Source organism: Aphelocoma coerulescens, chromosome 28 (assembly GCF_041296385.1).
Source record: "Aphelocoma coerulescens isolate FSJ_1873_10779 chromosome 28, UR_Acoe_1.0, whole genome shotgun sequence".
Lineage (NCBI taxonomy): Eukaryota > Metazoa > Chordata > Aves > Passeriformes > Corvidae > Aphelocoma > Aphelocoma coerulescens.
The window spans coordinates 2,359,248-2,420,011 of record NC_091041.1 but is presented as its reverse complement, the minus strand read 5'-3'; the positions used below and the strand labels follow the sequence as shown (position 1 = coordinate 2,420,011).

Genomic DNA, 60,764 nt, shown 5'->3' with positions numbered 1-60,764 from the left:
TGAGGAGAGGAACACTCACCCCTACAAGAGCTGCAGGGACCTCAAAGGGTGTGGGCTGGGGGTCCTGGAACTGAACTGGGCCATGAGCCACTGGGACAGCACTTCTGTCCCTTCTGGGATGACACTTCTGTCCCCTCCGCTGGTGCTGTGGTTTGGGGCGAAGGAAGGGCACTGGGTGGGGGACAGGGCTGGATGGGTTTGGTGCCTGGAGGGGGACTCTGCAGTGTCCTTTCCCTGGAGGGGAAAGGCAGAGCCAGGCCTTGAGTGTCCCCAAAGTCCCTCCTGCAGCTGCAGCACAGCTGGGTCAGGGCAGGTGTCCCCCTGACCGGTTTGAAGCCCTCAGCCAGGGGGGCACAGGAGCCCAGGCCAGGCATGGGGGATGTTGGGTGACCGGCCAAGAGGGGTTTAAGTCTCTTTTGGGGCATAAATGAGGCTTTTGATGGCCGGGGCCTGCGTGCCACAGTCATGAGACCCCGTTCAGAGGCCGAGCTCAGTCATGGGATCCAGGAAACTGAATTAAAGCATCTTAAGGAGCTTTTTTCCGAGCTCTGCTCTGGTTTTCCACGTGCTTGTCATATGAACAAAGATGGTATAAAAGGGCAGAGGGGAAGGATCCCGTTGGTGGTCGGGCTGGGAGAGGGGACAGCGTCAGAAAAGGGATGCCAGGGTGAGGGGCACAGCACGGTGCTGGCTGAGGTGGCAGGAAGGAGACAGGAAAGGACAAGGAGACGGGAGAATTCGTTGGCTCTGCCCTGCCCGGTGAGTGAGGCGGAGGCCTTGGAGACAGCAGGGACAGCGGGGACAGGGATGGGGGCAGATGTGGGGGAGCAGAGCCCGTGTCCCCATTCCCCGAGCAGCGCAGAGCTGTGAGAGCCCGACGCGCCCGCAGCTGCACCGCGACACCGGCGGCACCTCCCTGGCGAGACACGGTGAGGGGGCAGGGGCACGGGAGGCAGGGGCACTCACCACCCTGGGGACACCCGCCACCCCGGGGACACCCGCCACCCCGGGGACACCCACCACCCTGGGGACACCCACCACCCCGGGGACACCCACCACCCTGGGGACACCCACCACCCCGGGGACACCTGCCACCCCGGGGACACCCACCACCCTGGGGGAACCAACAACCCTGAGGGGACACCCACAACTTTGGGGGGCACCCACAAGTCATGAGCGGCACCCAGAACCAGGGGGGCACCTGGCCCTGCGCTGCTGGCTGGGGCTGGGGACAGGGGTGGCAGGTGGTGGTCCCTGAGGGTCCCTGAGCTGGGCTGGGACCCTGGGCCTGAGTGGGAAACTATGGGATGGCCCCACCCTGCTCTGCCTGTGCAGATCCATGTGCTCACAGCACACATGCACTTGCACACGCGTGTGCACATGGATGGGTGAGCACACACAGCCCTGCACGCAGGGACCTTTGCACGCGTGTCCACACACACACACACACGTGTGTGCACAGCCCTGCAGAGACCTGCATGCACACACAGATGTGCACTCACACACAGATGTGCACAGACACACACAGATGTGCACAGACACACACACAGATGTGCACACACACAGATGTGCACTCACGCTCACACACAGATGTGCACTCACACACAGATGTGCACAGACACACACAGATGTGCACTCACACACACAGATATGGACAGACACACACAGCTGTGCACTCACACACAGATGTGCACTCACACACACACACAGATGTGCAGACACACACACAGATGTGCACTCACACACACAGACGTGCACAGACACAGATGTGCACAGACACACACAGATGTGCACTCACAGCTGTGCACTCACTCACACAGATGTGCACTCACACATGCACAGATGTGCACTCACGCTCACACACAGATGTGCACTCACACACACACACAGCTGTGCACTCACACACACAGATGTGCACTCACACATACACAGCTGTGCACTCACACACAGCTGTGCACTCACACACACAGATGTGCACAGACACACACAGATGTGCACTCACACACAGATGTGCACTCACACACAGATGTGCACAGACACACACAGCTGTGCACTCACACACACACAGCTGTGCACTCACACACAGATGTGCACACACACAGATGTGCACTCACACACAGATGTGCACTCACACACACAGATGTGCACAGACACACACAGATGTGCACTCACACACACACAGCTGTGCACTCACCCCTGGGCAGCCCCACACCCCCTCTGGCCCCTCTCCTCACCCCTCGGGTTCACACGCAGTCCCTGCACCCACCGGCACCGCTGGGCTGTGTGGCCCCACTGGCACCTCACACCTGCCCCGTCCCAAACCATCCCCAGGGACCGCAGCGCTCCCAGGGCTCTGGGTTGCACCGGGGAGACCCACGGGAAGGTTTTCACCTCCTTGGAGATGTGGGGCAGGCTGAGAATCGCCAGCTCCCTCTGATCCCGTAGCTCCCCTGGCTCTACGGGATCCCCCAGGATGCCCCAGCTGCCATGGGATCCCTCAGCTCCCTGGGATTACCCCAGATCCCCGGGATTCCCCAACTCACCAGGATCCCCCAGCTCCCTCGGATCCCTCAGCTCCTCGGGACTCCCCAACTCCCCAGGATCCCCCAGCTCCCTCAGATCCTGCAGCTCCCCAGGCTCCTTGCTCTCCCCTCACGTCTCTCCTCTGTCCGCAGGAGCTCTCGGAGGAGTGCGGGGCCGGGCCCGCTGCCCCCTGTGAGCTTCCCTTTGTCATCCTATGCCTGAGCGATGCCTGGAGGCTGGGACGGCCAAGGGAGGCCCACGGGCTGCCACAGCCCCGCGGTGACAGCGCCTGGACAGCACACGTGGGACACGCACCGGGGCTGGGACAAGAGTCCTCGTGGGGCTGGGACCACCCTGCGGGACCGAAATGTCCCCTTGGAGGGCCAGAGCATCCCCGTGGGGGGCTGGGAGCAGCACCTCCGTGGTGAAAGCATTGCCTTGTAGGGGCCAGAGCGTCCCCTTAGGACACCAGGAACATCCTGGGGGGATGAAAAATCCCATTGAGGGAGCGGAACATCCTGGAGGAGGGGCTGGGATGCATCTCCTTCATATGCCAGGAGGCCCTTGGAAGACAAAGCATCCCCTTGGGGTGCCAGGAGCATCCTGGGGGGCTGGAAACACCCGTGGGGAGCTGGAGCATCCCCCAGGGTGACTGGTACCCTGCTGGGCAGGGTGGGATGCAGCAGCCAGGCCATTGCCCCAGGATGTGGAGGGGATTATGGGGTGTCACAGAGACCCCCTGTCTGGTGAGCAACTCCCATGGGGGACATGGACCGTGGGGGGTTACGTGTAGGGTGGTACCTGGATGGGGTGCTGGGGGTACTGGGAGTACTGGGAGCGATGTCACCATCCCGATCAGCCCATCCCTGTGAAGAGATGGCCCCGTGTGAGGATGTTCTGGCAGCTCCAGGGAAGGCCCTGTTCTCCCAACTCTGTTTCCTTCTCCGACTTCACAAACCCCACCCGGCACCTCACGCCGAGACTGTGCTGGGACAGTGGAAAAGTTCCCATGTGGATGAAGAGAAAATCCCCCCACGGGGAGCAGAAACTCACCCCGGGGTGCTCGGATGCGGTGATGCAGAGCAAGGAGCAGGGAGGGGGGGTCTGTGGGGGAAGGCTCTGGTCACACCAGCATCTCCAGCTGGTTTCCATTGTTTTGGACTCTTCTCCCAAAACTCGAGCCTGTTCACAGCAGGGCAGGGAGCAGCAGGGCTGGAAGGTGGGGATGAGATTCCAGGGAAACCCCCGAGCCCCAGGGCTGGATGTGAGCTCTGCCCTGGGGAATGAACCAGGAGCATCCCCGTGGCAGCCCTGGAGCCACGTTCCTGGGCCACATCCTCGTGTGGTCCCAGATGTGTGGGGGACACCCAGCAGGGCGTGAGGTCACCCTGGCACCAGGGCAGGTGCCTGTGCCAACCAGCACAGCACAGTGTGGTGTCTCTCTGTCACAGGGGACAGGTCCTGTGTCGTTGTCACCCAGCACACTGCGGTGTCTCCCTGTCATGGGGGCAAGTCCCTGTGTCACCCAGCAGCAGTAACAGTGTGGTGTCTCCCTGTCACCCTGTGTCACCCAGCACAGCGTGGGGTCTCCCTGTCACAGGTCACAGGTCCCTGTGTCACCCAGCACAGTGTGGTGTCTCCCTGCCACAGGGGACAGGTCTCAGGTCCCTGTGTCACCCAGCACAGCGTGGGGTCTCCCTGTCACAGGGGACAGGTCCCTGTGTCCCCCAGCAGCAGGAAGGGCTGTGGCAGGGGTGGCTCCAGCCCCGATTCAGTGACATCACCCTGCCTGGCTCTCCTGAGGAGGCAAGAGCCAAACCCCCATCCCCCTTGTCCCTGCAGGGCCCGAGGTTGGTGACAGCTCCACCCTGTGCCCACCCCTGTCCCAGCTTGTCCCCCTCCTGAGCTGAAATCAGGGGCTTTGGCTATGAGACATGGGGGCAGCAGGGTTGGGGACCCCTCATTTCCCTGCAGAGGGTCAGGAGCTTTGAGGGGTTGAGGTCAGTTTTGGGGGTCCCATGCTCAGTCAAGGAGGCTGGGGGGGGTTTTAGGTCCTGAGCAGGGTTGGAGGGATTCCTGTGGAGTGCTGAGCAGGGTGGGGATTTGGGAGTTGTTGCTTTCAGAGGAGCTGCCTCAGTGTGCAGAGGGACCCTCGGGACCTTTCCCAGTGCTGTTGACTGGGAGCTGAGTGGGCATCCCAGTTAACTCAGCTTAGGTGGGGAGGCAAAAGCATAGCCAAGACCAGCCTCGAGTTTGGGAAGCTTTTCCATGTGGGGTCCTCCAGGTCTGGGCAGAAACAAGTATTTTATTTTATGACTTATTTTATTGTTTATTTTATTGAGTTTAATTTTGCTGTTTTGTGAGCTGAGGAAGCACAGGATGAGAATTATAAGGCAATGAAGTGCCCCGTGTGTCTGTGCTTTTGTTTATGTGTGTGTCTTTCCTGAGGCTTCTCTGTTACAGCTGAAGTTTTATAAAATAGATTTATCCATACCATAAAAATAAAACCACTCTGTTTTTGTGGGGGAAAGATGAGCTTGCTCTCCCAGGACTGGTGGGAGAAGGCAACGGGCTGGGGAGGTGTGGGGGGGATCTCAGCACAGCCCTCCCCCAGTACCTGTAAAGAACCTTGTGCCAGGGCCAGGTTTCTGCCAGAGGGAAGGCAGCTCATCTCCTGGAGTTTCCTACTTTTTAGAAGCTTTTTATGGATTATTCAGGTTTCCCGGGGTCAGCAGCTGCTGACTCTGCTCAGTGTTGGGTTCCCCTCCTGGCATCCCCCTGTCCTGGACTCTGCTGGGATGCCGTGGGAGCAGCATGTGCCAAATTTGGAAAACACAGCAGATTTTTTTTCACTTAAGACTATTACAAACCACAACTTTAGCAATCTTTCCCTTGTCCCTCCCTTTGGCCAAGGCTGACTCCTCCTTGTGCACCTTTCTCTGCATCACCCAACTGTTCCTGGAACTGCTCCCTTAGCTTCCCATCTCATCCTTGCACAAGTGATGAGGCTCTCCTGGATCATCCCATCTCTCCAGGCTGGGGTGTCCAGCTCCACTCCCTGGGATTTCTCCTTGGAGGGCTCACTCCTTGCTGATATCCCAGAAGGGCCTCACCTGCTGGAGGTGGAGTCTCCCTGCTCTGAACACCCAAGGCAGCGGCAGCGCCAGGTGATTCCCAGGAGCTGTGGATGGCTCTTCTCTGTTTGATCCCCTCAGGGCTGGCTCTGAATCCCAGCTCTGAGTCCCTGCTCCAGCACAGGCTCAGCTCAGCCAAAGTGCTGCCACTGCGTGCCTCAGTTTCCCCACCAGTAAATGAAGGTGTGGTGACTACCTGAGGCAAGGAGCAGGCTGGGCCCTCACGGGGTGTGGGACCAGTTCTTGCTCTGGCCTCGGCCTTGGGGCCACTGCCCAAACCTGTCCAGTGTCCTGCTGCTCTCCAGGAGGCCCAAGCTGTGCTGGGGCTCAGGGAGGTGGTTTGAGGTGATCCATGCTGGGGTGGATGGGCTGTACTGGGGCTGGAGGTCCATGGCAGTCCATGCTGGGACATGCTGAGGCAGTGGGGTGTACTGAGACCAGGGCAGCGGTCCTTGCTGGAGAGGTGGTTCATGGTGGTCCATCCCTAGGGATGATCCTTGCTGGGGGGTTGGTTCATGGTGGTCCATCCCTAGGGATGATCTTTGCTGGAGAGGTGGTACACAGTGGTCCATGCTGGAGGCAGCAGGCTGTACTGGAGCTGGGGCAGTGGCCCATGCTGGGGCCAGTGGTCCATGGCGGTCCATGCTGGGAATACTGGAACGTGCTAGGGCCAGCGGTCCATGCTGGGATCTGCAGGCTGTGCTGGTGTGGTGGTCAGTGGTGCTCCACCGTGGTCTGTGCTGAGGATGCTGGGCTGACGGGCCACAGAGCAGGGAACCCACGACCACCACTGTGCCCACAGCCGGGGGACTCGTTCTGGGGCTGCCGGGGACTCTGGGGCTGCTCGGCAGCAGGATGAGGCGGCTGCAGCCCCTGTGGCTCCCCTCGCTACGGGGATGTGCTAAACCCGGCCGAGCTTGGATTACAGAATCCTGGAATATCCTGAGCTGCGAGGGACCCACAGGGATCAACGATCCCAACTCCCGGCCCTGCACAGACACCCCAACAATCCCACCCTGGGCATCCCCGAGAGCGGTGATTCTGGATGGCGGCTCCAGCTGCCCGGCCATGCCCCGAGGGAACGGGAACGCCGGGATTCAGCTGGAGCAGAGGAGACTGAGGGGAGGCTCCTGGGGGCTGCAGCTCCTCCCGAGGGGAGGCGGAGGGGCAGGGGCTGAGCTCTGCTCTGGGACAGGGACAGGAGCCCAGGGAACGGCTGGAGCTGGGTCAGGGCTGGGCATGGAGCTCAGGGAAAGGTTCTTCCCCCCGAGGCTGCTGGGCACTGCCCAGGCTCCCCAGGGAATGGTCCCGGCCCCGAGGCTGCCAGAGCTGCAGGAGCGTTTGGACAGCGCTCTCAGGGATGCCCAGGGTGGGGTTGTTGGAGTGTCTGGGCAGGGCCAGGGGTTGGATCCATGAGCGCTGTAGGATCCAGCTCAGGACATTCCAGGACTCCGTCCCAGTTCCCGGCCCTCCCTCAGCACCGCCCCAGCCCCGCCCCGCCCCGCTCTCAGGCGCGCCGAGGGCAGCCCTGTGCGGGCAGTGGCGTCGCGGGGTCCTCGCCGCCGCGCCCGGCGCTCCCAAGATGGCGGCGGGGCCGGCACCGCTCGTGTGAGGCAGGAGCCCGTCCCGGCCGCCCGCGGCTCCTCCGCCCGCCCGGCCCCGCTCCCGCCCCGCAGCCGGCGGGATGCTCAGATCCACCGGCTACTTCCGCGGCATCGACTGCCCGTTCCTCAACGCCGGGGGGTCGGGGCCGGGCCGGGGATGCCGCAGGCCCTACTGCCACTTCCGGCACCCCCCGGTGGCCCCGGCGCCGTGCGGAGCCTCCGGAGTCTCGGGCGACCCCAGCGTGGGGCTCTCGCTCGGACACGGCGCAGGTACGGCCCGGCCCGGCCGGGCCGCGGTACCCCCTCACCTTCCCCCTCCTCCCTTCCCCGGGCTGCGGCTGTTCCCGTCCCGGCCGCTCCCGGCCCCTCCCGGCCCGGCCGTGCTTTTGCCCCGTGTGTTTTCCCCCCGGCAAGGGCAGGCCGTGCCTGGCCTCCTCCTCTCCCCACCCTTCAGGGCCCGAATGTGCCTCCGGCTCCCCTGAGCCCCCCCAGCGCCGCGGGATCGCTCCCCGTAGCCCCTTCCCAGTGCGGTGACCCCCGGGGCTCTGTCGGTATCACCCGGTGCGGCCCACCCGTGCCGCGGCTCTGTGGCTGCGTGTGCCCAGCCCTGTCCGGGCCGCGCGCTGTCACCTCGTCCTTCGTCCGAGGGAGGGTTCGAAGGAGCTTTGCAGCCGCACCGGGTGAGAGCGATGGGGGTCGGTGGGATCCTGTTGGACACAGGGTGGTGGGGAGCAGCTTCCCAGCGTGTCCGGGGACAGCCCCAGCTGCAGCAGGGCAGCGCTGCCCTGGTCCCGTTCTTTGTCGCTCCAGGCGCTCGGCTCACGTGGCGCTGAGGTGTCAGCGCCGGTTTCCAAAGCTGCTGACAGCTCCCGGGCCGTTAGGTCCCTTCAGGAGCTGCTGGATCGGGGAGGCTGGGCCCATACTGGGGGGCTGTGGTTAGCCAGACACCCCCCGTGAGGGGTTTGTGGGGCACAGAGCACTGCCAGGCTTATCAAAGGCAGCCTGGCACAAAACCCCCAGTGAATCAGATAGTCATGGAGTATCCTGAGTTGGAAGAGACCCACAAGGATCAATAGTGAGCTATTGTTGGCCATTCTTCCAGCAGCTCTTGTCTTTTTATTTATACACATTATTTGCTGTTCTGCTGATTTATTGGGAGAAAAAAGCCTTCATTCTTCTCCCTAGAAGAACCCTGCTGGCTTTCTTTTTGTCAAAGCTTTGTTGTTTCTGTTAGGTATAATGGCATAATAATCCTGGTGTGGATGGTCTGTAATAATCTGAAGCAGAAATTGCCAAAGCAAAGCCCAGCTTGTGTTTTTTGTGTGCTTGCTTAACTTTGGGTTGCTCTCAAGTTTGGAAGGGGATTAATTCTTGATGCCTCCTGGTTACCAGGCCAATTTACCACCACTACTAGTTTAATTTAAAATAAAAGAAGCATTCTCAGGGCTGTCACAGGTAGATAATCGTTAGAAAGACAAAAATTTTTGCCGTTTTCAATGCTCTTTTGAATTTTAAAAGCTCCCTAGGATGCTTTAGGATGGTTCTTTAGATTATATTATAGTTATCTTTCAGTGTGCTGTTCCTGCATGTCTTTAAATATCTGTGGAGTGTCAGTTTTGGAGCTGGAATTGCTCATTTTGGCCTGCACCAGGTGCTGCTGTGCTTGATAACACCTGGGACTGGGTTTGGGGTTTGAAGTGGGGAAGAGAAAACCTCTGGGTGCCCCTGGAAAGTGTGTGAGGCTCTCAGAGCTGGCTGGAAGTGTTGGTGTAAGCTGAGTGTGAAGGGCAACAAAAATACCCCAGTGCCTTGCTGGGCTTGGCCTGGGCGTGTCAGAGGCGTGGGAGAAGCAGCCTGAGTTTTGGGGAGTAGGAGTTTATGTACAGTCATGGAATTGTTAAGGTTGGAAAAGCCTTCCAAGTTCATCAGCTCCAACCTTCAGCCAGCCCCATCGTGGTCACCACTAATCTGTGTCCTCAAGAGCCACATCCACAGGTTGTTCCAACACTTCCAGGGATGGGGGCTCCACCACTGCCCCGGGCAGCCCCTTCCAATGCTGGACAACTTTTTCTATGAAGGAATTTTTCCTGATAGCCAACCTAATCTACAGCACTTAGAGAAGAGGTTTTTTAGCAAATAGAACCCATAATGTGGGCCTGGTTTCCCAAGGGGAAGTTTCTGCCACTTGTGAAAGAAGCAGGCTCACGAGGCTGCCACTGCCAGCCACTGCCTCCTGCTCCCTGCAGCCGGCTCAGAGCCTGTTCCTGCCTCTTTCCCAAACTCTTGGCACGTTAGCACATGGCACAGCTGGCATAACAGGGATCTGTGAGTTCTGTCTCAGCTCAGGCTTGGCCTCCAGCCACTTTTTAATGTTGATTCTGTGTAGACGCCGACCTGCAGAGCTGCCTCCAGGCAGTTCTGAACATGAGAAGGATGGGGAGCTGTTGGAGCAAGTCCAGAGAGGGCCATGGAGCAGCTCCCCTGGAGCCCCTCTGCTCTGGAGCCAGGCTGGGAGAGCTGGGGGTGCTCACCTGGAGAGGAGAAGGCTCCAGGGAGAGCTCAGAGCCCCTTGCAGGGCCTAAAGGGGCTCCAGGAGAGCTGCAGAGGGACTGGGGACAAGGCCTGGAGGGACAGGACCCAGGGAATGGCTTCCCAGTGCCAGAGGGCAGGGCTGGATGGGAGATTGGGAATCAGGAATTGTTCCCTGTGAGGGTGGGCAGGCCCTGGCACAGGGTGCCCAGAGCAGCTGGGGCTGCCCCTGGATCCCTGGCAGTGCCCAAGGCCAGGCTGGACATTGGGGCTTGGAGCAGCCTGGGACAGTGGGAGGTGTCCCTGCCCATGGCAGGGGTGGCACTGGATGGGCTTTGAGGTCCTTTCCAACCCTAACCAGTCTGGGATTCTGTGATTCCAATTGAGAAATGGGAGATGAGCGATGGACCTGCTGCAATCTCAGGCTTTTAGAACCGACTCCAGCGGGTCACAAAATGTTCCTGATTTCTGTAGGAGCAGGAGACACTTCTGCAGTTAATTTTGCAGGCAGTCCTTGGCTCATCTTCCTGGGAACGATTCCGATTCCGGTTGAAGTGCTCCTGTCACTTCCCTGCCTGCCTGAGGCTCTTGCTGCCTGGAAGGATCTGTAGGATTTACACTAGAGGGTGTAGTAGCTCAGCCAGAACCAGGCAACCATCTTCTGGGAGCAGGTTCTCCATCCCCCAGGACTTGCTCCCTGCCGCCGGGGGAGCTGCCTGTCTTGTTTTGAAGTAGCCTCCTAACCATGCACTTGGGCAGATCTGACCTATTTAATCACATCACTCGATAAAGGAGCTTTAAAAGCGTCATTTTTTCGCCAAGGCAGGTGGGTTTCTACACCAAGAGCTACAGCACAGATTGGTGTTTTCTGGGATGGTGCCTAGAAAAGAAGGATAACATCTAAAGGAGCGGCCTGCTAAGCATATTGATTCGAGGTTGGGGCTGGCTTTGATGTTTGAGGATCACCGGAGGATTGGCAGGAACCCCAAAACTCTTGGTGCAATTTCGTAGCTTTGAAAGGAGCTTTTGAAAACTGAGAGTGGAGCTGGCCCTGGCAGGCTGGGGGGGTGAGGGGGGCTGTGGACATGTGCCAGATGGAGCAGAGAGGATGTGAAAAGAGGAATTAGTGGGATGTAGCACTGTTCCCCTCCTTTTTTGCCCACCCTCACCGTTCCAGACTTCCCAAGGTTCAGGTGTTCATAACAGGATCTCTGTTTTTCATACGGTGCTCCTGTGCTCCCAAGCACTGGGGGACAGTGCTGAAGTGCCCTCCATGCCCCTTGGAGATCTGCAGGAGCAGCAGGACTGAGTTTTCCCAGACTGCTGCTGTCTGGATGTGTCAGGCATTCCCTTTCCTTCCTGTCTGGAAGCAGCTCCATAAATACAAACATGCTGAGTGAGGGGCACGTTTGAACTGGGGTCTGAAACATGGAATGCTTGGTGTGGGAAATCCGTTCCTGTGTTTTACTGCAGGGATCTGCCTGTGTGGTAACAGAATGTGGCTGCCTTGGAGGTTTGTGAAAATTCTATGCTGGCTGAGCACTGAGCAAAGGGCTGGGGCTGATGGGGTGTTTTCCATCCAGGACTGGGAATCTGGAGATTGCAAATTCTCATCCTGACTTGGCTGAAGTGCTCTTTCCATCTCTGAGACGACTAAAACCCACCTGCTTCAGAGCAGGATGAAAAGATTATTGAATGTGTGTGAAGTGCTTTGAAAGCATGCGCTGTAAGGAGGAGGGAAGAGCTGCCTTCAGTCCTAAAAGCGTCTTTTCAAGAGCTGTAGAGGGGAAAAATAGGTCTCTCTTTAAAGTCGAGGTCCTGAGTATGCTGAAAGACATAAAAGAGGCATAATACAGCTCTTCATAAATATCTTAAGGTAGGCAGCCCTGGTTTGCTGGTTTGATGCTGTCAGGGGGTGTTTCAGAGGTGGATGTTTTTGAACCCAGAGCAGAAAGCTGCTTCCAGGTCTGGGGCTCTGAGCTCTTTGGTCTGCTCTGATCACAGAATCCTGCAATATCCTGAGCTGGAAGGGACCCTCAGGGATCATCCAGTCCAGCCTCTGGCCCTGCAGCTCTGGTAGCCTCGGGGCTGGGACCATTCCCTGGGGAGCCTGGGCAGTGCCCAGCAGCCTCGGGGGGAAGAACCTTTCCCTGAGCTCCATGCCCAGCCCTGACCCAGCTCCAGCCACTCCCTCAGGTCCTGATCCTTGTGTTGGTGTGAGATGGGAAGAGCCAGCCAGGCTTTCAGCACCCTGCCTGAAGTACTTTATTCAGCAGTGGAGTGTACTGAGCTGCTCAGCAGTTTTCTGATGTGGTCCAAAGCTTGTGGGGCAGTTTTCTTGCTGTGTGGATTTTCTATCTGGATGTAGAAAACTTTGCAAGTTAGACCTGGATCAAATCTGTGGGAGGTGTCAGGGACAGAGTTCTGCTCCTCTGTGTGATTGACACACAATGAGCTGCTGCTGCTGTTGGGCTCAGGTCAAGTGAGGAGAAATCCTTGGGCTTATCTCCCCAGTTTGATCTCCAGATCCTGTCACTGGTGCAGGGACACACTTCACCTCTCCCTTCTTCTGCCCAAAAGCACACATAGGATGGCTGTGACCAGATGATCCCCCCGAGGCTGCTGGGCACTGCCCAGGCTCCCCAGGGAATGGTCCCGGCCCCGAGGCTGCCAGAGCTGCAGGAGCGTTTGGACAGCGCTCTCAGGGATGCCCAGGGTGGGGTTGTTGGGGTGTCTGGGCAGGGCCAGGGGCTGCACTGGATGATCCCTGAGGGTCCCTTCCAGCTCAGGACATTCTGTGGTTCTGTGATACTTGGTAAAACCTAAAGAGGCTCTTTAATTAAAACCCAGCTTTAATCACCCCACGTCCCCACAGGATCAGGGCCATTTCCAGGTTACTCACACAGGACTCTGCTGAGGGGCTGTGCCTGTTTGGTGGGAGCAGCCTCGGCACAGGCTGGGATTTAGAGCCTTGGTGTGACTCACATTGCAGGGCATGTTCACACCGTGCCTAAAAAGGATGAAAAAAAGGTCTTTCCCAGTGCATTTTCCTTCCTGGAATGGATGTTGTGCAAGATCATCTCAGCAAAGAGATTTAATTACTGTATTTGCTACATCAGAAGTGGAAACCCATGAGGTGTTTTCAGTATCATTTCTCTGAGAGAGCAAAGCAGGTGTTCAGTGTTGGGTGCTCCAGTCCGTGAACTGGGAGGGGGCATCAATTCTGCTTTTTCCCCCCACATTTGTGTTTAGGACAGTAATTACCAAAAAGCCACCAGTGGATTTTATTTTTAACCAAGTTTTGAAATGAAGAGTGAAAAATCAATTGATGTTGAGGTCGGATGTATCTTCTCAGCAGTTTGGGATTTGTGGTGATTTCCCTGCGCTGTCGGTTGGGGCAGTTTCCTGGGGGTGGGCAGTGCAGGTGCCCTTTGTGCCGGGATTTCAGTGTGGGCTCACAGGACACTTCCCATTTTTGATCTTTCTGTGACTGTGGGGAGATTCCGCCCCGAGTCCGAGTCTCCCCACGTGGATCAATTCCAGATGTGTGAAAAGCCGGAGGCGGGAGCAGATCTCCATCAGGCCAGCAGGATTTGGGGTTTGGCACAGCTGGAGTTGTGCCAGTGCTGGTGAGTACCCGGCTCCCCTCCACCCGCCCAGGAGCCCTTTGTCTGCGCTCCTGGGACCTCCCTCTCCCCTCTGGGATATCTTCCCTGACGTTTGAACACTTGCTCTGATTTATGTTTTTAATCTCTAGCCAAGCCCCGCCGCGCTAGTGGGAAGCACGACTCACTAATCCCGGGCTTCCCGGAGCGTGTTCCCTGTGCTGGGCGAGGCGGAGGCGCTGGGCTGGCTCACGTGGGCTTGGGCAGGCACCGACAGGCAGGGCCAGGCTGTGTCCCAGCCCTGCCACCTCCTCCCCTGCCGGCTGGAGAGCTGGGGGGGGTGTTGGGGTCGGGCTGGGGGCACAGCACGACCAGGGGATGGATGTTTGGGGAACCACCGCACACACCAACGTGTGGAGCTCAAACCAAGCCAAAAGCAGCTGCAGTTGGCGAGTGGGGAGAGGAGGAGGAGGAGGAGGTCAGGAACTCCTCCAAGGTGAGGGGAGCAGCGCTAGGAGAGAGGAAGGGGGTCGGGAAGCCCCTGCAGACACTCCAAGCCCGACCGAGCTGGGAGCACACGGGGGTGAAGGCGGGACTCGGGCGGGTCCTGCCCCAGTTCCCACGAAGTGCTGTGTCAGCAGCCGGGCACCGCGTGCTGCCTGCAGCCCCTGCCGGGGTGTCTCAGCAGCACCGGGAGCTCCAGCATGAACAAGTATCTGCAGTGTTTATTGACCCCGGGCAGCTCAGGTAACTCTTCGGGAAGTTTTTGGCTTCCTGCGGGGTGAGGTCGTGGTTTGGGGGGGGGGGGGTGCGGCTGGGAAGGAGCAGCTGGAGAGAAGCGACTTCTCCAGGGAGGCTTCTCACCATTCATTTCCCAGGAGACCTGAGTCCTTGGGCATCTGCCTGTGGAACATGTGGAGTGTGCAAAAAAGCTCAGCTTGGCTTTGGAGGGTTTTCATTTCCCTGGGGATTTTGGATTTTTATTGAAGTGAGGGTTGTGCTGGGGGTGTTGGGTTCTGTGGTTAGAAGTGGCCAAGGAGCTGCAGGTGTCTGAGTCCTAAAGGAGCTGCAGAGTTTTAATTCCAGCTTTTGAATTGTTTGAAGTCAGATAGGTTTTAAAAACAGCTTAAGTTTTGCTTTTAGCCTTTCATACATCGCAGCTGAAGTGTTTTAATGTAATACAGCTTGAAAGGTGCTTTTCTTTAGCTTTTGACTTCGTTTTCCAAGTGTCCAGTTGTGACTGAGTTGAATTAGTTGGGTTTTGGTTGTTTTTTTTTTTTCTTTTTTCTTGTCTTAAGTGGGAATTTTTCACCCACACTAGTTAAAGAAATGAGACAGGTGTGGAGAAGATAACTTATCTTGAGCACACTAGAAAAAGGCTGGAAAATTAAAGGACAGGTGGGTGTTGCTGCTTGTGACTGTGCTGGTTGAGGTAGGTTTTCAAGGTGGAGTTAAATAGAGAGAAAAGAAGACACCAGAATATTTGAAATATTTTAATTTTTTTTTTTCTTTGAAAAGAAGACTTGCTCTGCTAATTACATTTTGGAGTAGATCCTTAGTTTTATCCAACAATATCCACAAAACACGTGGAAGTGTTTTCTGGTCTTTTTCTCAGAAACAGAAAAAACCAGATCTCTGTTAAGTTTGTTGGGTTTTTTTTCCCCCAAGCAGAATTTCAACTTTTCTTGTATTTTGAGGAGTAACTTCAGAGCTAAACTGAGAGGGGGAATGGAAAGATCTCCAAAGAACCCAAACATTGAATATCCAGATTTTCAAACGGTGAGACTCCTTCCAGCCTGTGCATGACAGGCCATGGGGTCAGGGTGTATTTTGGGTGCCAGTCTTTGCCTGTCCTGGCCAATCCACCAATTGGGATTCTCACATCCTTTCCTAAGTTATGGGAGAAATGTGCCAATGGTGTGATTTCCTCTTAGGAAAATGTGTCACAGACCTTGATGCTCTTTGCTGTTTTCTGCCAGCGTGGGTGGGACTGTCAGTGATTCTGGGGATAGAGGGATGGGAACGAGGGGTTTGTGTGGGCCAGGTCATCGTGTCCTGGCTTTGCATCCCTGGATTTAACTGGTGTTGCTGTGGGAGGCAGTGACGGTCCCAGGTGTCTTTGGGGGCTCTCTGTGAAGCCACCAGGAGGGTGAAGCTACCCCGTTCAGTGGCTTGAGGACCTTTCAGATCCTTGTTTTGCTGCACCAGAAATAAAACTGCTCAAAACTGTGTTTTCTTGAATAAACTGAGGAGGTCGGTGCTGCATCCCGGGGCGTTTCTGTCTGAGCTGCTTTGTGGGATGTGCTCTCATGAGTTTCCTACTGAGTGAATTGTTCCCTGATAACACTTCCAGCTTGGGAAGGGCACTCTGGAGCTGCTCCTGCTGGAATGAACCCACGTGGGCAGGCCCCTGTCTCAGGAGAGCAGGACTTCGGACAAAGACCTGGAGGGACAGGACCCAGGGAATGGCTTCCCAGTGCCAGAGGGCAGGGCTGGATGGGATCTTGGGAATCAGGAATTGTTCCCTGGGAGGGTGGGCAGGCCCTGGCGCAGGGTGCCCAGAGCAGCTGGGGCTGCCCCTGGATCCCTGGCAGTGTCCAAGGCCAGGCTGGACATTGGGGCTTGGAGCAGCCTGGGACAGTGGAAGGGGTCCAGGAACAAGATGGGCTTTGAGGTCCTTTCCAACCCAACCCATTCCATGATTTCTCCCTGGCCACTGCCTGCCCTCAGTCTGGGATGGCTGAGCTGAGGAAACGGCTCAGAGTACAATGCAGAGGTGGTGTCTGGCTGCTCTGCTCCCTCGGTGTGACCCCCTCCCTGTGCTGTGTCACCCTTGGGGTTCAGCCCACGGGGACAGGTGGCCCCATTGGCCACAACACCTGGAGAAACCAGCGCTGCCCAGGCTGGGTCCCAGCAGGGCTAAAAATACCTTGGAGTGAGAGATGACTGTTCAGGGTTTTTTTCAGCCTTGCTAATATCAGACTTTCTTTTCTCATTTTTGCATCCATTTTTCCACTGAAGAAATGACTGTGGAGGTTCATGGTGTACTTTGAGGCTGTGGCATGAAATAGCTCCCCTGGAGGAGCAAATCCAAGGAGTGGGGTGCACAGGATTCTTCTGCCTCCAATACCTCTCAAACCTTGCTTCCTGATGTTCCTTGACCAGGACAAGGTTATCTCTGCTTTTAACACTTCATTTTATAATTAAATTTACTTGTCAAAAACACAAAAAAGGAGCAAAACAAATCCTTGGACTAGGGTTGAGTTTAAAGTTGAAGAAACATTCCTCTTAGCTCCCCTTCCCTGCCCTCCTAACCCATTTCCTCTGGGTGATTATTTGAAATGTACTATTTTAAATCTCAGTGTTAATTATTTCCAAGCGGTTGCATATTCTTGTTAAATTAATTGTTGGAAATTTGCTTCGGGTCCCGGCAAATGAGCTCTGTGCCAAAACCTGCCATTTCTTGTGTGCTCTTTAATTCTGAAGAGCAGCAGAACTCAGGCTGCTGGTAAAGCCTCTCTGAAACATTTTGTTCTTGAGGAACCGCTGTCTCTTCTGTGAAGTGTTAAATGAAAAGCTCAGAATGATTTTCCAGCGGTGATAATTTTCCTGCAATCACAGAGGTTGTCCCTTTGCTGAGTGCTGGCACTGTAAACACAGCGAGCTCTTAAACCAACAGAGCTGTTCCGATGACGTGAAATAAAAACGCCTTTATTTTTTCCTTTTCCGAAGAGTCTCCAAACAGTTTTCACCTTGCCCACCTCGCCATGAATGCACCTTTTGTTGCCAGCTGCAGGTGACCCAGGGGAATGGGTGACTTCAGCAGCAGCAGGGCTTGAAAATCCAAAAGAGCTGTGAGATCAAGTCCAACAGTTGGCCCAGCCACCGTGGTCACCACTAAACCACATCCCCAGGTGTCACATGCCCACGATTTTTGAACACTTGCAGGGATGGTGACTCCACCACTGCCTGTGCCAGTGCCTGACAGCCCTTTCTGGGAAGAAATTTTCCCAATATCCAGCCCAAACCTCCCCTGGCCCAGCCTGAGGCCGTTCCCTCTCCTCCTGTCCCTGTTCCCTGGGAGCAGAGCCCGACCCCCCCGGCTGCCCCCTCCTGTCAGGGACTTGTGCAGAGCCACAAGGTCCCCCCTGAGCCTCCTTTGCTCCAGGCTGAGCCCCTTTCCCAGCTCCCTCAGCCACTCCTGGTGCTCCAGCCCCTTCCCCAGCTCCAGCCCCCCTCAGTGTCTTTCTTGTGGGTTCACTACAAGAAAGGTTCAGTGTCTTTTGACCTGTGCTGGTCCCTCTGCAGCTTGGCCAGCAAAGCCTTTCATTTTGAATTCCTAATTGCTGTAAATTTGGAAGTTTTTAATTTTTGCTGCCTTTTTGTCTGGCAGCAGCTGAGCAGCTCTGTTGGATCTGGAAGAAGCAGTTGTCATCCAGTTGCTCAGAGCAGCTGTGGCTGCTGCATCCCTGGAAGTGTCCAAGGCTGGATGGGTCTTAGAACCCCCTGGGATAGTGGAAGGTGTCCCTGCCCGTGGCAGGGGTGGGACTGGAGGAGCTTTAAGGTCCCTCCCAACCCAAACCATCCTGGGATTCTGTTCCCTGCATGCATTCAAGAGCTGGACTCCTTTTCCAAAACCTGCAGGTTTGCATTGGCCAGCACCTGTCACACATTTGGACTTTTCTGTATTTAAAGCATCTCAGGTACGTGCTGTGGTAGGGCTGGACAAAAAAAAGGAAAGACTTTTCTCTGGAATGATTCACTGTAAATTAAGTTTTACCTTCACCCAGGCGACCTTGTCCTCCCACTCTTCTTTAATGTCAGCTTTGTTTACTGCCCTTGCCTGTTGCCCAAACTAGAAGGACCAGTGAGGAGTCTCTGGCTCAGGGAAGCTTTGTAATAATCCAGCTCCGCCTTGGAACGGAGGCCTCGTGTCCCACAACCAACGTGACATTAATCAGGAAAAAAACCCATCAGCCTGGTTTTTTTTTTAGGCAGAATCTTGTTTTATGCTTCCATGTTTTCTGTGCTGCAATGGCTGATTTAAGCACAGCTCAGTTGGGTGTGTTCTAAAGCAGGTCTGGGTTAAGTAAAATGTTCACTGAGGTTCTGTGTAAAATATTAATAACTTGTTTTCTATAATATTGATGGTAACCTCACCTTTTGTGTCTCCGGAGGGTTATTTCATATGTCTGAGGTACATTAAATTTATTAAAATAGTTTGTACTTTAAAAAGTGTTTAGTTCACAATCCTGCAAGGAGTTGGCATCTCGAGTCTCATTATCTCGTGATTCCTGAGGGACAGAGCAGACTCTGCTTTCCATCCCTCCAAAAAGAGTTATTTCACTCTGAGTGCCTCAGGAACTGCAGCCATTGGTACATCAGAGCAGCAACCCCAGTGTGGCTCCTCCTGTACTCCCTGAGTAGCCAGGTTAGTGAAAGGAAGAAGAATAAAGGAAAAAGTGAAGCAGATTCCTTTGAGTGTCACATCCCAGTGGTAGGAAGATCCTTCCCTTTCCTGGTTCCTGGGAGTGTAGTTTGGCAGCTGAAAAGCTGCTCTGATTTCAAGTAGCAGGTTGAAGATCTCTGATTTGGAGACTTGTGTGTTTATGCCTCATCATTTATATATGTATATATATTTGTGTGTGTGTTTTCATCTAAATAAACCCCCTCCTGCTGTGTTTCTGCTGCATTGTCTGCAGATGCCTTGTGGCCAGAGGGGATGGTGCTGATGGCCATCGTGGAGCCACTTACACAAGTCTTTCATGGCCAGGCAGCCTTTGATCAGCAGTGCTGGGGAATCCATCAGGCCTCCCCCACACTTCCACAAGAGCTCTTCCCTTGCCCTGCCTCAAAGCCTGGGGCTTGTCCTGAGGTTACAATGTGTGTTTTCATCTGGCCATTCCAGCCACAGAAAATGTGCCAGGAGTTTTATGCTAGAGATGAACAGCAGAGACCCAGACACCAGATCCATGCTGGGGTTGCCCTCTGCTTTCCCTGATCCTGGTACAGTTAAAATAGTTTGGTTTTCTGCATGGACAAGATGGCTTTTGTTTGGTTAGGGTTTGTTGCTTTATTTTGGCAAGTCTCTAGATCCAGACTCTGGGTTCTCTGTTTGCAGACCATCTCATATTTAGCCCTGCATGAAATATTTGTGCCAAATTTTAGGTCTCAATTCGGATGTAGAGAGTAGTAGCTGACTCCTCCAGGCTTCAGTGCACTGGTCCTTTCTGCCAGTGTGGAGCTGATGTTTCACACCGTGGTCAGAGATGAGTGGTGGGCATGGAGGGCTGTCTGCTCCTTACCACTTCTTAGGCTGATCTTACCCCTAATCATTCTGATAAGCTGTACATATCCTTGCCTTGATGCTGCTGCTGTTTGCATATGGCTTTGTTCGTGTTTTTTCCTTGTTGCCTGCTTTTCTTCAAGGTTTCTAACCAGGAATTGGCCTGTGCAGTGCCCACTGCCCTGGTTTGTCACCTGCTCCCTCCCTCTGTCCCTGGCTGTGCTGGCTGTCCAAGGGAGGAGCACACCCTGGGTTTGGAAATGCTCTTTGTGTCATCATTGCAGCTCTCTGCAATAGCTGGAGGGGAGCTGCTTATAGAAATAGCACCTTGTTCCTCTTCCCCCATGTTTCTGGCTCTGAACAGGGCTCAGACAGGCCTGTGGAAGGTGGTGACAGCACACTGCCATTGCCCAGAGTCCCCGTTCAATCAGGAGCTAATTGGTTTGGAAAAAAACTTCACAAACCCAGAGGGATAAAAAGCATTTTCTGAAACCGCTGCCTTTATTTTAACCCAGCCTCTTTCATTCTGCTTCCTTGGGGGCCAGTTCTGCCAACTGCTAGACAGGTCCTTTTCCTGTTGCCAAAGGAAGCTGGGCATTCATGCTTCCTCTCTAAAAAACCCCAAACCTACCCCTGCCCCCCCTCCAAAAAACCCCAAGCCCCTCAGTCTTATGAGAATGGTAGAAGCAGCTCTTTTAACACTGTTTATTTCTGACTGTTACAAGAAATTCTCTCATCCCTCTTAGACCTGGGAGGTTTTTTATTTTCTGTCTTCTATCTCTTTGCTTATTGTTTGGGTCTTCTGCATACCCACGTTGGAGAGCCAGTTTTAGTACTGTCCTTGTAGCAGAGAGCAAAAAGTTCCTCTGGAATGTCAGCATCCAGAGATGCTGTGATAAAAGAAGGGCTGAAAGCAGTTCAGAGTCAAAAAGCAGCTGTTAATGTTCCCGTAGCTTCTGTGGGTTTGCTAAATGCCGCTGTCTTTGTTGGATCCTGGAATGGTGTGGGTTGGGAGGGACTTTAAAAATCATCTCATTCCACCCCTGCCATGGGCAAGGACACCTTCCACTGTCCCAGGCTGCTCCAAGCCCCAGTGTCCAGCCTGGCCTTGGGCACTGCCAGGGATCCAGGGGCAGCCCCAGCTGCTCTGGGCACCCTGTGCCAGGGCCTGCCCACCCTCCCAGGGAACAATTCCTGATTCCCAATCTCCCATCCAGCCCTGCCCTCTGGCACTGGGAAGCCATTCCCTGTGTCCTGTCCCTCCATGCCTTGTCCCCAGTCCCTCTGCAGCTCTCCTGGAGCCCCTTTAGGCCCTGCAAGGGGCTCTGAGCTCTCCCTGGAGCCTTCTCCTTTCCAGGCTGGATGTGGAAGAGAGGCCACTGAAGGGACTTTTCTGAAAAGGGAAATGTTTTGGGTGTTCAGTGTTCTTGTCCTGGTGGTTGCTCTGAGTGGCTGAGTTGTGTTGCCTGTTGTAATTTTTCCTTCCCAGCAGCTCTCAGTTTGTCAGTCCAGATCAGACTGGTTTTCCTGCAGCTGCCATGAGAAACACTGAGCCTTGAGGAATATTGGAGGCTCTTGGTGGGCTTTAGGTGTTGGCACTGAGAAGTGAGAATCTAATCCACAGTTTCTTGCAGGAATCCTCTTTCCTCCTTGGTGGCTTCCTTGAATTAAGCAGATAATTCTGTGCACAATCAGCTCCCCTTGGGCCTAATACAGTGATTATTCTTTGGTGCCCTGAAGAATATTTAATTTATAGAGCTTTTCCATGAGTATTAAAAGCACTTTGTTAGCAGATCTTTAGTCCTGGGAGTAGTTTGTACAATCTGGTCTCGTCTAGGCCAGAGAACATCACTGGTGGCTTTTGGTATCCAACATTTATTTATTCTGTGGTGCAAGACTGTGGCTTTTGGTTGTGTCATTCAGTGTTGGGGTTTGATCAGAGCAGACCTTGAAAAGACCTCTTTTAAATTTTACTTGAATTGCTGGCAGTAAATGATTTTCTTTCCTCTTTCCAGAGCGAGGCTATGATCCCTACAACCCAGAGCTTCCCAGGCCCTCTCTGGAGGCGGAGGATGGCACTCTGGCTGACATTACAGATGTCACACCCGGAATTCTGGAGCTGGAGCTGGTCAACAAGGCCATTGAGGCGGTGAAGAACGAAGTGGAGAGGGAGCAGAAGAAGTACGAGGAGCTGCTGGAAACTACGAAGGAGTTGGGTGCTTCAGAGGGCTCCTCACTCATTTCAAACTCACCTGTGTCGGCTGCTGGGCCTCAGAATGATTCCTTTGCCTCCTTGGAGTATAATCCAGGGAGCTACAACTTCAGTAATAACTCAGACTACAACCCCACTCCTCTGGCTGCTGCTGGCCGGTCCAGTAAATACACTCTGGATTCCTCCCGCTCCAAAGGGAGCTCACTGGAATATGTCCCCAAGGCTGTAGTGCAGAATAAAAAATACAGCAGCACTGTCACTAACAATAAATACGTGATTGATGACTCCAAGCCCTCCACAGACTTGGAATACGACCCCCTTTCCAATTATTCTGCCAGGCTGTTGGGCAAAGCCACAACCAAGGGGTCCAAAAGGGAAAGGGCCTCTGATTATGAGGAGTCTTATTCTCCATCAAGGAAGAAGCTCTGTGAAGATCCCGACGATGACGAGGTGTTGGCCAAGTTCTCCTCCTCTGAAGATGAGGCTGAGGTGGAATATAAAACAGCTTCTGGTAGTTCACCCTCAAAAGGTGGTTCTGAGGGGGAGTCAAACAACTCGAGTGAGTCCAGCAAAGAGCAGAGCACCAAAGTGGATGGCTCTGCTTCCCAGGAGAGCAAAGAAGCAGCAGAGCACAGGGAGGACCTTCCAAATTCACAGAAAAACCTTGCCAAGAACTCATCAGACAAGAACTCAAAAGCAGTGAAGTTGTGTTCTGGTAAGAACAACAAGGAAATTGAAAATAAAAACAAAGACTCCAAAGACAAAACAAAAAGGAAGAAAACAGATGTTAGTAAAACACCAGGCCTCAGTGAGGCTGGGAAGAAGGAGAAAAATAAAAATACAGACAAAGACAAAGTGCTCAAGAAAGAAGAAAAATTAAAAATCAAGAATGAAGAGAAAAACTGCAAAGACAAAAGTGTCAAAGTGAAAACAGATGGGAACTTGAAGAAACCTGAAAAACCGAAGTCAGAAAAGGTGGATGGGTGTAAGAAAGAAAAATCCAAGTCCACCACCAGCAGTTCAGGGAAAAGCAAGAGCGAAGGTGTTACCAAGGGCACAGAGAAAGTGGGGAGCAGCAAGAAGGACTCGCAGAGCAAAGCAGCTGATGTGAAAAATGGCAAGGAAAGCTCTGGTCGTAAAAACAAAGAGAAAGGGACCAAGACTTCCCTGGAGCAAAAGAAAGACAAGGTCAGTTCTGCTGGAAAAGGAGACCCGAAGAAGGGTCGGAAGCAGCGGAGTTTGAGTCACGTGGACCTGTTTGGAGATGAGAGTGGAGATGACGATGACAAAGGCCGGCCCTTGTCCTCCTCGTTACTTGATGTGAGCTCAGACTCGGATGGGGCCGACTCTGGCTCAGCCTCTGAGAGTGACAAGGACAGGACAAAGAAAGTGAAGCGCTCCAAGTTGTCCAAGTCATCATCATCTTCCTCAACATCTGATGACATTGATTATTCCATCCTTGAGAAAGATGTGGACTTCGAGTCAGATCCCATGGAAGAGTGTCTGAGGATCTTTAATGAATCTAAAGATGTGAAAACTGAAGACAAGGGAAGGCTGGGGAAACAGGTAATGCTGGGTTGGGCTGGTTGTGTGTGTGCTCTCCCCTCCAAAGGTGGAAGGATTCTGGTTCGGTTTAGTGGTGTTGCTTATCTCAAGCAGCTGAAGAGGGAGATTCCTTGTGTTGGGAGAATCTCATCCTTGTCATGACTGAGTGCTTGGAAGTGTTTGCACCTGAATTTACCTGCTGGGTTGAAAGCTGCTGTGAAATGTGAGGGTTCAGTTCCCTTTTGTGTGGAAGGCTTTTGGCTTTCAGAGTTATCAGTTACTGCTGTCTGGCCTGAGAGCCTTGGGAGTGTGGATTGCTTGGCAACCTTGGGAGCAAAGGCTGCAGGGAGTGAGTTTTGGGGGTTTCAAAGCCAATCTGAGATTGCCAGTCTGGGCACTGCCTTCTTGTTGTAGCAGGATTTAAGGAACATAGGGACGGGTAGAACCTGGACAGAGTGTTGGTGCAAGTAAGTCCAATATTTGTCACCAGACACTTTGTCCCCAAATTCCTCTTTCCTATTCTAAATGCATGCTGCAGGTAGTTCCTGAGGATCTCTGGATAGCTTGTGGGTGGTGCAAGCAAGAAATGGAGGGTAGAATTTCTTCCAGTGGTACCAGGGGCTTCAGACTAAGGAGAGGTGAAAAGACAGTATTTACATAAAAAGAGTTTTGGCAGTGACTGGCTGGTCCCTGGATGGGAACCTCTTGGTTTTGAAGATTAGAACAGAATGGAGAACTCATGACAAGAAGGACATTGAGGGTCTGGAGCGTGTCCAGAGAAGGGAACAGAGCTGGGGAAGGGTCTGGAGCCCCAGGAGTGGCTGAGGGAGCTGGAAAGGGGCTCAGCCTGGAGCAAAGGAGGCTCAGGGGGGACCTTGTGGCTCTGCACAAGTCCCTGACAGGAGGGGGCAGCTGGGGGGGTCGGGCTCTGCTGGCAGGGAACAGGGACAGGAGGAGAGGGAACGGCCTCAGGCTGGGCCAGGGGAGGTTTGGGCTGGATATTGGGAAAATTTCTTCCCAGAAGGGGTTGTCAGGCACTGCAAGGGGCTGCCCAGGGCAGTGGTGGAGTCACCACCCCTGGAAGTGTTCAAAAAACAAGTGGATGTGGCACTTGGGACAGAGGTTAGTGGTGACCATGGTGGTGGTGCTGGTTGATGGTTGGACTTGATCTTAAAGGTCTTTTCCAGCCTTAACAATTCCATGTTTCTACATGTAAAAGGTTAGAAAGCAGCTTCTGGCAGTGATCCTCCCACAGCATCTGAAGCAGGGAAGTAGGAGCAGACAAAACTCATCCATCATCTTCTGACATCCCAGTTTCACTGGGCAGCAAGACAAGCCATCCAGCTGGGAGCAGCTCCTGGGCTCAGGCAGGGGTGTGTGACTTGCTGTCAGACCCAGCACCCTCAGCATCCCTGCCTGGGATGATTTTGCTGTACCAGGTGTTCAGGGAATGGGATTGGGAAGAGCTTTACAGATGTAAAAGGTGACAAATTTGCCAACATTGAGAAAACATCCCAAACTTGTATCTGTGTTTTCTGTCTGACTGCAGTGCAGGGGTGCCAGGTGAGGCAGCTCTGTTACCTGGGAGGCTTCATAGAATCCTGGAATGGGATGGGTTGGGAGGGATCTCAAAGCCCATCCAGTGCCATGGGCAGGGACACCTCCCACTGTCCCAGGCTGCTCCCAGCCCCAGTGTCCAGCCTGGCCTTGGACACTGCCAGGGATCCAGGGGCAGCCCCAGCTGCTCTGGGCACCCTGTGCCAGGGCCTGCCCACCCTCCCAGGGAACAATTCCTTCCCAAGATCCCATCCAGCCCTGCCCTCTGGCACTGGGAAGCCATTCCCTGTGTCCTGTCCCTCCATGCCTTGTCCCCAGTCCCTCTGCAGCTCTCCTGGACACCGGAAGGGACTTAATGAAGGGAGGTGACGAAATCAGGTGCCTTCTGTGTGCTGGGGAAGAGGGGGTCCAGGGGAGGAGCCTGTTTATCCAAGGAATTACTGAGTGGCTTCAGCTGCAGCTACCCTGCATCCCAAAATAATGGAAGTACTGGGGCACCCTCAGGGCATCCAGTGTGTCCCAGTTTAGACCCCTTCACCCACAGAGAGCCTCCCTTAGGGATGATGGATGGATGGGAAGGAGGTGCAAGCGAGTGCAGAAGGAGCCACACAACCACCCTGTGGCAGTTTCTCCTGCTGGAATTGATTGTTGACTGACTCCAAAAAGCCCGGCAGGAATTGGTGCTGCTCTCCAGGCTTGTGGAGCTGGGTGGGTGCAGTGGCCCAAGCAAACCCTTGCACTCAGGACCATGGGTGTGAGGAGGGGGCGTGTGCTGCGTGTGGGGAGCAGAGCTCAGCTTTTGGAAAAGGAGCTGGGCTATTAAAGCTTTTTGCTGAACTCTCTGCTGCACTCACATCCCCAGTCTGGTCACAGGGAACTCTGTGTTGTTGACAATTAAAGACCTTTTTTACACTCACACAAAATGGGTGGAAGAAACTCTATATAAGGCTCAGTGTGATGGTTTTCTTCTCAGTTATTAAGCATTGCAGCTGTTCTTTCTTCAGGGTTTAGTTTAATTCCCAGCTAGGAAAGAACTCTTTATTTTTGGCCTTTTTTTTTTCTCCAAGCTGCCCAGTTTAAGTGAAAAATAGTTGAAGGGCACATAATCTATAGCAGGAATTACTAATCACTGAATTCAGAAAGTGCTGAACCAGGGGCTGCCACTCACAGCAAACAGTTAATTGTGGCCTGGAGTGACAAAGCTCAGCAGCCACGTGTGGCTCCTTTGCATCCCTGCACTGAGGTTTGGTTTCCTGCTCCTTTGGGAAGGAGGCTCAGTGCAGCACAGGGATCCTTCTTTGGGACATGGGTGTGGGTGAGTAGGCACCTGCTGGGTGGGATTGGTCATGGGGCATTTTTTTTGTTTATGGAATAATTTTCTAGATGAGCCCCTGTTGTGGTTAGACACTGGCCAAACACCAGGCACCCATGAAAGTCACTCACTCATCCTGCCCTGCTACAGCTGTGCAGAGGAGAGAAAAAAATTAAATGAAGGGTTCATGAGTTGAGATAAAGACGGGGAGGAAACACTCCAAGGGCAAAACAGGCTCAACTTAGAGGTACAAAGCGAGTTTGTTACTAACAAAATCAGAGGAGGATAATGAGAAGTAAAATAAGCCCTTAAAACACCTTTCCTCCCCCAAGCCCTCCCTCCTTCCCACCGACAGTGCAGGCAGACAGGGGCTGGGGGGTTTGGGTCAGTTTGTCACCCAAGATTTTCTTCTGCTGCTCAGGGAGAGGAGCCCTTCCCCTGTGAGGCCGTGGGGTCCCTCCCACAGGAGACAGTTCTCTGTGAACTTCCCTGGCGTGGGTCCACTCAGGAGCAGCAGCCACAGTGTCCCTGCTGCAGCGTGAGCCCCTCCCACGGGCACACAGCCCCCCAAAACTGCTGCACCGGGGGTCTGTCTTCTACAGGGTGCAGTGCTCCGAGGCCAGGCTGCTCCAGCCTGGAACAGGGCCCTCTCTGCACCGGCTCTGCCCCTGGATCACAGCCTCCTGCAGGCATCCACCCGCTCCGGCACGGGCACCTCCCCAGGGGCTGCGGGTGGATCTCTGCATCCCCCGTGGATCCCCAGGGCTGCGGGTGGATCTCTGCATCCCCCAGGGATCCCCAGGGGCTGCGGGTGGATCTCTGCATCCCCCGTGGATCCCCAGGGCTGCGGGTGGATCTCTGCATCCCCCGGGGATCCCCAGGGCTGTGGGTGGATCTCTGCATCCCCCGTGGATCCTCAGGGGCTGCGAGTGGATCTCTGCATCCCCCAGGGATCCCCAGGGGCTGCGGGTGGATCTCTGCATCCCCCGTGGATCCCCAGGGGCTGCGGGTGGATCTCTGCATCCCCCTGGATCCCCAGGGCTGCGGGTGGATCTCTGCATCCCCCTGGATCCCCAGGGCTGCGGGTGGATCTCTGCATCCCCCGTGGATCCCCAGGGGCTGTGGGTGGATCTCTGCATCCCCCGTGGATCCCCAGGGCTGCGGGTGGATCTCTGCATCCCCCGTGGATCCCCAGGGGCTGCGGGTGGATCTCTGCATCCCCCGTGGATCCTCAGGGGCTGTGAGTGGATCTCTGCATCCCCCGTGGATCCCCAGGGCTGCGGGTGGATCTCTGCATCCCCCTGGATCCCCAGGGCTGCGGGTGGATCTCTGCATCCCCCGGGGATCCCCAGGGGCTGCGGGTGGATCTCTGCATCCCCCGTGGATCCCCAGGGGCTGCGGGTGGATCTCTGCATCCCCCAGGGATCCCCAGGGCTGCGGGTGGATCTCTGCATCCCCCGTGGATCCTCAGGGGCTGCGGGTGGATCTCTGCATCCCCCGTGGATCCCCAGGGCTGCGGGTGGATCTCTGCATCCCCCAGGGATCCCCAGGGGCTGCGGGTGGATCTCTGCATCCCCCAGGGATCCCCAGGGGCTGCGGGTGGATCTCTGCGTCCCCCAGGGATCCCCAGGGGCTGCGGGTGGATCTCTGCGTCCCCCAGGGATCCCCATGGGCACAGCTGCTTCCCCATGGTCCTCACCATGGCCTGCAGAGGAATCTCGGCTCCAGTGCCTGGAGCACCTCCTGCCCCTCCTTCTCCACTGCCCTTGGTGTCTCCCTGTTGTTTCCCTCACATGTTCTCATCTCCTCCTCTTCTCTAGCTGGAATTCAAATTACCCCCACTTTGTTTTGATTGTCTTCTTTCTTCTCTGTTATCACAGAGGCGTTACCAGCCTCTCTCATTGGCCCAGCCTTGGCCAGTGCCATGTCCATCTTCAGAGCCATCAGGGATTGGCTCTGCTGGACATGGTGGAAGCTTCCAGCAGCTTCTCACAGAAGCCACCTCCGTGCTACCAAACACCAGCCTGTGCAAAACCAACACAGCCCCGTGTTGTTTGGCCTCAGTAATGTGTAGGGAGGATGGGATGGAGCTCAGGGAAAGGTTCTTCCCCCCGAGGCTGCTGGGCACTGCCCAGGCTCCCCAGGGAATGGTCCCGGCCCCGAGGCTGCCAGAGCTGCAGGAGCGTTTGGACAGCGCTCTCAGGGATGCCCAGGGTGGGGTTGTTGGGGTGTCTGTGCAGGGCCAGAGGCTGCACTGATGATCCCTGAGGGTCCCTTCCAGCTCAGGATATTCCAGGATCTGTGATTCCAGGAAGCTGCGTGTGGGCAGTGCGGTGCTTTTCCACCTGGGAGAATTGCACTGTGAGAGAGTTTATTAGGGATGTAACTGAATTAACAGGCTCTGGAGTTCCCAGGGAGCCAAGTGATTCAGGGTGCAGTGCTCATCCAGAGTGTCCCTGTGGTGATGAACGCAGGCTTATCTCAAGTGGTGCCTGAACTAAATCCCTAAATCCAGCCTTGGGCTCTGTTGCTGAATTTCAGAGATTGTCAGGCTCATCTCAGAGTTTTGCCAGGAGTTGTTTTGAAAAACTGAAAACAAGATTGTCTGGAGAGCAGCTGGAGTTCTGAAAAAATAAACTTGTGAAGTGTGTTTTGTATCAATTAACAACTGAGTCGAATTTCAAGCAGATTTCCAAGTTCTCCCTGTCCAGGAGCAGGTCTGAGGTGTCAGCTCGGAGCAGCTTTGGCTGGAGAGGTGCTTCTGCCTCCTGCTGAGTTTCTGGATGTGACCTGGGCTGTGTCACCAGAGTCTTCCTACAGTGACAGCTGTGGATTAACCTGCAGAGAAACGTTTCCCTAAATGTGGGGTGGGGGCACTGTGGTTTGGTGTTGAGCAGGTGTCAGCACCTGCCTGGGGCAGAAATGAGTCAGTTCCCAACTTCTTAAAAAATCCAAAGCACCCCAAACCCCCTGGACTGTAAGAATGCCATGAGAGGTGAGGTGTGTGAGTGGCTGGCAGGGGGGGGCTGCTCAAGGCTCCTGTGGCAGGTAAGGCTGATCCTGCCCCATGCCAGCTCATGGAGCTGCTGCTGGGGTGGGAACGTCCTGCTGCTGTTCCTTGGTGGCTCCTGGGGTCACAGCAAGGTTCTTGTCAGTGGCCCAGCAGCTGGCCATGTGTTCTCACCTGCCCCCTGCAAGGTTAACCCAAAAGGAGACTTTCCACATCTCCCTCTTGTGAGGGATCTTCAAGTCTGTTCTCCTGTTCTTTTGTTTTCCAGCTATCCAAAGAGGAAGCAAATGAAGAAAAGACAGAAGATAATTTAACTACCTTGTTTCCTGGCCAAAAAAGAAGGATCTCTCATCTTGTCAAACAAGGAAATGTAAGTGCAGATTTAGAAGCAGATGTTTAGATTGGTCCAAGTGAGGATTTTCTGTCCTGACCCTGGAAAAGGCTGCACTCCCAGGGCCAGGCAGCAGCGTGGGAGTTGTTTGTGCTGGAATTAGTCTGTGGCAGTTTTATTTCCTCTCTTTCTAGTTTCTCAAAAAGCTCCCATGTTTAGGATCCAGTAAAAGTGGCAGCAAAACTCTAATAAACTTTCCTAAAACCAAGGGTAGGCTGGGAAGAGTGAATGGATTCTGCTCTTTGGGATAACCCTTTGGGATAGGTTGGGATGTTCGTTTTTCTCCAGTATAGCTTCATTCAGTGATTTCAATAAAAATCAACTGGACACAAGGTCACTCTGCATCTGCTGGTGTTTTTCTGTGCCTTGTGATCTCAAAGATACTGCAGGAATTTGGTCAGATGTTTAAAACCATTACCTGACATCTGTTCTGAATCAGCCAAGATCTCAGCAGTATTTGTTTGGATACTCTTCTTTCCCAGTTGGGAAAATACAGAGGAGAAGAATTAAAACAAAAAAAAAACAAGGAAGACATTCTGATTTTTTTATTCCTTTCTCCCTGGGATTTTAATTCATGTTTTCTCTGAGGCTTTAATGTGTTTCCCTCCAGGTGCTGAGCACAGATTAGTTTTATGTTGCAGCAGGATAAGAGTGGAGGCTTGTGCACTAATTTGAGCTGGGTAGTCCAAATTAATTGTTCTGCCTTTCCTCTCTGCCTAGGAGAGGTTTTTTTGCCTTTAATAATTTGAAGCTCTGGGGTCAATACAATGGGTTTTATTTAACTGCATATCTCCAGCCAGTTCATGTGGTTTGATAAGGGCCCTTTCTTCCAAAGTGAAGAGATAAGAGACTGAAGCAAATGGCTTGGAAATTCATTAACTCAAATATTTATTGTAAAGAGGCACCTTTTAGACATGTGCAGATCTTTAAATATATTTTCTTAATGTGACAGCTGATCCCAAAATGCTTTCCAAAGACAGGAGCCCCAGCACAGCCTTTGCTTGGGCAAACAGAGCTGATCTGGTGTGCTCAGCTGCCAGGGCAGCTCCAGGACCTGCATTCCCTGGAGTATGTCAGCTCAGAGCAGCTCCCAGCTCTGCCCAGGAGGTGCTGTAACACCTGAACTGCCACTTTTCACCTCAGAATTGAGGCCTGTGCTTTGCTGTGTCCCTCCAAGTGGAATATTTGCTCAAGTCTTGCTCATGATTTATAGCTCAAGGACTGAGCAAGAGAAGGGGAGGGAGCCGAGTTCGGGGTTGGTTGCCAGGGGAAATGGGGGGGCCAAAGGAATTGCAGGTGAGGCAGAAAATGAGTGGCCTGTCCTGCTTGGAAGTCTGTAATTAGAACTTAATGTCTGACTGCACTCAGTTTGGTATCCAGAAGCATCAGAGGCCGGGAATGCAGGAGGTGCCAGCTTGCCCCCAGGTGTTACACTGAGATTTCAGGAGGGAAGGCCTGTTCCTCACATTTCAAAGGCTGTTAAGTAGAGTGAAGTTTGTACTACTGCTGCTTGTCTTGCACTTCTGCTGCTAGGAAACTTCTCTCTTTGCTGACATCATTTCTGGCACTTTTCCTGCAAACCTAAATGTGGCCATCAAAGGAAACGCGTGTGGACCCTGTGCTGTAACGGCCGAGGCACTGAGGTGCCTCCAGAAGTGGGCAAGGACAGAGCCTGTTTGAAATGGAGAGCTCAGTTTATGTAATGCTCTCATCCCATAAATACATATCTGTGAGGCTTTTAAGCAGTTCCAGGGCTGCAGAGAGGTGGGAGCTGCTGTGGTGCAGAGGTGGATGCAGGGGTCTTCAGGGAGAGAGCAGTGGGGCTCAGCATCCTGAGGCACAGGGAAGTGCAGAATTGTTGTTGCTTTTCCACTGCAGCAGAAAGCAAAGTAGGCAGCACAGGGCTGTGTTTGTGTTCTAGGGCAAGGCTGAGAGTGTTGATAGAGCCCAGGACTGGGCTGGGCACAGCCACGGGGAACATCACGCCTCTAAAAGCAGTTCATTAATACCACCTGCCAATTGAGGAATGTGCCAGTGAGCTGGGAGGCCTTCCCAGAGCGTGAATCATGAATGCCACGTTTGTCAAAGGATGACTCTTAATTACTTTGTTCTGGAAGACAGTTGGGATCTTCTCCTCTCCAAACCCTGTACTTGCTAACGGAGGGGTTGAGGAGAAGAGACCTTTCCTGGGGTGAGTGGAAGGCAGAGGGTGTGGATGGAGCAGGGGAGCTGCTGGCCCTAAACGCTGTTTGTCTGTGCAGGCAGAGGCCCCGAGCAAGCCAGTAGTGCGGCCGTACCGTCCCCCCACGGCCCAGGAGGTGTGTTACCAGAGGATCCAGCTGGCTCAGCAGCAGGCAGCACAGCTGGCTGTGGCCGTTCAAAAGACCTCTCTCTGTTTGCCAGGAGAAAAGAGGAGGATTGCTCACGTGCCAAATGCAGCCCTCACCGCAGCAGCCAAGCAAAGTAAGCCAGCGGCGGGATTTGGGATCGCTGTCCTGTCCTCCCCCTGGTCAAAGGCACCACCGTGTGTTTACGTTTCTCCTGAGCAGATGTGAAACTGTCAGGGGATGTGTAGGACTTGCCATGACTTGAATCTTTGCTGGTAGTGTCCAGTGGGAAGGTCTTTCCCTGAGAAATTCCGCCCTGTTCTGAAAAGCAACAGGTCAGACGTGTGCAGCCTCATCTGTCTCACCCGGCCTCCCTCACTTCAGCCTTTCCTTTTTCTGTTTCTTCCTTGGATTGTGTTTGCTCTTCATTCCCTCTTCCATTTAAGCCTTTGGAGGTCGCAGGAGAGGAGGGAAGTGCTAATTAATGCTCATTGCTGTCCCTTTGTAGTGGAAGGACTCAGAGCTGACGTGTGGGGTGTCAGTGCCTTGCAGCTGACAGAGTTACCTCTTTAAACTCTGCTGACTCAGTTACCCCAAAACAAACCCAAATGAGACGTGTTTCCTGGCAGAAGATTTCTTCATCCTTGCCTGCAAGGTGGTAAAATTGCCCAATTTGTATCCCTTTGGAGACCTGGATTTGAGAAAATCACAGCTTGCAGCGCTGGCCTTTGATAGTGAGTTCATTCTGGCAGCCTGAAGCCCAGTGCAGGATTTGCAGCTGAGTGTTTTGTGTTCCCTGCAGGCCTCGGGAGCAGTAAGACGACTGTTGGTGGCAGGAGTGTCACACCTTCCAATGACTCTGAAGCCCCCACCCTTCCTCTGAAGCCTTGCACCTTGGCTGGGATGGCTTCCAAGACTACCAGCACCATCGTGCCCAAAAGGGTAGCACATGTTCCCTCCTTACAGGTAAGGGGAATTTGAATTCTTTCCTGTCATTCCCCAGGGAGGGTGGGATGTTTGATCCTGCTGTTCCAAACTTAGCACTCCCTGAAAGTGGTGTTTTGATTATGTTGATTAAGTGGGATTGTTTCTTCCTGTGGTTTTCCTAGATAGCATTGTATAAAAAATTAAACACTCGAGGGGTAGGAGCTTAAAAAGGTAGAAATACTTAAGTGCTGCTCTGATCTCTGTGGATATTGATCACTTGTCTCCAGTTTGAGCCTTCTTGTGCTGAGTGTCCTGGGTGTGTTTGGGTCAGGGGCTTGGAACCTCCCGTGCTCAGAAGCCAGGGATGGATTAATGGCCTTCCCGGGCTTTGTGGGCCACACTGAGGCAGGTGGTTATGAATAAAGTCCCTCTGTGACCTAGATAGTAAAGTGTGATCACTGAACTTCATGCTGCTGCTGGTGTTTAAAGAAAAGACTGTTTTTCCTTTGTTAGTTGTTTTTTGTTCTGTTTCTCTTTAGCCCCTGGGATCTCTGCCCAGCCTTTGGGTACCTTTGCTATGAGTTCCTTAGCAAAGTGACAGGACACAGGGAATGGGTTCCACTGCCAGAGGGCAGGGCTGGATGGGAGATTGGGCAGGAATTGTTCCCTGGGAGGGTGGGCAGGCCTGGCACAGGGTGCCCAGAGCAGCTGGGGCTGCCCCTGGATCCCTGGCAGTGCCCAAGGCCAGGCTGGACATTGGGGCTTGGAGCAGCCTGGGACAGTGGGAGGTGTCCCTGCCCATGGCACGAGTAGCATTGGATGAATTTTAAAGTTCCTTTCAACCCAAAACTCCATGATTCTGTAAGTTCCTCCTTTCCCCATGAGCACTGGGAGCCTGTTCCTTGCTGAGACAATTCAGAGTAGAATTCCTCACAGAGCAGCCTGGGGATGGCATAAGGAGCTGTTTGCTGGAGTGGATGGCAGAACGTGGTTCGTGCCAGGACTTGATTAAAGATCCCTTTATTGATGATGTCTGTGTCAAGATCTGTCATAACTTGCTCTGATTATTTCTAGAAGAGTGAAAAGTCTTTTTTTTTCCTTTCCCACCCAAACTGCCACCATAGTAACATAGAACTTGAAGCTGATTAAAAAGAAGAGAAATAACTGAAAGGATAAAATATGTAGCAGAGTTACAGAGGTGCTTAAGGCTATCACATTAGACTGAGAATTTATTTATTTAATGAAAAGGACCAAATCCCCTTGAACAGGGCATCCAAGTGAGAGTCTCCTGGGGAAAATGATCCCTTTCCCCACTGAGATAGGACCAGTTGCTCCCATTGGAACAAGCTGACATCTTCCCCAGAGCTGTTTCTATTCCAGATTGCAGCAGATGGTTTGGTTTATGGATATCTCTTGGGTGGGATGGAGAACAACTGACAAAACAATTGGGTGTTTTAGAGATGAGTGTACATTCTCCTCTCTGAAGAAGAGGCAAGTGCTGTGATTTGGGGAATAAACTGGTGGTAAATGGAAAACTGCAGTGGTGGCTCGTAGCTCAGTCCAACATGCAGGTTTTGAAGAACATACTGTTAAATTGAAGGGGGAAATCCTTTTAGGAGCATCACGATTTGCATTAAAAAAGAAAGAAAACCCCCAATGCAGTGAATTTGCAGGAATGCCCCAGGAAGTGGGATGGTTTAGGTGGCTGCCAGCCTGGCACGAGGAGCCTCCTGTTCCCTCTTCACAGCCAGAGAACCAAACCTGGCTTTGGTGCCCATAACTTGTGGTGTTGTGTGTTCATGGCTCCAGTTCAGCCTGTGGTGCTTGGTGCCATCCTAACCTTGGATGTCTTGCTGGAAATGTCAGCATTCCCTGCTCTGGAATGCCTGTGTGTGCAGGCAGTGCTGTGACTAATGCCACTGGAGCCCTTGGCTCCTGGCTGACTTCAGAATGAAACACACTTGTTTTCTAAAGGAGTCAAAGCACTGAAGGTGGTGAAGCCTCAAGTGGTATTTTTAGTACCAAAAGTGCTGCGTGTTAAGTTTGGCTTTGGGCAGATTTTCAGAAAGGAAGTCACCCCATGATTAATAACAGCAGGAAGTGGGAGAGCCTCAGAGCAACCTCCTAGAGCCTGACCAGCCTCTTTGTCTCTCTCTGTCTCACCTCCAGAGCACCACTTTACAGAGGCCTGTTATTCCCACAGAATTTGGTGCTAAAGTCCCAACCAACATTCGTCAGAGGTATCTCAATCTCTTCATTGATGAGTGCCTGAAATTCTGCTCCTCCTCCCAGGAAGCCTTCGACAAGGTCTGTACAGATCCCTGCTTCTCAGGAATAAAGTTTGCAGCAGGGAATGACATCCTCTGTTTGGCCAAGACCTTCTAAAATGGTAGCAAATCCAGAAAACTGGATTGGATTTATGCTTGCAGAAACTTGGGGGTGGGAACTAGATGATCTTTAAGGTCCCTTCCAAGCCAAACCATTCCCTGATTCCATGAAAACTCCTCTATCCACAAACAGTCCTGTTGAGGAAACTGGTATTAAATATTACCAGAATTATCATTCCAGTGGGGCCTTCCAGTAGGAAATCCCATCTTTCCCTTCATTTGGAAAGCTTGCCTGATCCCTTTAATAACCCTGGGAGAGGAATGCAGGGCAATGTGCATTATGGTCAAAGACCTTTTGCTCTGGTACAGCCAGGAACACCTCCTGGAATCAAAGGGTTGAGCACAGGGAAGTGTTTGGGATAGATGTGATTGGTTGGGAGTTGGTTCCTTGCTGCTTCTGAAGGCTTTTAAGGAGACTTCTAAGGAGCCTTCTAGCAGTAGGATTTCCAAAAGCAGAGTTGAGAAAGTAATGTATTTTATTGAGAAACCTCAGCCATTAGTGGGGTAAATGCAGGACATGGTGTGGTTCTTCCAAAACAAAGCAGACACCACGAGGATTTCTTTTGTGGGATTCCACCTTCCCAACTTCCTGTGACATCCGAGGAGTCACCATTTGCCAAACTTCCTTTTCTTACCAGTTAAGATCTTACACTGCACCAAAGTGGGGAAAGCAGCCTTCCCCAGGTAGTTCCAAGAACAAGAATCAAGAATTACTTGGTGAAAACATGGCCAGGTCAGATCTTCCTGGTAGCAAGAACAGCTCTGGAATGCTTAAGCCAAGGAGGCAGCAGACTTTATATTGGGGAAAAGAGAAGGGATGATATGACACCAAATTAAAATATGTTAAAGTTTGAAGAAAGTAATTTTTTGCTAATTAGGAAATTTTTATTAATCTCCTGGAGAAAGTTGCACATGGAAGTGCTTTTTCCAGCACTTTGTTTAAAATGAAATTACTTTTTTTCTCTTACTTACCTGAGCAAGACACCACACCAGTACATATTGGTGCCATGCTCCACTTTATTACTCAGTTCCTTGTCAGGCAATTTTTTGTTTGCTGTCCTACTTGGTGTCTGTATTTTGAGAGCCAAACATTTCTTTTCTCCAAACGCAGTGGAAGCTGTGTCTGTCCCATCCCTGGAGGTGTTCGAGGCCGGGTTGGGTGGGGTTTGGAGCAACCTGGGATAGTGGAAGGTGGAAAAAAAAAAAAAAGATCTTTGAGGTTCCTCCCAACTCCAACCATTCTGGGGTTCTATGAACAGTGGGAAGAGAGTGTGTGGTGATGACTTGTGCTGTTCCCAGGCCCTGGCAGAGGAGAAGGTGGCCTATGAGCGCAGCACCAGCCGCAACATCTACCTGAATGTGGCTGTGAACACCCTGAAGAAGCTCCGCAGCCTCGTGCCCAACTCCCCAGCCAGCACCAACAGTAGGTACCTTGTAGTTTAATAACTGGAGCCCTGCTGGGATTACAAACCACAGAGAGAAACTTGTTGAAAAGCCAGAACCCATTTCTCAGCAGCATTATGCTGAAAGGCAAACAGCTCCAGTTTAGCTTTTTATAGCCTGGCAAGCTTTAATGGGCCTTCAAGAGGCAGGTCCTGCAATGCTTTGTTGGCTCTCTCAGCCTAAATGGAGATAATGCCACACGGGTGGGGTTTTTTTTTTAGCACAAGTTCTTTCAAATGAAAAGCCCTGCTAATGGAGTAACTTTCACATGATGCCTTCAAAGTGATAGACTCGTCCATCACCACAGAAATCTGTTACACACATTAAGCTTCAAGAGAGAAATGAAGAGGGTTAAGACATTTCATTATTGGCTCTCGAGAGGGTACATTAAACAATCAATTTGTGCTGTTCTTGTGAATTTTTTTCCCCTGGTCTCTTCCCTTTTCTCCCCTCTGTCTTCATTACGTTCCTGGCCATTAGGCAGAGCAGCTGAACTTGGAGGCTGGCCTTTAGGAGAGGGCTGCCAGTTAATGATTAGTAAAAAGCCCCTCTCTGCCATTATGTGATGTGCTGAGCATATTCTAGAGTTCTGAAGCTCCATTCTGAAAGAAGTTGAAAGATCCTGCGTGGGAGGTTGGTCGGCAGAGCCCCAGAATCAAAGCTGCTCCCTGGGGGTGGCTGATGCCCCCACACAGCACATGAAGGGGTCAAGTTGTTTCTGTGCTGGCTCCTCTCTTGCCTTTGGTCATTTGGAGAGCTCACTGTGCAGAGTGAGCAGGGAGAGCCACAGGTTTCTAGCAGAGCTGTAAAAGTGTCCTTGCTGCCCTTAAAATTACTGTGGGCTGACAGTGTGAACTGAAAACCCTCTGTGGTGCTGGAATGGAAATGCTGGGCCAGCACGTGGCACAAAGAATCCATTTCTGGAGCAAAACAAGAGTCCAAGAGGATAAACACAGTCCTCCTCTTGCCCACGTGTAGTGTCCCAAACTAGGACTGAAGTCACCCACTGGGTACCTGATCTCTGTCCCCTTTTGCTGTTCCCTTGTCCTTGCAGAGACGAGTAACAAGAAGGTGGTGTCCCACGAAGCTGTGCTGGGCGGGAAGCTTGCTGCCAAGACAAGCTTTACTCTGAACCGCTCAGGGAGCCTGAGAGCCGAGGATCTGACAGGTCAGACCCTGCTCCTGCTGGGCTGTCACTTGTAAGGGCAGAGCTGAGGTGTAACACTGCCTGGGGGGAGCAGAATAGGGCTGGTGCATTCACCTCCAGTGCTGGGGGCACTCTGGGCACCAAGAGATCAGAAGGGTCCAAAGCTGTTGGAGAGTGTCCAAAGGAGGGACACGGAGCTGGGGAAGGGTCTGAGGAGCGGCTGAGGGCACTTGGCTCGTTCAGCTGGAGCAGAGGAGACTGAGGGGAGGCTCCTGGGGGCTGCAGCTCCTCCCGAGGGGAGGCGGAGGGGCAGGGGCTGAGCTCTGCTCTGGGACAGGGACAGGAGCCCAGGGAACGGCTGGAGCTGGGTCAGGGCTGGGCATGGAGCTCAGGGAAAGGTTCTTCCCCCCGAGGCTGCTGGGCACTGCCCAGGCTCCCCAGGGAATGGTCCCGGCCCCGAGGCTGCCAGAGCTGCAGGAGCGTTTGGACAGCGCTCTCAGGGATGCCCAGGGTGGGGTTGTTGGGGTGTCTGGGCAGGGCCAGGGGCTGCACTGATGATCCCTGAGGGTCCCTTCCAGGATTTTATGATCTGAAGTTCTGGGATTTCTCTGTTAGAAGTTATTACCTGGCTGCAGCACAGAGCTGCAGAGTCCCTTGGTGGATGGTGACACTCCTGACCAGTGTCCTCCTTCTCTCCTTGCTGGGGCTTGCGAGGTCACTGCTGCAGCCTGGCTGGCTTTGATGGAGCATCAATAACCATTCAGAGCGGCCTCTTTTGCTTTGGGCATTATTTTACTTTAACTTTCTTGCCCTGAAGCAGTTCTTTACAATGTGCCTGTCATATTAAAAGGCAAACTTAAAAATCTCCATCTCTGCAGGGTTCAGTTTCACTTTCACCAATGTCACAGTAAGGTCGTATCGTAGCCAAAGGGTTGTGCCACGAGCATTTTTCATGTGGGCTCAAATCAGTTATGGGTATTTTGGTTGCCAAGAGATGTAGGCAAATTGTGGAGGAGATCAGAGGAGAGACAGGGAGGCCACGGAGCAGAAGGAATTGACATTGAGAAAGCTTAAAAGGGCCAGTATAGCTCAGCTAAGCAACATCAAAGGGCACCCAGCAATATTGGAAGGGTTTAACGCAGCAGCCAAAGGAGATATTGAGCAGAGTGCAAGAAGTTATAATTATTCTGTGAAATGAAACGAGCAGCCTGAAATCAGTAGCAGGAAGAAACTTCTGATAATGAAATTTTCAGGGAGCTGTGGGTGGCCTTAGAGGGGTGTTTGAGGGCTGTGTTACCAATTATCAGCTGTAGCATTTAAACATTAGTATGGGAGAAGTCTCATTTACTGACAGGACCCAGGGAATGGCTTCCCAGTGCCAGAGGGCAGGGCTGGATGGGACACTGGGAAGGAATTGTTCCCTGGGAGGGTGGGCAGGCCCTGGCACAGGGTGCCCAGAGCAGCTGGGGCTGCCCCTGGATCCCTGGCAGTGCCCAAGGCCAGGCTGGACATTGGGGCTTGGAGCAACCTGGGACAGTGGGAGGTGTCCCTGCCCATGGCAGGGGTGGCACTGGATGATCTCCAAGGTCCCTTCCAACCCAGATTGGGTTGCTTCTGTCAGTAACAGAAAGGCTGAAGATGGGCCTTTTGGAGGAATTCTGTCCCAGCTGTGCTTTCCAGACTTAATGCTGCTTGTTCAGGGAGTATAAAAATCAACTTGTGCACTAATGACCAGACTTTAAAAACTACCACCCAACACCTATCCCCCTGTCCATCCTGAGCTGAGGCAGTGGAAGCAAGTTCAGAGTGGTGGGGGCAGTTTATCAAGCTTTACCAAGACTTGGTAAAGCCAGAGAGCCAGGCTCTGCTTTAGTGGTGTGACCCCACACTGTGTCTGTGTGCAGGAGCTGCCCTGTATCGGCGCCTCAAGGAGTACCTGATGACCGAGGAGCAGCTCAAGGAGAACGGGTACCCAATGCCTCACCCCGAGAAGGCTGGACGTGCTGTGCTCTTCACTGCAGAGGAGAAGAAAGTGATTGACTGTAAGCTCTGCTGGCTCTTTCCATCTGCAGGATTTGCTGGGTACAGCTGGAGCTGCCCTTTCCTGCTCGTGTGAAGGTCTCAGTGTGGAGCCTTTGCTCCTGTTGTGATGGGGAGTGTGACTGCAGAGTTCTGCTGCATTCCTGCACGGAGAGTGTCTTCAGCTTTCACATCCTGAGAATGCTGTTTTTGACCCAAAGTTTATAGTCTGTGGGGCTGTGAGGCTGAGGGAGGTTTCTAATTTCTAATGCCCAGGTAACAAGTGACAGGAAGAAAAGAAACAGCCTCATGTTGCACCAGGGGAGGTTTAGATTGCATATAAGGGAAAATTTCTTTGTGTAAAAGGTTGTGAAGCATTGAACAGGCTGCCCAGGGCAGTGGTGGAGTCATCATCCCTGTAAATGTTCAAAAAATGTGGGGATGTGGCACTTGGGGACATGGTTTAGTGGTGACCATGGTGGTGGTGCTGATGTGGTTGGAGCTGACCCTAAAGGTCTTTTCCAGCCTTAGCAATTCCATGATTCTGTGCTGCCAAAGAACAGCAGTTGAGCAGGTTGGAAGGAGGCTCCTGTTCTGCACTTGATGACCCTCCCCTCTCCCAGGGGAAGGATTTCTTTTCTCTTTCTATCCATGTGAGCTGCTGTTATGGTGGGATAAGGACTGACCCTGGGCCAGGCTGGCTTTGCAGTGGGGTCCTGCTGTGCTGCTCTGGATTGCAGAGTTTTCTGTTTGATCTCGTGGCACTCCTGGGCCAAAAAGTTCCCCAAAGCCTTTTTTGCAGCTGGACAAAATGATCATAAAATCACAAAATAGTTTGGATTGGAAGGGATTTTAAAGCCCATCTCATTCCACCCCCTGCAACACCCTCCACCAGCCCAGGTTGCTCCAAGCCCCGTCCAACCTGGCCTTGATCCCACAGGTTTCCTCAGAATGGGATGGGGTCCTCCTCTGAGTTTTCTGAACTCCTGGCAAGATTTCTGCCCCTCAGACCCTGACTAAAGCAGGCTGTGCTGCAGCAGGGATAAAGCCCAGACTGGGGATTTCTTTGGAGGTGCTTTGCCACGCTCCCCTGAGCATCTGTGTGGAGAGACCTCACTAAAGTGTGTTAAGTGCTCATCCATGTTAACACCTTGTGTCTACATTTGTCCTCTGGTTGCTGAAGCAACCTGGGCAAAAGCTCTCTTGCATTAACACTGTCATGTGCTGTATTTGTGAGAGCCCTTTTTTCCAGGGAACCAGCCAGTTCCTTTATATGATCCTGAGCTCACGTTCCTGGTTTTGTTCCTGCAGTTTCCTGCAGATGCTGTGGGATCTTTGGATTTCTCCTTGTTTAACTAAAGCTGCTGCTGCCACTGTGACCAGTGGGTGGGCTGGTGTTGGGCAGAGCTGGGAATGTGCTAACAGCTTTAATGCTCACACCAAAGCTCGTGGAATTGCATGGGGATCAGAAGAATGATAGCTTCTTCCCAGTGGCTTTTTGCATCTCCCTTCCCCAAATTTTGGGCAGTAAAAGCAGAGGTGGCTGGGCTAGGCCCTGCTCTAAGTGCTCCTGGGTTTAGCTGCTGGAAAATCCTTACAAAAAAGCTGTGCCCTGGAAGAGCTAAAATGTCATTTGGAAGTGACAAGGCACAGATCCCCTGGAAACCAGGCTTCATTAGCTCTGGTGTCCAAAGAATGACTTATTTATCCTGTTTCTTAAAATAACTGTGTTAGACTCCAATGTAATTTGCAGTGCGTGGAGAAACAATGCAGCAAACCGTGGTGGAGCTGGGGGGCAGCTGCTGTGGACCAAAACCACTGGAGAGTCATTGTGTTTGCCTCTGGGAAGTGTTTGGGGGGCAGATTTCAGAGGGATTGCTGTGCCTTTAGAGGAGTTTGGAGCAACGTTTGGAGTCCCTTTTAACAGAAGACGTCGTTTAACAGCGTTCGGGCCTTGAGTGACTGTGATTTGCTTTGCTTTGGCCAGGTTAAGCAGGTGAGGGGTTTCCAGTGACCTGGCTGTTGTTTCTCTCCTGTCCCCAAGCCTCCTGCAGGATCTGCTGTCGCTGTGGCACCGAGTACATGGTCTCAGCCTCGGGGAACTGCATCCGGAAGGAGGAGTGCGTCCATCACTGGGGGCGGCTGCGCAAGCAGAGAGGTACAGCCCTGCCAGGGGGATGGGCCCGTGCTGGCTGTGCTCCAGCTCCAAACACAGAGTCTTCCTCAGGTTTCAGCTTGGTTTTGGGGCTTGTCACGCTGCCAGGTGGTGACAGTTCCTGGGCCTGTCACTGAAATGGCCTCGCAAAGAGCTGCTGGGCTTGGCGGTCCCCAAAATGTGGCACTGGGGCTGCAGCAGAGGTGCTCAGTCTTTGTTCAAAAAAGTGAAGGAAAAAAACCTTCCTGTGCTTTTGGAAAAAGATCAGCCTTTTAGGAGGCTGTCTGGGAGCACTAGAGGTCTGTCACTCCCAGGAGAGTTTACTGATCTTGGTTGAATTCATTTGCAGCAAGGCACTAACCTAGTTTGAGCTCTGCTCTGGTTTTCCATCAGAGCATCTGAGTGGCTTCTGGAGTTTGTCTGGCTGAGTACCAGAGACTTAAACTCTTCAGATTGCTGCCTGTGAACCCACAGTTATTTTTCCCCTGTGTTTGACATGTTATTGTTGTGCTCATCCAGGGGATCTGCACGTGAAAGCTGAAGTTCAGGTCTCTTGTTAACAAGACTCTTCTCCTTGACCCTTCATCTCTTGCTCTTTCAGTGCCAGGTGGGTGGGAAACTCACTACAGCTGCTGCTCCGGAGCTGTGGGGTCACCAGGCTGCCAGGTTGCTAAAGTAAGTGATGGAACAACACCTTTTTATTCTCTGTGACACTTGTGCTCTGCTCATACTGGCAGTGGCTGGGAAGTCCTTGCTTAAGCCTTTAGAAGAACAGTGGCTTCCCTTAAGGGGGTAAAACAATTGCAACTTAAATTTTTTTTGCTCTGCAAAGGTAGGAAAATCCAGTATTAGACACTCAGCTGTCTGGGGTGAGTTGGGTTCATTTATCCCGAGCTACCCAGCTCATCTACTTGAGGGACATAGAAAAGCTCATGTTCTTTAGTGAATCACAGAGGAAATGAGAAATAAGGGATTTCCTTTTAAGGAGCAGTCTCAGAGCCTTGGCAACAGAGTGCCAAACCCCTTTTCCCATCTTTTCCTTTCCCAGATTCCCATGCTAAGGTAACTTTCTCCTGGTGGACAAATCTTTTCTTACCAGCTTTCTCTTTGTTGTAATGAGGGGAGGAACCTTCCCAAGGAGCCTGTTGTAACTCCAAAATACCACAAAAGTTCTTTTGAAGGAGCTCAGCATTAGAAAAAAGAATGAAAAACCTGCTCAGATGTGGAGTTTGATAGAGCAGAGCTCTCTTTGGGATACCTTTGCACAGGTGCTTTTTTCTTTCCTGAGGCAGCAGGAGAGTTGTGTCCCAGCCTGGCACCCCCAGTCTGTCTCGTGCCTTTCCCTCGGGTCTCTGGGCATGCTCCTTGCCACTTGTTTTAGTGGCATTTTTATATTTGGCAGCTGCCACACAGGGGAGAGCCAAAAGCTAAAGGTAGAAGGTGAATTCTGGGCAAAATTCAGGGTTTGTTACAATAGGAAGAGCTGTCTGGGCACCATAAAAGTCTGCCCTACACCTTTAGATTGGATGGGATCAAGTTGTTACTTTTCCTTCTTTTCCACATGAATTTAGGATTTTTTTTTAAATCCCCTTTTCTGGGCCTCCCCACCCTCCCAGGGAACAATTCCTTCCCAACTTCCCATCTCTCTCTGCCCTCTGCCAGGGGGAAGCCATTCCCTGTGTCCTGTCACTCCATACCAGTATTAAAAGCCCTACTCCCTCCTTTTTCTAAGCCCCCAGTTTTCACAGCACCCTTTGGCAGATTTGGATCCACAGCCTGCTCAGCATCAGAGCACGCAGGGAAATTTTGGGATGTTGGGACACTGGGGAGCACAGAGCCCTTCAGCTCTGAAGAAGGGCATTGAAAGCAGAAAATATTCATAGTAAGACACCATTCTCAGTGACTGGGCCCAGAGCTGGTTAGAAAAGCTGGTGGGTGTCCTTCCAAGCCCAGGGATGTCCCTGCCTGGTGTGCTGCAGTGAGGCAGGGAGGCAGGAGATGGCAGGATGGAGCCGTGCTGCTCCGGGAGCCTGAAGCGCCTGCTCTTTGTGGTACCCGAGGCTGCTGCTTCTCCGAGTCTCAAAAACAGCAGCGACTTCCCTGCCCTCCTCCCAGCCAGGAGGAGCTGGGCAGTTTCAGAACAGCAGCTGATGGAGAAAAATACCTCAAAGGGGACTTTTTTTCACTTCAGTGCTCAGTTCTGTTGGATTACACAGGGAGGGAAGGGCTGAAGCTGGGAGGGAGGGGTGTTTGCTGTCTCCTGGCTGCTGAGCTGCTCTCCCCATTCCCTCAGCAGAGCAGGGTCCATGCCATAGGTGCAGAGTGGACAAGTGTGGCCCCTTCCTCCTGGGAAGCAGCGATCCCTGAGGCCTTTGAGCAGTGCTGGCTGTAGATACAGGGAGAGATCGGCCTCAGTGTTGGCCCAGCTGCCTCATTAACTTCAAATGATGCAGTTCCTGTGCTCTGGCTGCACCTGCAGTAGTGACCTGTGCAGGAAAATATGCAAATCCTGCTCTGGTTTCCTCTCTGCCCACACATGCCAGCTTTACAAGAGCCTCAGTTCCTCAGCTCTCCAGCCTTTAGTCCTGAGACAAACCAGAACAGTTTCTTTCATTCCTTGTAGGGTGAGACCTGTGGGAAGCCCTGTACTGTGCTGGGCACTGCTGAGGCCCCACCTCAAATCCTGGGGTCACTTTTGGGCCCCTCTTGACAAGAAGGACATTGAGGGGCTGGAGCATGTCCAGAGAAGGGAATGGAGTTAGGGAAGGGGCTGGAACACCAGGAGTGGCCGAGGGAGCTGGGAAAGGGGCTCAGCCTGGAGCAAAGGAGGCTCAGGGGGGACCTTGTGGCTCTGCACAAGTCCCTGACAGGAGGGGGCAGCCGGGGGGGTCGGGCTCTGCTGGCAGGGAACAGGGACAGGAGGAGAGGGAACGGCCTCAGGCTGGGCCAGGGGAGGTTTGGGCTGGATATTGGGAAAATTTCTTCCCAGAAGGGGTTGTCAGGCACTGCAAGGGGCTGCCCAGGGCAGTGGTGGAGTCACCATCCCTGGCAGTGTTCAAAAAATGTGTGGATGTGACACCTGGGGATGTGGTTTAGTGGTGACCATGATGGGGCTGCTGGGCTGACCCGATGATCCTGGGGGTCCTCTCCAACCTCAAGGATTCAATGGTTCTGTGGTTCTGAGCATGACGAAGGAGGCTGTGCCCAGACTGCTGTGGTTGTGCACAAATACACGGAGATGTAGGGACAGACAAAACTTAAACACAACAAAAAACCCCACAGGGTCATAAGGGAGGGAGAGCATCACCTCTGGGTGTGGCTTTACCTAAAACCACGTCAGCAGGCAAAAGGGCAGGCACGGCTCTGCTTTGCCCTCGCTTACCTGTTCCTGCTTCCCCTTTAAACTTCATCCAGCTTGCAACTCCTGCTGCCAAGAGTAGGTGTCAGGATAACCAGTGGGATCTGTGCTGTGGAGGAGTGTGGGAGTACCTGTGTTGCAACAGCAGCTCAGTCATGCAGTGGCTTAAGCCACTTGTGAAATCACTCCCTGAGTTTTCCTGCTGGATCTTGTTAACCCTGGAGCCTTAGCTGGGAGCAATGCTTGGAAATGCTCTCTGTTGCCTCAAGTGCTGGTGGGCTGTAGCTCCTGTTCGTGTGGGCTGCCTGGGTCTGGAATGCAGTGGCTTTGAGTGGGTGCACACACAGACATGCTCTGGAGCTGGGTGTCACAGGGATGTCTGGGGTTAGGATCCTGCCCCTGGGCATGTCTTGGCCATAGGAACCAGGAGCTGGAGTTACAGCAGTGTCAGGCCTCAGCGTGACCCTTCCTGACTAATTCTGCTCCAGATTGAAAGCTCCTTCTCCCCAGGCACCTGGTGTCCTGCTCCTCCATGTGCTGTCAGTGGATGCCACCAGCCCTGATCTGCCTTTGGAATTAGGGTTGCCCATGGCTGCGTTTGCTGTGGTTGTGAACTTCTCAGGCTCACTGCAGGCAAAACTCACTCCTCATTAAGAAATTGTTAAAAACCCACTTTTGTTAAGTGCAGGTTTGTTGGAGTGGGCTTTTTGGCTTCTTGTTCTTCTCATCACCAGCTGGCCCTTTCCTTTCAGCAACACGTGCACGACGGGCGCAAGGAGAGCCTGGATGGCTTTGTGAAGACTTTTGAGAAGCTGCCCACGACTGATGGCTACCCTGGGATCTACGCCTTAGACTGTGAAATGGTGGGTCCAGAGCCAAAACAAAGCTTTTTGGGCATGGCTGAGGTGTGACACAAGCATCTGAAGAGAAGCTGTTTCCTAACCTCCTTTCTGTGCCGAATATTGGTGCTGGAGGTGTAAATGAGCTCTTATTGATTGGTGTGTTTGATTTGAGGGCTGTGCAGCCCTGGCAGGCTCTGGCTGGCCCACGCTGGGCAGTGCTGTTGCCTGGCCCTGCTGCACCAGCTGTGCTGCGTTTTGGGAGCTGCAGCACTTGGGTGAGGGGCTCCACAGATCCCACACTCTGGTTGGGCTGTGCCTCTCTTCACACCTGCCCTGTTCCTCGCAGTGCTACACTAAGCAAGGACTGGAGCTGACGAGAGTAACTGTGATCAACTCGGAGCTGAAAGTGGTCTATGACACCTTTGTCAAGCCGGACTCCAAGGTGGTGGATTACAACACCAGGTGAGCATGGTCTGCCTTGGGACAGAGCTCTGTGCTCTCTCAGGAGCTTGGCGTGGCTGGGAGCACTTGTTGAAGCTCCACTGGCCACCACTCCCTAAGGGCTGAGGGGCTTTGGGCCCTGAGGTCCTTCTTCAAGTGAAGGAGCCCCACCTGTCTCCTGTTGCTCTGCAGATTCTCAGGTGTGACAGAAGAGGACCTGGAGAACACGAGCATCACCCTGCGGGATGTCCAAGCCGTCCTACTGAACATGTTCAGTGCAGACACCATATTGATAGGGCACAGCTTGGAAAGCGACTTATTTGCACTAAAGGTAACTTGGGCTCTTGCCTTCACATCTCCCTGTGGTGCTTTCCCACCCTGGGGGCTGTCAGGTGTCTCCTTTAAGTTGAGGAACTGTTTATTTCCAAGGACCAGGAGTTCACAGTAGTGAGGCGGCCTCACCTCAGGTCCTGTGTGCAGTTTTGGGCACCACAATATAAAAAAGCCATGCAGCCATTAGAGGGTGTCCAGAGGAGCTGTGAGGATGGGGAAGAAGTCTGGAGAGGGCTCGTGGGGAGCAGCTAAGGGTACTTGGTTTGTTCAGCCTGGAGGAGATTGAGGGGGGACTCACTGTGGTCTTCAATGTCCTTGTGGGGGAAGAGGAGGGGCAGGTACTGAACTTTTCACTAATGATCGGGGACAGGAGCCCAGGGAACGGCTGGAGCTGGGTCAGGGCTGGGCATGGAGCTCAGGGAAAGGTTCTTCCCCCCGAGGCTGCTGGGCACTGCCCAGGCTCCCCAGGGAATGGTCCCGGCCCCGAGGCTGCCAGAGCTGCAGGAGCGTTTGGACAGCGCTCTCAGGGATGCCCAGGGTGGGGTTGTTGGGGTGTCTGTGCAGGGCCAGGGGCTGCACTGATGATCCTTGAGGGTCCCTTCCAGCTCAGGATATTCCAGGATTTTATGGTCTGTCTGGTCTCTGAGCCTGTGTGAAGCTGGTTGTGGTGGAAGAGTAAACAAGTTGGGGGTCATGTGTGTCACTCACAGTGTCACCCCAGCTTTTAGCACCCCTGCTGCTGCCCAGGGGGACAGACCTGTCCAGAGGTGACTGGGCTGGACAGGGCTCTGAGCAGCGTGGTCTAGTGGAAGGTAGAACAAGATGGTCGCTAAGGTCTCTTCCAGCCCAAACCACTCCATGATTCTGTGACTGATCCCAAATCATTTGCCTCTCACCCCTGCCAGATTTGTTCTCTGTTCTGTGCCTCCTTTGCTAGGACTTGTGGTGTTACTTTGATGAAGTTATTTTGACCTTTTACCTGTCCTGTTTCCTGCCTGGCCCTCACCAGCTCGGTGTTCCCATCCCTCAGCCACCTCTGCTGTCCTGCCAGGGAGTGTGTCCTGCACTGAGGCCCCAGGACTTTGTCCCGGGTCACCAGGAGAGCGTGTGGCAGGCAGGAGCCAAGTCTTTGTGCTCACATGCCAGAACTTCCCATAGCCATTCCTTGTCCCACAGCTCTCCTGCTGAAGCCTCTGTGGCTGCCAGCTCCCAGCGCTGGGTTGGAAACAGGAGCTTTTAATGCCTGTAAAACACTTTACCTCTCCGTGGCACCCTTTATCCCAGCCTCGGAGAGGCTTCATCATCATCAGAAAAACATTACTCCCAGTTAGATCAGCTCGAGATGATTGCCTTGGCCTCTTAGAGGCTTGATTTTCTCTTAGCACCACAGCTACTGCCAAGAGGAGGAGCCCAGAGCAATCCTGCAGGGCCGTGGGGTGTCACGGCAGAATGGCCGAGGGCTGTGGCAGTGAAGCCATATCTCACTAATGGCTGTGGCAAGTTCCAAGTGCTGATGGCATTTCAAGTTTTATTTAAAGCTTTATTATCCTGTTTCCTCAGTCTTCCTGATCTACATAAGTAATTACCAGTGTGTCTGGGAGGGTGCCAAAGCTGAGTGCAGGCCAGGGGAGATTATCCATAACCTTGGCAGTTTTATACTCCAAGGAGAGGAGCAGGTTGTTTCTGTTAAAGTGCAGCTGTTCTGGGAGCTGTAACTGGTGGAGTTAGGGGTTGTCCTGCAACATGAGCTGGTGCCTGGAGGCAGAGAGGAGAGGGGATTATCAGGGTCCTGTCGGAGTCATCTGTGTTAGGACTTGCAGAGCCATCCCTTGGTCAGGACACAGGTTTATCTCTTAGGCCCTGCATTTCACTCCTGTGCTCAGAAGATGGGATTGCCTTCATCCACATTCCTTTAGCTCCCACTGAATGCAGTTCATGACAGCAAAGGATTAATCTTGTCTTAGCCTGAGAGGAAGAAATCAGTGTTAAAAAAAGCCAGCCTGCCCTATGATTATGGACTGTCAGGTGGGGCCTCTTGGCTGTCCCCAGGCCCCTTGGTGCAGGGCAGGGAGCACTTGGACCTGTTCAGCATCCTCAGTTCCTCCAGCGTGGGGACAATTCATAGCTGAGGTGTTGGATTAGAGGGCTGGAGCCCCTCTGCTCTGGAGCCAGGCTGGGAGAGCTGGGGGTGCTCACCTGGAGAGGAGAAGGCTCCAGGGAGAGCTCAGAGCCCCTTGCAGGGCCTAAAGGGGCTCCAGGAGAGCTGCAGAGGGACTGGGGACAAGGCATGGAGGGACAGGACCCAGGGAATGGCTTCCCAGTGCCAGAGGGCAGGGCAGGATGGGATGTTGGGAAGGAATTGTTCCCTGGGAGGGTGGGCAGGCCCTGGCACAGGGTGCCCAGAGCAGGTGGGGCTGCCCCTGGATCCCTGGCAGTGTCCAAGGCCAGGCTGGACATTGGGGCTGGGAGCAGCCTGGGACAGTGGGAGGTGTCCCTGCCCATGGCAGGGGATGGAGTAGAAGCCCTTTAAAAAGTCCCAACTCAAACCACTCTGATATGAATCAGTGATAGAATTTCCTTGTCCCATTCCATCCTTGCTGAGCTGGTGCTGGATAAAAACTTCCTGTTGAGTCACTGCTGACGGATGGGAGGATTTGGGGTTGGTTTGCACCCCAAAGGCCAGGCCTGTTGTGTAGCAGCAGTGTGATGTACATCCTGCTTTGTGGTGCACATCCTGCCCACTTCTGTCCCCGTCTTGGTATCCCAGAATGGTTTGGTTGGAAGGGACCATTAAGATCACCCAGTTCCAATCCTCTGCCATGGGTGGGGATGCCACTCACTGGACTGAGCTGCTCCATCTTGAGAAGCAGTTGAAAGGTTGCTACAACTTACACAGAGGCTCTTGTGAAGTCAGCTGTTTTCTTCAGTTTAGTTTTCGATTGGGAAAGACTCCAGAGCTATTCCAGCTTCTCCAGGCCGGGGGATCAAGGACTGACCTGTCCTGCTTGAGTTACATGAACTGGGTCAGCCCCGAACCTCTGCTGCCCTGAATGTGAGGTTTCAGGGCTCTGGGGGCAGGTGTGTGGCTGGCACAGCAGTGGGAATCCTGTGTGCACACACCCTGCCAGGGGAGTCATCCTGCCTCCAGCCAGAGCCTCCTGCCAGACTGGTTGGGTCGGAAGCTGCCGAGAGCATTGCACAGACCCCAGAGGTTACCGGAAGGGTGCTGCAGCATGGCTAATCCCGAGGAGTGCCTGTGCTTTTGGGAGAGGGGAAATAACCCTGTTCCTCTGCTGCTCCCTCAGCTGATCCACGGCACCGTGGTGGACACAGCCATCGTGTTCCCCCACCGCCTGGGGCTGCCCTACAAGCGGGCCCTGCGCACGCTGATGGCCGACTACCTCAAACGCATCATCCAGGACAATGGTGAGACCTCTCAGGGTGGACCTCCACCCCAGTTCCTCCTGGGTGCAGCCCTGCCTTCCTCTGCTGTCCCCAAGCCCATCCTCCTGCTCCTGGTGTTTTCTCCCCTGCATGTGTGTGGTGGCTGGGAACGTGCTGGCATAAGGAGCCTCTGCCCCGGCGCAGTGTGCCCCGTTCCGAGGGCAGAGCTCCCGCTGCTTCCCTCCCTGTGCTGAGTGGGACAAAGGAAGTGGTGTGACAAGGCTGAGGGTGACTCTGCCCTGCCCTCCCTTCTCTCTCTGGCCAGCTGAGGTGGACCCTTCTGTTGGAAGTGTGGCTTGTTCTTCCCACCTTCCCTGAGCATCTTGCAAACGCTGCTGGGGAAGCTCCCGGCCGTGGTACACGGCAGCAGCAATATTGTATCCACACCTGGCTGTTCCACAGCTGATGGTGTCAGGCTGCAGCCCAGCAAAAAGTGTGGGGTTAGTGGGGAAAAAGTGTGTTTAAAGTTGGGGTTGTTCAACCTGGAGAAGAGAAGGCTTTGGGGACTCCTTAAATCTGCTTCCAGTGCCTAAAGGGGCTCCAGCAGAGCTGCAGAGGGACTGAGGACAAGGCATGGAGGGACAGGACCCAGGGAATGGCTTCCCAGTGCCAGAGGGCAGGGCTGGATGGGATGTTGGGAAGGAATTGTTCCCTGGGAGGGTGGGCAGGCCCTGGCACAGGGTGCCCAGAGCAGCTGGGGCTGCCCCTGGATCCCTGGCAGTGTCCAAGGCCAGGCTGGGGGGACACTGGATGGGCTTGAACAAACCACAAACCATTCTGGGATTCTGTGGAATTCTTCTCCTTTAAATCCCTGGCTGTGGCTCAGGGTGCTCCCAGGTGTGGCTGTGGCTGCAGGGGCCAGGGAGCAGCTGGCTCTGTCTGGGGAGCTCTGCTGTGCTCTGTGCTGTGCTGTGCTGTGCTCTGTGCTGTGCTGTGCTGTGTGCTCTGCTGTGCTGTGCTCTGTGCTCTGTGCTGTGCTCTGTGCTGTGCTCTGTGCTGTGCTGTGCTGTGCTGTGCTCTGTGCTGTGCTGTGCTGTGCTCTGTGCTGTGCTCTGTGCTGTGTGCTCTGTGCTGTGCTCTGTGCTGTGCTCTGTGCTGTGTGCTCTGTGCTCTGTGCTGTGCTGTGCTGTGCTGTGTGCTGTGCTGTGTGCTGTGCTGTGTGCTGTGCTGTGCTGTGCTCTGTGCTGTGCTGTGCTCTGTGCTGTGCTGTGCTGTGCTGTGCTCTGTGCTGTGCTCTGTGCTGTGCTCTGTGCTGTGCTGTGCTGTGCTGTGCTCTGTGCTGTGCTCTGTGCTGTGCTGTGCTCTGTGCTGTGTGCTGTGTGCTCTGTGCTGTGCTCTGTGCTGTGCTGTGCTGTGCTGTGCTCTGTGCTGTGCTCTGTGCTGTGCTCTGTGCTGTGCTGTGCTGTGCTGTGCTCTGTGCTGTGCTCTGTGCTGTGCTGTGCTCTGTGCTGTGTGCTCTGTGCTCTGTGCTGTGCTCTGTGCTCTGTGCTCTGTGCTCTGTGCTCTGTGCTCTGTGCTGTGCTCTGTGCTGTGCTCTGTGCTGTGTGCTCTGTGCTCTGTGCTGTGCTGTGCTGTGCTGTGCTCTGTGCTGTGCTCTGTGCTGTGCTGTGCTCTGTGCTCTGTGCTGTGCTGTGCTCTGTGCTGTGCTGTGCTCTGTGCTGTGCTCTGTGCTGTGCTCTGTGCTCTGTGCTGTGCTCTGTGCTGTGCTGAGCAGGCAGCAGAGGGGTCACTGCCAGGCCTGTGTTTGTGTCCCCAGTGGAAGGACACGACTCCAGCGAGGACGCCAGAGCCTGCATGGAGCTGATGGTGTGGAAGATCAAAGAGGATGCGAAAGTGAAGCGATGACCTGTGCGTGTCTCTGCTGTTCCTCCTGCACCTCTGTGAAGAAGCAGTGCAATAAATGCCCGCAGCCACTCTGTCCCCCCGTGCCAGCAGCATGTTCCTGCTCCCCAGCCATCCCAGCAGGACTCCTGGACTCACACCTGCAGTCCCCATGTCCAGGTGGTGGCTCTCGGATCCTCAGACTCCACCTGAGGGATTCTCTGTGGTCCAAGCCCTGCCTTGTGGGCCTGGCAAGGTGGTTTTGAGTAGCACAAGCAGAACTTCTTGGTTCCTAGGAGAAGCTTGTTAGAGGTAGGTTGGAGATGTGCAGAAGGATCTTTCTGGTTCAGTTAAAGGTAGATCGTTTACTTTTTTTTTCCCCCCCAAATGTAACTTAAACTGGCTCTGTACTCCAAAGCAGTGTTTGGAGAGGGGGAGATGGAAGGTTGGGCAGGAAGCTCTGAGGGGATTGTGTGGGAAACAAGAGCTGAGGATCGAGCACTTGGGAAGAGATCCTGGTGCAATCCCACTGTGGAGCTGCAAAAGAGGGAGGCTGGCTCTGAGCAGCTGGAGGGAGAGGAATGAGATGGGATCTGGGAATTGGCACCTGCAGTGCCCCAGCTGATCTCCTTGCTGAGGGCTGGCTGGCACCTGGTTCTGCAGTCACTGCAAAGGGGGAAACCACGAGTGTCACACCTGGCCCAGGGAGCCGCGTGGCAGGGCAGGGACAGCAGGGTGGGCACAAACAGCTCCCAGAGCCAGGGAGAACCTGCATCCCATCACTGCAGGGTAGGACAAGCTGTCCTTCCCCTACCCTGAGCTTCCAGCAGGGCCCCAGTGAGCTTGTGTTCAGGGAACAAGGCTTTTGGGGCTACAGGTAAGGGTGGCCTCAGCAGCGTGCAGGACGCCCCACCAACCTGTCCCTGATGCAGGGTCGTGGTGCAGGCAGAAGCAATAGGGGAAAATCCTTCATTTCAACTCCTTTACAAGTTCTGCAGGGAGCTAAGGACCCTGTTGTGTGTCTGGCACCTGGGCAAAAGCAGCTGCTGAGTGTGACTGTCACACTGGGGTGACTGGGGCAGAGCCCAGGCAGACTGGATGGCACTGGTGGGTCCCTCTGCCCAGACCCTGCTGCTGTCTGGGGACAGCAGAGCTGAGGGAAACAATCCCCGTGGACAGGCTCTCTCAGCTGGGTCAGGCAGCACCTTCAGGCAGTGACCCCTCGCCCTCCCTGGCAGCACTGGAATTGTGGCCCTTGGTGGCTGCTGTGGTCCCTGTGTCCCTGGCATGGGCTGGCTGTGTCAGCCTGGGGCCAGGGGGGCAGAGGAGCTGCTGGGGTTTGGTTCCTGTCAGAGCCGGGTCCCGCTCACTGCTTTGTACCCTGCTGGGCTCGGGGTTTGGGGACAGCTGTATGTCCCCTGCATGTCCTGCTGAGCTGTCCCACCCTGTGGGCAGGGGCGTGGGCTGGGCTGTGTTCCCGGACAGGGATGTCCTGCCCCAAACTCTCCCCATGCCACTGCTGCCCTCGCAGGCAGGGGGGTGGCTTCTCTGGGAGCCACCAGGAGCGGTGGGGCTGTAAAGGCTCCTGTCACTGCTGAGCCTGTGCTTCCTCTGGCAGCCTGTTCCGTACCCCAGCTGTTGGGGATGCAGCTCCCTGCCCTCCCCTAGTGCTCCACATCCAGCTCTGCTCCTTCCCTGCCTCGGGGCTTCCACCCCAAGCTGCCTTGGGACACCTTGGCCTGTCCCCCTCTCCCACAGCCTGCAGGGAATGGGGCTGTTCCTGCCCAGGCCATGGGAGGGACAGGGTTCAGTGCTTCCTAACTGGGGAGGGAAGGTTTGTTCCTGCTTCTGCCTGTTTCCCATGTTTATCCACCATTTATCTTCACCCCTGGCTGCAGTGATGGAATGTCCCTGGAGCAGCCACATCAGGTATCAGATGTGGCTCCTGCCTCCTGCCTGTTCCTTGACAGGCAGCCCCTGCTCCGGCCTTCCCACAGCAGCTCCTTCCCTGGAAAAGGCAGGATGTTCTAACACGGACACACTGTGCTGGTGTCCTGCTCGTGGAGCTGCTTGGCTCCATCCCATCTCCTGGGACTGGGGCAGGCAGGACTTTCCTCCAGGCAGGAATCCACGGGCCCTCCATCATTTCCCCTTCCTTTCCCCATGGTCCAGCCTAAACTGAGGCTTTTGGGGTGGTGAGGCTCTAGGGGGGTTGCCTGTGTCAAGGGATGTCCCTGGGAAAGTGGAACCGTGTCCAGGCACAACATCAGTGTGGTCAGAGCCAGTCCTGGCCCAGGGCTGCCATCGCCTCCCCAGGCACCAGAGGTTTGGTTGGGTTGTACAGAACGATTGTAACCTGTAACTTTTGTAATTGTTTTTAATAAAAGAGTGTTGACTAGATGCACATTCCTGAGTCTGGGACTGCTCTGCCTGCGGATGGGTTGTGGAGGGGAGTGGCTGGAGCCGTCCTGGAGCTGGGGGAAGGGGGGGGGGGGGAGGGGGGTCTGGGCAGGCTTCCCAGGAGCATCCTTTCCCAAGCTGGAGAAGGGGGTTCAACACGTCCAAGGTCCTGCACCTGGTTCTGGGCAATCCCAGCCCTGAGCACAGCCTGGGGGATGAACTCATGGAGAGCAGCCCTGGGGAGAAGGACTTGGGGGTGTTGGTGGGTGAGAGGCTCAACCTGCCCCGGCCATGGGCACTGAGCCCAGAAACCCCCCCTGTGCTGGGCTGAGCCCCCAGCGTGGGCAGCAGGGGAGGGGGGATTCTGCCCCTCTGCCCCACTGAGCTGAGACCCCACCTGCAGAGCTGCCCCAGCCCTGGGGAACAACATCAGGAGCACGTGGAGCTGCTGGAGCCACTCCAGAGGAGGCCACGGAGATGCCCCAAGGCCTGGAGCCCCTCTGCTCTGGAGCCAGGCTGGGAGAGCTGGGGGTGCTCACCTGGAGAGGAGAAGGCTCCAGGGAGAGCTCAGAGCCCCTTGCAGGGCCTAAAGGGGCTCCAGGAGAGCTGCAGAGGGACTGGGGACAAGGCCTGGAGGGACAGGACCCAGGGAATGGCTTCCCAGTGCCAGAGGGCAGGGCTGGATGGGAGATTGGGAATCAGGAATTGTTCCCTGGGAGGGTGGGCAGGCCCTGGCACAGGGTGCCCAGAGCAGCTGGGGCTGCCCCTGGGTCCCTGGCAGTGTCCAAGGCCAGGCTGGACATTGGGGCTTGGAGCAGCCTGGGACAGTGGGAGGTGTCCCTGCCTATGGCAGGGGTGGCACTGGATGGGCTTTGAGGTCCCTCCCAATCCAAACCATTCCATGATTCTGTGACAGCGGCGGGGACAAGACCCTGCTCTGCTGCTTGGGGCTGGGGCTGGCCCCCTGGGGTCCCGGTGGGGCCCCTCATGTGTGTCCCCCCCACCACTCTGGCCCAGGGTGGCACCAGCGCCTCCCGGGCACGGGCTGAGGGGTGAGGGGGGTCCCAGCCCCGAGGGGTCCCAGCCCATTCCCCCTTTGCCATTTTGGAACCCGGGTGCTGCCCGATCCCAACCATTCCCTGATCCCACGATCCCTTCCATTTGCAGCCTCCGTTCGTTCCTCCGGGTGTCCCCAGCGTGGCTCTGCAGCCCAGCCCGGCCTCCCCCAGCACCGCTCCCAGCTCTCGCCTCTCCGTGCCCCTCCAGGACACTCCCGCCCGCCGGGATGAGCCGAGGAGCCCGAGGGGAAGGGATGAAACCGGTGCCACCCCTTTTGGAGACAACCCCGATCCCAACCCCCTGCACTGAACGAGGAGAGGGGGCCGTGGCCGGACCCTCGCTCTGAGCGAACCCCCCACACCCCGAGGGGTGCCCGAGCCCCTCGGGCACATCCTGGCTCCTCCTGCCTCATCCCGGAGCTGCGATGGAGCCTCGGCATCCCCCCAGCCCTGCCCAGGCTCCCCCCGGAGCCCGTGTCTATCTCCCAAATGGGGCAGGAATTAAAGTGCCAAGCCGAGGAGCTGATTCAGCACGGAGGAAGAGGTGAAGGTAAAAAGTTCAAATAAAAAAGTAATGGCCCATTAGATGACCTCACTGGCAATGTGTTTTATTTAACGCGCGGCTGATGGCTCGGTGATGGCAGCGGCTGCTCCGGGGGCTGTAAAAGTCACGCCTGGCGCGTGTTCTCAGCCACCTCCCCGGGCCTTTGTGGCGCTGGGTGCTCCGGCAGTGACCTCCAGTGCCACCCCATCCCCGAGGGTCCCGCTGTGTCCCCCCCCTTGCAGCTCACCTGGCAGCCCGAGGTGACATCAGGGAACCCCTGCAGTGACAGAAGCATTTTGCTTTGTCGCCCTTGTGGAGCCTGGAGGGTGACAGGGACCCTTCGAGTCTCCTCCAGGTCGAGGCTGGAGGCAGGTGGGATTTTTAGGATTTTAACAGCCCTGGTGCCAAGGGAGCAGCACTCACCCCGCGCCAGGCATGTGGAGGGACAGAGGACACAAGGTCAGGCTGGACGGGGCTTGGAGCAGCCTGGGATGGTGGGAGGTGTCCCTGCCCATGGAAGGGGGTGGGACTGGGTGGGCATTGAGGTCCCTTCCAACACAAACTACTCTGGGATTCAACGACACCAAAGCACGTTCAGGATCTGCCTCTGGGGTCTGTCCCTCCTGGTTTTTTTTCCCTGTAATATCTTGTCTCCCAGGGCACTGCCAGAGTTGGGGCATCACCAGCAGAAGGGGTTTTCTCCCTCTCTGAGTTTGCCCCTTCTGGGTGGCTTTGCCTCTGGCTCTGAGTCTGGCACCAGGGCTCTGCCCATCCCCACCTCGGTGTTCGGTGTTCGGATGCTGCAGCTGAATTGGGGGAAGCAAAGGAGCAGAGAGAACCCCAGAACCCCATTCCTTCCTCCTCCCAAAACCCTCTGGGATGAGCTGAAACCTGGGAGATGAAAGGAAGTAGCTTGCTGGGGAAAAGGCTCCATTCCCACCCCAGCAAGAGGAGAGGGGCTCAGAGGTGCTGGGGGATCACAAATCCCCCCCTCTGCCCCGCCTCACTGGGGTGCAGCCCCTGATTCCACACCGTGTCCATATCCATGGAGTTGCCTCTGGCCCCTGTCCCAGTCTGAACTCTACCAGTGAACTGGTGCTGCTGGTCTGGTCCTGAGAGCTGTCAGGGATCCAGTGCCCTGCAGGGTCTCTGCCAGGACTGTCAGAGTGTCCCAGCCCTGGAGGGGGGCCCTGCCTGGCTTTCCCTGCTCCCTGACCCCACCCTTTCCTTCCCAAGGATGGAGGGATATGCCAAACCTGAATCCAAGCAGCCTCGGCCCCAAAGCTGCCCCCTCACAGGGGGAGGGAGGTTTTGGGTAGCCCGGGGCCCGTCGGGGGCTCAGGGTCATTCCATGTCCCTCCTTCAGCCGAGACCGGGCAGCTCAGCACACCCAGCCCTGCGTTTGCAGATGCTCCAGGATTTGCAACAGGATCTGCCTTGTCCTGCGGCTTCTCCCCCCAGCAAGGGACATCCACAGGTGTCTGTGTCACTGCCTGCCCCTGAGCCACCTGGCACAGGTCAGAGGTGACCACGGTCATCGATCCTCTTTATAAAAAGCTTTTTACCACATTTTATCCAGACCCTCCAGGAGGGGAGGGCTGGCGCCAGGGCAGGGGGGGAGTGTCCATTCCGTGCTGGGGTCCCATGGCTCGTGTGTGCAGGCAGGAGAGCTCCTCATGTGGTGACATCAATGCCACAGCCGGTGGGGACAAGGACCTCACAGCAGCCCCTGCTGCCTCCAGGCTCCTCCAGACTTTTGCTCGGCTGGGCCCGGGGATGGTCCTTGGCCGTGGTGCTGAGCCCGGGGACCTCGGTCACTCTGCTCCGTGCTTTGGATTCTCCTGGGTGGCAGCACGGGATGCTGGTGCTCCCACCAGGGCCTGTGCCCCTGCCATGGCCCTGTGTCCCCACCAGGGATGTCCCTGTGCCCCAAAGTGCAGTGCAGGGGGGCTGTGATGCTCCCCAGACATTGGGGTCCCTGTTGCCAGCCCTAAACCTGCAGCAGGGTGAGCTGAGTGACACCTGTGTCACCACAGGGACTGGGGTCCTTCTGCACCCTCCAGCCACCAGTGAGAGGTGAACTGGCCAGACTGGGGAGCTGGGGCTACTGGTGGGCAAGGAACAGGGTCAGCACCAGTGACCCCCCCTAGAGCTGTCCCCTGGCCTGTGGTGGCTGGGGGGGGGCTGGAGACAGAGGAGGAGGAAGAGGAGGGTGGAAGGAGGGCAGCAGCCACCGGTTGTGCAGGTTTTGGGAGGGGAGTGAGGGGAGTTTTGGGGTATTGAAGGCAAGTTCTGGGTGCTGAGGGCCACCACCTTCGGACCAAAGTTTGGGACACAAATGGGAGCCCAGGAAGTACCGGCTGGAGGTTGGGGGATGCTCATGGGGCTGCTCCCAGGCTGGGAAACAACCCCCATCCCGCAGGGAAAAGCTCCTAAATTATTATTATTATTTTCTCCGAACAAACGGGGCTTTGTAGCTGCTCGGCCGCTCGGAACGGGGCACCTGGAGCCGCTCGGTCCTCGAGGAGAGGGAAAAACCTGGCTCAGAGGTTTAACTCTTCCCTGTGAGCACGGGGACAGCCAGGGAGCAGCTCCCGGAGAGGGGACACGCCAGGACAGCCACTGCAGAGGCCGGAGAGGGGACACACCAGGACAACCCCCGCGGTGCCGGGGGAGGGGACACACCAGGACAGCCCCTCGGCGCCCCAGGGACACCCTCTGCCCCGGCCTCCTGGCGCTCACTTAATTACACGGGAAGGGGAGGGGGGCGGTGTCAGCTAATTGCAGAGGGCGATTGATTGGGAAAATGTCATCTTCACTGGCCTCTGTTGCCAGGGTGACCTCGGCCGTTCTCGTTCCCGGGTGCCCAAAGCCTCCCGCTATGCGGCCTGCGGGGGAGACACGGGGGTGGGATGTGGAAATCCCTTTCCTTCCTCCGAATCCAGCCCCGATGCTCCGGAAGCGGCGAGAGGTTGCGACAGCCGGGGCACGCCGCGGTTCGGAGCCCCGCTGTGCCCGAGGGGCCACTGGCCCTTCCTGCGGGGCCGGTGCCACCTTCGCGGAGGGGGTTGGCAGGCGGGGAGGGGGCAGCGGGTGGGACACGGCAGGTGAGGGCTGAGATGCTGCAATTCCGTGCGGATGCTGCTCAGCCCTGCGGGATGGCCGCGGAAGCGACAGGCGGGTGATGGGCTCAGGGAGAGGCTGGAGCACCCTGGTTTCGTGGGAGGTGCCCACGGCAGGGGATGGAAGGAACTGGGCTTTAAGTTCCCTTCCGACCCCAAGCAGTCTCCGGTTCCGTGACCCCCCAGCCCCGCTGTGGCCTCCGCCCTCTGTCACCGCTGGGCCCTGCTCAGACCTCCCAACCCAAACCTCCCTCCCTGCCCGCTGTGCCCGGAGCTCTCCCCCCCCCGAGCTTTATTTCTAACCTGTGCCACCGTCACCAGCCCCGCGGGACAATGAGCAGCAGCTCGGCCGTTTGGCTCGGCACAGCACCAGCCCCGGGACAAGGCCTGGCAGAGGCTTCTCCCTCTTTGTCAGGACGGGAATGTGCCCAAATCTGCCCCCACTGCAGGGCAGATGTCAGTGTCAGCCGCAGAGGGAACATGGGGACACACAGGGGAACGTGGGGAGTGTATGGGGACACACGTGGGGACACCGGGACATGTCCAGGGACATGGGGACAGGGGGATGTGAGGACATGTATGGGGACAGGCACATGAGGATGTGTAGGGACACAGGGGCGTGTATGGGGACGTGGGTACACTCAGGAGAACACAAAGACACATACGTGGACTGGGGACACGTGTAGGGACATGGGGACACGTGTAGGGACATGGGGACACGTATGGGGACATGGGGACACAGGGACGCAGCAGGCACCGCTCATGGAGCTCGCAGGAGCCGCTCCCGGCTGCGCAGTTAATGCTTTATGGACTGTGGGGCCGGCGCTGGGCCATCGCCTCCGGCTCTCTGCGGTTAATTGCGGACAGTAATTAACGTAAATGACGGCCATCGCAGGACCACTGCGGGTGTGCAGGATGAGTGCGGGGTGGACACCAGGCTCTGGCCTCATTAGCTGCCGTCACTAACGAGGTGGCCTCTGTCCCCAGCTGGGTCCGCAGTCCCGGTGCTGGCACCGCCCGGAGGTGCCGGGGCTCCTTTGTGCCTTCGGCCTCCTCTTCCTCGCTGTCCCCTCCTCCCGCCTTCCTCGGTCCCCAGGGCCCGGCCCAAACCCCCCGAGCTGCTGCCACACCCCGGGGGGCTCTGGGGGGGCCCGGTGATCCCCAGTGACACCAGTCCAGCCCCGGGGCTGCCCAAAATCTGCCCCGGGAATGAATGTTCGTGCCCACCCTGCCCTGGCATCCAGTGTGGGACCACCTGCATCTCCTCTGGGATGGTGGCAGGGACACC

At 54.7% G+C, this 60,764-nt stretch overlaps 1 protein-coding gene across 2 annotated transcripts; it reads left to right on the top strand.

Annotated features, from left to right (window-relative positions):
• The first annotated feature begins 7,232 nt into the window (after positions 1–7,232).
• On the top strand, positions 7,233–54,758 carry REXO1 (RNA exonuclease 1 homolog). 2 transcript variants are annotated; one of them, XM_068996993.1, is made up of 16 exons: positions 7,233–7,531; positions 21,697–23,459; positions 29,586–29,687; positions 31,970–32,171; positions 32,838–33,001; positions 35,132–35,269; positions 36,649–36,772; positions 37,847–37,960; positions 39,844–39,981; positions 42,003–42,116; positions 42,715–42,788; positions 46,224–46,334; positions 46,660–46,775; positions 46,947–47,085; positions 50,393–50,513; positions 52,288–54,758. In XM_068996993.1, the coding sequence occupies exons 1-16, from the start codon at positions 7,342–7,344 to the stop codon at positions 52,374–52,376; spliced, it is 3,699 nt and encodes a 1,232-aa protein (XP_068853094.1). In that variant the 5' UTR covers positions 7,233–7,341; the 3' UTR covers positions 52,377–54,758. The 2 variants fall into 2 exon arrangements, with proteins under 2 accessions (XP_068853094.1, XP_068853095.1); XM_068996994.1 differs by lacking the exon at positions 7,233–7,531 and adding an exon at positions 13,999–14,142.
• Positions 54,759–60,764: the final 6,006 nt, after the last annotated feature.

Bases quoted from the DNA above. Each gene is read 5' to 3' on its own strand.
- REXO1 (XM_068996993.1), top strand. From the start codon at position 7,342: ATGCTCAGATCCACCGGCTACTTCCGCGGCATCGACTGCCCGTTCCTC. The intron at 29,688-31,969 runs GTAAGTGCAGAT...TTGTCTGTGCAG, and splicing joins ATCTTGTCAAACAAGGAAAT to GCAGAGGCCCCGAGCAAGCC. The intron at 46,335-46,659 runs GTGGGTCCAGAG...TGTTCCTCGCAG, and splicing joins ACGCCTTAGACTGTGAAATG to TGCTACACTAAGCAAGGACT.